This window comes from Hyla sarda, unplaced genomic scaffold (assembly GCF_029499605.1).
Source record: "Hyla sarda isolate aHylSar1 unplaced genomic scaffold, aHylSar1.hap1 scaffold_88, whole genome shotgun sequence".
Lineage (NCBI taxonomy): Eukaryota > Metazoa > Chordata > Amphibia > Anura > Hylidae > Hyla > Hyla sarda.
The window spans coordinates 440,317-501,544 of record NW_026610908.1 but is presented as its reverse complement, the minus strand read 5'-3'; the positions used below and the strand labels follow the sequence as shown (position 1 = coordinate 501,544).

The 61,228-nt window shown below is 48.2% G+C and overlaps 4 protein-coding genes across 4 annotated transcripts; 1 reads left to right on the top strand and 3 right to left on the bottom strand.

Moving 5' to 3' along the window:
- Nucleotides 1-2,216: 2,216 nt before the first annotated feature.
- LOC130348376 (histone H2A type 1) lies at nt 2,217-2,609 on the bottom strand. The gene has a single exon (XM_056554775.1). The coding sequence runs from the start codon at nt 2,607-2,609 to the stop codon at nt 2,217-2,219; it is 393 nt and encodes a 130-aa protein (XP_056410750.1).
- A 325-nt stretch (nt 2,610-2,934) lies between these two features.
- Nucleotides 2,935-3,718, top strand: LOC130348345 (histone H2B 1.1). Its single transcript, XM_056554748.1, has one exon. The coding sequence runs from the start codon at nt 2,950-2,952 to the stop codon at nt 3,328-3,330; it is 381 nt and encodes a 126-aa protein (XP_056410723.1). The 5' UTR covers nt 2,935-2,949; the 3' UTR covers nt 3,331-3,718.
- A 23,023-nt stretch (nt 3,719-26,741) lies between these two features.
- LOC130348348 (histone H2B 1.1) lies at nt 26,742-27,459 on the bottom strand. Its single transcript, XM_056554751.1, has one exon. It carries the CDS (start codon nt 27,230-27,232, stop codon nt 26,852-26,854), a length of 381 nt encoding a protein of 126 aa, XP_056410726.1. The 5' UTR covers nt 27,233-27,459; the 3' UTR covers nt 26,742-26,851.
- Nucleotides 27,460-29,701: 2,242 nt separating this feature from the next.
- Nucleotides 29,702-30,070, bottom strand: LOC130348357 (histone H4). Its single transcript, XM_056554759.1, has one exon. It carries the CDS (start codon nt 30,034-30,036, stop codon nt 29,725-29,727), a length of 312 nt encoding a protein of 103 aa, XP_056410734.1. The 5' UTR covers nt 30,037-30,070; the 3' UTR covers nt 29,702-29,724.
- Nucleotides 30,071-61,228: the final 31,158 nt, after the last annotated feature.

Genomic DNA, 61,228 nt, shown 5'->3' with positions numbered 1-61,228 from the left:
ACCATCATGCCCAAAGACATCCAGCTGGCCCGCAGGATCCGTGGGGAGAGAGCTTAGATCTAATCGGGACCCGCATACAACACAAAGGCTCTTTTCAGAGCCACCAAATTGTCTATAGAACGAGCTGATTCCTGATCCTCTCCATTGTTCTGCTCCTATACTCCGCCTGTCCTCATAAGCAGGATCCCGGGATTGTCCTCTGCAGTTAACCCTCAGTGCTGAGTTATGTTCAGTTACTATAGTGATGTAGATCGTGTCCCCCGCAGTGTAATGCGCCTGTGTGTGATCTGTGCTGCTGGCTTCAGTCTCCCGACACTTGGGATCGTAATTGGTGCATAGAGGGGAAACGAGCGGACACTAAAGGGTTAACTCTAGGTGGAGTTATAGACACGAATGTTCGCTCATTGGATGATCAACGCAGTTAACTTGAAATTCCCGCTCTTCTGATCGTTTCTCCCTTTGTCTCGTCCTCTTCCCTGTACACGTGACTACATTCCTCTGGTTTCTGTAAATAGGAAGAAAAAGGCGGCGGATGGGAAACTGTTGGGGCCGATCAGGGGGATTCTAGTGAGGCTGATGCGGTAGGAGAGGGGACACTATGTCCGGGGCTGACATCACAATGGTGGGTGAATTCGGGGTCGTCCCTGTCCTATTCCAGACCTGATACCGATCACACCCTGCAGCCTGACACTGCTGAGAATGCGGCGGGGAAAGCTATCCTGTATTTTATACATTGTCATTTTGTTATTTAATGTAATAAATTCCGATATTATGTCACTCTGCTGCAAGAGATCGCCCAGTGTGAACACTAACCGTGCGGTTGTTTTACAATCCATTTTACTTGTCAGCGATCACCGTGTATTTAGACCTGATGAAGTCTTAGTGGGGGGGGGAGAGATTCCTGGGCCCGTCATTGATGAAATCCTTCCCGATCTGGATATAACGCGTGTCAGTGTGAGGAAAGTTACAGGGGAGAGAAAAAAAAGAAATAAAAAATTATATATATAATATACGTACACACACACCATTTATCATAAAAGTAATCTCAGGACCCTGTGGTTACTAATATTATTGGTTAAAATAGACCCCACCGATCTCTCCCCTTCAGGCTTCCATGCGCGGCCGATTTATTCACAAGCTGAGCCGAGATAGGGTGAGCGGTGAGTGTACACCGGCCTTTTACTATTAGTTCAGGACTATAATTTACGAATATTGCGCATAGGACTCACATTTTAATTGGTAGCATACACACAGTGCGATATCATACATCGTGTCCAACCAAAACTATTCAAATGGTGTTTCATGTTTCTTTATTGGAATTAATATTGAGACATTTTCTTAGTAACAAAGTTTTTCCTAGTGTCTCATTCGTTAAATCACAACAAAATCTAGCGGGATTGTTACTTTTTATAACAGATCGGTGAAGTGAAGGAAATTCTGAGCTGTCTGTTTTATTAGTGCAATAATGGGTTAAGTATTTAATGTTTATGTGATTACTATCTATTTTAACCAATAATTCTAGTAGCTAAAGGGCTCTGAGATGACTATTATGTTTCATGATCAATGTTATTGTACTCCGAGCGACCCAGCTGAGAATAGTTTACTACAACTTCCCTCATTTTATTCTTAATTATATTTGTGTCATTTATATTTTTATTTATTCATTATTCTCATTCTACAGCGATAGTTGTAGAATGAGCGGGAAAATAAGTTTTATAGCCGGATACTGAGCGCTTATTGGCTGATCTCTGGGGCGATTATTCCCGGGCACTGTATACAGCGAGTGCCGGGATCTTTATGTAACCAGCGATGGAGAAGCGATGACCCCTGATCGGCTGGATGGAAGCCTCGCTGTGTATTGCGGCTGGAGATCCGATGTGTTCAGGAGCTTCCATTACACAGGAGGCTACAGTATAGGGGGCGCCATCTCTACACTGCGGTCCTGTCTATTGTAGAGGATCCGTAAACTACATCGTGAGAACAATCTTAAAGCGTAGTAGTTACAAAAGAGAATTACCCCCTCACATACCAACTACATTCTGCACAACCCGCACGGTGTCCTATATTAGATAAAATGTGCAGGATGTTCTGTTTAGTCCCTATAACAGCCCAGATCCCTATCACACCCGAGATCAGCGGTGCCAGCTCTGTAGGAGACAATGTGGTGGCTCTTAGAAGAGCCTTTGGTGTTCGGGATGATCTGGGATAAGCGGTGATCACTTGCTCTTGGCCGCTTTGCTGCTCTCGGTCTTCTTGGGCAGCAGCACGGCCTGGATATTGGGCAGGACGCCTCCCTGGGCGATGGTCACCCCACCCAGCAGCTTGTTCAGCTCCTCGTCATTGCGCACGGCCAGCTGCAGGTGACGGGGGATGATGCGGGTCTTCTTGTTGTCCCGGGCGGCGTTACCGGCCAATTCCAGGATCTCAGCAGTTAAATACTCCAGCACAGCGGCCAGGTAGACCGGAGCACCGGCGCCCACCCTCTCGGCGTAGTTCCCTTTGCGGAGAAGCCTGTGTACACGACCGACGGGGAACTGGAGTCCTGCCCGGGATGAGCGGGTCTTTGCCTTAGCCCGAACCTTCCCTCCTTGTTTGCCACGTCCAGACATAATGATAAGTAAAACCTAAAACGCTCAAAAGAAGCCTTTCTGTGATGTAACCGTAATTTCCTTTCTGCTGCTTTTTATAGGTTTCTGCTCCGCCCTCCGGCTCCTGTGATTGGGTAGATTTGAATCCGGCCAATGGTGACGAGAATTAACGAGACACCAATAAACTGCACTGGGTGGGGCTTATGACGCTCCCACAGGTCACATGATTTGCTCCTCCAGTAGAACAGCGAGCAGACAGCATTTCTCATTTGCATGGGCTGCCTATAAATACGGCTGCGGTGGGAGGAGGAGGCATCATTATTCTCTCTGTTCTAGTGAAGGATTATTGTGATTGATCATAATGCCTGATCCCGCCAAGTCTGCCCCAGCGCCCAAGAAAGGCTCCAAGAAAGCCGTGACCAAGACTCAGAAGAAGGATGGTAAGAAGCGGAGGAAGACCAGGAAGGAAAGCTATGCCATCTACGTGTACAAGGTGCTCAAGCAGGTCCACCCTGACACCGGCATATCCTCCAAGGCCATGGGCATCATGAACTCCTTTGTCAACGATATCTTCGAGCGCATCGCAGGGGAAGCCTCCCGCCTGGCTCACTACAACAAGCGCTCCACCATCACCTCCCGGGAGATCCAGACCGCCGTGCGCCTGCTGCTGCCTGGAGAGCTGGCCAAGCACGCCGTGTCCGAGGGCACCAAGGCAGTCACCAAGTACACCAGCGCCAAGTAACCTGCTCCGCCTCCTGCTGTCACCCCAAAGGCTCTTCTAAGAGCCGCCACATTGTCTATAATAGAGCTGGGGCTTCTATCTGCTACAATTATCTTTATTTGTGACCGAGTTTATACCGGTGCAGCCGCTTTATACTGTATATATTGTGCTGCTCCGGGATCGCGGTCTGTGATATATAATCTGACTGCAGGTTACATCAGTACCGTATATATACGTCATATGGTAACGGCAGAATAAGTAATTGTGTCTCCTGCACTGACCGGACATATAAGTATCACAGTGGTGATCGGTATCGCCGGGATTCCCGTAGCTTTTCTGCGGTTCCGTTTAGATGCCGGGACATCTATACAAATCGTGAGATTCAGGTCCTTGTGTCTCCCGGAAACGATCAGATCTCTTATCAGTTCAGTCCTGTATACATATTCCCACCAACAGATCTGATCGCGAACAGACTGGGCAGGAAACAATCGATCAGACACATTACAGGGAGGGTCTGCGCCATCTCTAGTCCCAGGAAGATCTCATCCCCCCCATGTATCTATCGGCTCCTCGTGGACAGTGATTTCCCGATCTTGCTGATCGCTTCTCCCGATATTTTACTCTTCATCCATATAAAATGTGAAACAATAAAGTGAGAAGAGAGGAAGATGGACGGAGATTATACCTGATCGTTTATAGATTTGCAGAGATCGTCCGGGAAATTCTCTCCTAGACCTCCGGCCCCTGATTGTTATTGCGGTAATAATCTGCTGGGTGTGATCAGGGGTCTATGGGGGATGAGATCTTCCTGGGACTAGAACTGACAGTAACTTTCTTATATATCCATATAAACAATAAATGTACAATGTAATAAAAATAGAAAACAAATAAAAGGGGTAAAATACAACTGGATCACTGGATGGTAAAAGGCAGAAATGCAAATCAATAAAACATCCAGTAAATAGATGATGCGGCTCCTCTGATCAGATGTACAGGGGATAAAGCTGCTGTGCGGAGATCAGTAGTGTGTACTGGGCTGTAGGATAAAATGTATGAAATAACACAGGGAACCAACCGTGTGCACAGACTGATGGTTACAGCCGCCGACCGGGATCCCGTCGATACAGGAGAGATCTAGTGTTGAGCGGCATAGGCCATATTGGAATTCGCGAATATATGGACGAATATTCGTCATATATTCGCGAATATTCGTATAGTCGTAATATTCTCGTTTTATTTTCGCATATGCAAAAATAACATGCGAAAATTAGCACATACAAAATTCGTATATGCGCAAATTTGCATATGCGAAAATTCGCATACCAGTCTCACACAGTAGTATTAGAGCCTTATTTACACCACACAAGCTGGAAGCAGAGAGGGATGATCACTGTGATGTGTACTGTGAAACAAAAAAAAAAAAAAAACGAATATTCGTAATTACGAATATATAGCGCTATATCAGTGAATATGCGATATTCGCGAATAAAATTCGTATTGCGAATATTCGCGAGCAACACTAGAGAGATCTCGGTTTAATCCTTGGTGGGAAACTATATATTTTTTCTATTCTGTTCAGATGATTAATATTAGCGCTTCAAAGCCTCAATTATAATGTTTCTAAATAGAATAATTACTGATGTAACAACAAAGTGAACTGATCAAAGACAAAACACCTGAAAGGTCACTGCAGGGGTTAATAGGATATGAAGATTGGCAGTGAGTTTACGTGAAGACAGATGGAAACTATACTACAAACCACCACTAGAGGTCCCCAGAGGACAGGAGATGAGGCTGATGGATTCAGTCCTCATTGTGAATGCAGTAAATGCTTCTGAGGCTTCATCCAGACCGGATGATATTTGTGTTATAACTTTTAGATCTAAAACATTTCCAGGCGCTTCCAGTTTTTCAAATCTGTTAGATTAATGGGCTGGTACCTGTTTACTTGGAGGGATATAAGTGGAATCTCATGTGTTAGGCACAATAGTGTGAGGCAATCTGCTTCATCAGTTCTCTTATGTTCATTTCATCCCAAAAGCAAAGAACTACACAGCTCAAAAACATAAAGGGAACACTCAAATAACACAATGTAACTCCAAATCAATGACACTTCTGTGAAATCCCACTGTCCACTCAGGAAGCAACACTGATTGCAGGGGCATACCTAGAGCATTTGGAACCCAGGGCGGACCATTTGTTTGGCACCCCCCCCTCTAATTACACCCCCTCCTTCCCCCCAATTACACCCCCTCAACCCCTTGGGGACCGAGCCCATTTTGACTCTAAGGACCAGAGCATTTTTTGCAATTCAAACCACTGTCACTTTAAGCATTAATAACTCTGAGATGCTTTTACCTTTCATTCTGATTCCGAGATTGGTTTTACGTGACATATTCTACTTTAACAAGGTGTTTCACAAGAATAGCAGCAAAGTGGAGGAGAAAAATCAAAGTCTGCATTTTTTACACTAACATATTCTTGTAGACCCATATTTATTTTTATTTTTTTTTATTTTTTACAAGGGGGTAAAAGGAGAAAAAATCCCCCAAAATTTGTAACCCAATTTTTCTCGAGCAAGAAAATACCTCATATGTGGATGTAAAGTGCTCTGTGGGTGAACTAGAGGGCTCAGAAGAGAAGGAACGACAATGGGATATTAAAGAGCAAATTTTGCTGAAATGGTTTTTAGGGGGCATGTCACATTTAGGAAAACCCCATGGTGCCAGAGCAGCAAAAAACACCCCACATGGCATACTATTTTGGAAACTACACCCCTCAAGGAACATAAAAAAGGGGTACAGTGAGCATTTACACCACACTGGCGTTTGACAGATCTTTGTAACAGTGGGTTGTCCAAATGAAAAATTACATTCTTCATTTTCACGGACCACTGTTCCAAAAATCTGTCAGACACCTGTGGGGTGTAAATGCTCACTAAAACCCCTTGTTAAGTTCCATGAGTGGGGAAGTTTCCGAAATAGGGTCACATGTGGTTGTTTTTGTTTGCATTTATTTCAGAACCGCTGTAACCAGCAGCCACCCCTGTGCAAATCACCAGTTTAGGCTTCAAATGCACATAGTGCGCTCTCACTCCTGAGCCTTGTTGTGCGCCCGCAGAGCATTTTACGCCCACATATGGGGTAGTTCCGTACTTGGGAGAAAGTGTGTTACAAATTTTGGGGGTCTTTTTTCCATTTACCTCTTATGAAAATGAAATGTATGGGGCAACACCAGCATGTTGGTGTAAAAAAAAAAAAAAAAACAATTACACTAACATGCTGGTGTAGACCCTAACTTTACATTTTCATAAGGGGTAAAAGAAGAAAAAGCCACCAAAAATTTGTAGCGCAATTTTGCTGTAATAGTTTTTGGGGGGCATGTTGCATTTAGGAAGCCCCCATGTTGACAGAACAGCAAAAAAAAAAAAAAAAAAACACCCCACATGGCATACTATTTTGGAAACTACAACCCTCAAGGAACGTAACAAGGGGTACAGTGAGCCTTAACACCCCACAGGTGTTTGACGAATTTTCAATAAAGTTGGACGTGAAAATGAAAAAAATATTTTTTTTTCCCTAAAATGCTGATATTACCCCAATTTTTTTATTTTCACAAGGGGTAATAGGTGAAAATGTCCTCCAAAATTTGAAACTCCACTACTCTCGAGTAAGGAAATATATTATATGTGGATGTAAAGTGATCTGCGGGTGCACTAGAGGGCTCAGAAGGGAAGGAGCAGCATTGGGCTTATGGAAAGCAAATTTTGCTGAAATGGTTTTTGGGGGGCATGTCCTATTTAGGAAGACCCCATGGTGCCTGAACAGCGAAAAACACCCCACATGACACACCATTTGGGAAACTTAACCCCTCAAGGAACATAAAAAAGGGGTACAGTGAGCATTTACACCCCACTGGCGTTTGACAGATCTTTGTAATAGTGGGCTGTCCAAATGAAAAATTACATTCTTCATTTTCACGGACCACTGTTCCAAAAATCTGTCAGACACCTGTGGGGTGTAAATGCTCACCAAACCCCTTGTTACGTTCCATGAGTGGGGAAGTTTCCGAAATGGGGTCACATGTGGGTGTTTATTTGTTTGCGTTTATTTCAGAATCACTGTAATCAGCAGCCACCCCTGTGCAAATCACCAGTTTAGGCCTCAAATGCACATAGTGCGCCCTCACTCCTGAGCCTTGTTGTGCGCCCGCAGAGCATTTTATGCCCACATATGGGGTATTTCCGTACTTGGAAGAAAGTGTGTTACAAATTTTGGGGGTCTTTTTTTCCCTTTACCTCTTATATAAATGAAAAGTATATGGCAACACCAGCATGTTGGTGTAGAAAAAAAAATAATAATAATTACACTTCTTTCAGAAGATATGAAGGCTTTGGGAGGATTATGATGATTCTCTGAATAACCACTGATGCGCCATGGCCATGCGAGATTCTCTCTTTATTTTATAGTCTTTCTTTTATTTTTTATTTAAATTTTTTATTTCATCATTATTTCTCTTTTCATTTTACTTTCTTTCCCTTTCTCTCCTCCTACTTCATCTCTACAGTGTTTCTCCTTTATATATAAGGTTGCAAATTTCACTTTATATATTGTAAAGTGCTCATGCTCACTGTACATATGTCGTATTTTTCTTCTGTATTAAAATACAATATTCTTTAAATAAAGAGTTATACAAAAAAAAATTACATTAACATGCTGGTGTAGACCCCAACTTTACATTTTCATAAGGGGTAAAATGAGAAAAAGCCACCAAAAATTTGTAGCGCAATTTCTCCTGAGTACAGAAATACCCCATATGTGGCCCTAAACTGTTGCCTTGAAATTCGTCAGGGCTCCGAAGTGAGAGAGCGCCATGTGCATTTGAGGCCTAAATTAGGGATTTTCATAGAGGTGGACCTGGATGCAAGCATTACACTTGTTTCCTCTACTAAAAATACTGTATGTCAGTTTTCCCCAAACAGGTTGTCTCCAGCTGTTGCAAAGCTCCCAACATTCCTGGACAGTCAATGGCTGTCGGGCAATGCTGGGAGTTTTTATTTTGCAACAGCTGTAGGCTCCGTTTTCTAAAATCTGACGTACAAGACGTTTTTTTTATATATATTTTTTTTTGGGGGGGGGCACAGTGTAAGGGTGTAGTGTATATGTAATGTTTTACTCTTTATTTTGGGTTAGTGAAGTGTAGTGTTTTTAGGGTACATTCACACGAGCGGAGGTTTACAGTGTGTTTCTCTCAAACTTTTAGCGGGAAACATGCTGTAAACCCCCGCCCGTGTGAATGTACCCTGTACATTAATGTTGGGGAGGGGGTTGGTGGGGGACTACAACTCCCAGCATGCACTGACAGACCGTGCATGCTGGGAGTTGTAGATATGCAACAGCTGGAGGCACACTGGTTGGGACTGGGAAACACTGAGTTGAGTAACAGAATACCGCAGTGTTTCCACACCACTGTATGTTTCCTAACTCAGTGTTTCCCAACCCGTGTGCCTCCAGCTGTGGCAAAACTACAACTTCCAGCATGCATGGTCTGTCAGTGCATGCTGGGAGTTATAGTTTTGCAACAGAAGGAGGCACACAGGTTGGGAAATACTGAGTTAGGAAAAATACAATGTTTCCCAACTAGTGTGTCTCCAGTTGTTGCAATACCACAACTCCCAGCATGCCCAGACAGCTGAAGGACATGTTGGGAGTTATAGTTATGCCACAACTGAAGGAGAACAGTTTAGAGACAACTGTGTAGTGGTCTCCAAACTGTAGTCCTCCAGATGTTGCAAAACTTCAAAGCATGCCAAGACTGCCCAGGCATGCTGGGAGCTGTAGTTCGGCAACAACTGAAGGGCCAGATGTTGCCAAAGTACAACTCCCAGCATGCCTGGACAGTCTTGGCATGCTTTGAATTGACATCTGGAGTGCTACAGTTTGGACACCACTGTTTAGTGATCTCCAAACTGTGCCCTTCCAGATGTTGCAAAACTACAACCCCCAGTATGCTGAGACTTTCTAGGCATGCTGGGGGTTGTAGTTCTGCAACATCTTCTCGGTCTGGATAAGACCGCCATGGGAATTTCTTAACATCTGCAGGACAAACATGTCAGACTCAGACTCTGTGTAGAGGAGGGCATTGTTTCAGTGCCCTCCTCTACACAATCTTTCCATCTATAGGCCCACAAACTGTAATAATGCCCTCCTTGGTGTCCTTCAAAGTAAAAGGACAGGTAGGTAGCTGGGTAAATAGGAAACTAGGTAGGTAGATCAGGAAGCCAGATTTATAGTTAGGTGACAAGCCAGGTAGGTAGGGGGCTAGCATGGTAGTTAGGCAGCCATGTAGGCCAGGAATGTACATAGTTAGGTAGCTGGTTATGTAGGTAGTTAGATAGCCTGGTATGTAGGTAAGTAGTCAGGCATCCAGGTATAAAGTTAGGTACTCCCCCCGCTTCCCCCTTTACCTGTAGGTATAGGCAGCAGAGTTAACCCCCCTTTCCCTGTAGGTATAGATAGCAGAGTTACCCCCCCCCTTTCCCTGTAGGTATAGACAGCAGACTTAACCCCCCCTTCCCCATCAGTATAGGCAGCAGAGTTAAAACCTCTCCCCAATAATTATTGAAACAGAGTTCACCCACATTTCTTCTTAGGTATATGCAGCAGAGTCCCCCCACCCCCTTTCCCCATAGGTACAGGCAGCATTACCCCCCCCCCTTTCCCCATAGGTATAGGCAGAGTTATCACCCCTCTTCCCCATTGGTATAGGCAGAATTACCCCCCTCTTCCCCATAGGTATAGGCAGAGTTACCCTCCCCTTTTCCCCATAGGTATAGGCAGAAATACCCCTCCTTCCTCCCCTTTCCCCATAGTTATAGGCAGGGTTACCCCCCTTTCCCCATAGGAATAGGAAGAGTTACCCCCTCCTCCCCACTTTCCCCATTGGTATAGGCAGAGATACCCCCCTCTTCCCCATAGGTAGAAGCAGAGTTACCCCCCCCCCTCTTCCCCATAGGTATAGGCAGAATTACCCCCCTTTTCCCCATAGGTATAGGCAGAGTTACCACCCCCTTTTCCCCAAAGGTATAGGCAGAGTTACCCCACTTCCTCCCCTTTCCCCATAGTTATAAGCAGAGTTACCCCCCTTTCATTATAGGTATAGGAAGAGTTACTCCTCCTCCCCACTTTCCCCATAGGTAAAGGAAGAGTTACCCACCTCTTTCCCATAGGTATAGGCAGAGTTACACCCCCCTCTCTTTCCCATAGGTATAGGCAGAGAAACACCCCCCCCTCTTTCCCATAAGTATATGCAGAGTTACATCCCCCCCCCTCTTTCACACAGGTATATGCAGAGTTACCCCCCTCCCCCTCTTCCGTATAGGTATATGCAGAGTTAAACAAAATATATATGTATGCTCACCTGATGTCCCACGCATGGTTCTCCTCAGCAGAAGGGGCCCACGTCTTCTCCCCTACACAGTACAGGTGCCGATGAGTGACGTCATCAGTGCCTGTACTGCGTGCTGCGTGGGGACGGAGGTCATGTCTCCTCTGTGTAAGCTGCAGCTGTGTATCACACATACCGGAGAAGGCAGCGATGTCTTCTGGGGATCTGGGGAGTGTCCCGGATCCTCAGCAGCGGCAGCGGTGGTGGGCCCTTAACCCGGTCGGGTCCTTGGACGTCATCCAATCGGACCGGCCAGTCAGTCCGCCCCTGGCATCCACCTGTGAGTGGCACCCGGGGCGGGCCGCCCCCCCCCCTTGGTATGCCACTGACTGATTGACAATGAATTTAACATGCTGTTGTGCAAATGGAACAGACAACAGATGGACATTAAAGTAATTAGCAAGATGCCCACAATAAAGAAGTGGTTCTGCAGATGATGACCACATACCACTTCTCAGTTCCTATGGTTCCTGGCTGATGTTTTGGTCAGCCAGGAAGCATAGTAACCACTCTAGTGGTAGTGTGGTGAACCACAATGAATGGCGGGACCACGGGGTGTAGCGGTGTAGGTGGATGGTATTAACCTCAGGGGCAAGGTGTTATTAACCCCTAATGTTTGTTACGCCAGAGTGTTTTTTTTCCCCTCTTTTGCGGGGGGGGGGAGGGGTTGGGGGTGTATCAGGAACCACCCAAATGATATCTCCACTATCCCAATGGCTAGTGCACGACCGGGTTATGGTTTAACGGAGGCTTTACTGAGGTCAGACAGTTGTTATAGTCTCTACAGCTCGGCCAGAATCCCAGAGAGTTGGCCAGAAACACGGAAGGACCCAGCAGCTTGCTGGGACTAATTATACTTGTAACAGACTGTAGATTCTTGACTTTAGGCTTGACTAGACTGTAGGTAGTGGCAGCAGACACAGACTTGACTTACTTGAAGTGACTGTAGATTTGAGGCCTTCCAGGTAGCTGGACACTAGCACTGAGACATCTGGTCTCCACTTTTCCACAGCTAGAGTGATGGTAGAAGAGCTCAGAGATCTTGTGCTGGTAGAGAGTGATTGTAATGGCTGACCCTCTTATAAATGGGGGCTGAGCAAGAAGCCCATAGGTCAATATGCAGGTCATGTGTTAAAAAAAAATTGAAAAAACAATGCCATTTTTGGCTTCTGCTTCTACGCAGTGCACTTTTCGGTAAAAAATACACCTTATCCTTATTCTGCAGGTCCATACAGTTACAAAGATACCCAATTTATGTAAGTTTTAGTTTATTATACAGGTATCCCTCAACATACAATATTAATCCGTTCCAAATGAACAATCGTTTGTTGAAACCATTGTATGTTGAGGGATCTGTGCAATCCCAGATCTGTGCAATGTAAAGGTTTTCTATCCGAGTATGGAGGTACCCCATAAGTGGACCTGAAGTGCACTATGGGCGAACTATAATGCTCAGAAGAGAAGGAGTAATTTTTGGCTTTTTGAGAGCAAATTGTGCTCGGGGGGCATATCGCATTTAGGAAGCCCCTATGGTGCCAGGACAGCAAGAAAAACCCACATGGCATACCATTTTGGAAACTAGACCCCTTGAGGAACGTAACAAGGTATTAAGTGAGCCTTAATACCCCACAGGGGTTTCACGACTTTTGCATATGTAAAAAATGTTTGTGTTTTTTTCACTAAAATGTGTGTTTCCCCCCAAATTTCACATTTTTGCAAGGGTTAATAGCAGAAAAGACCCCCCAAAATTTGTAACCCAATTTCTTATGAGAATGGAGGTACCCCATAAGTGGACCTGAAGTGAACTGCAGGGGTTCTACGATGCTCAGAAGAGAAAGAGTCACATTTGCAAACTTTGCTGAAATGGGGGGGACATGTCACATTTGGGAAGCGCCTATGGTGCCAGAACAGCAAAAAAAAAAAAACACATGGCATACTATTTTGGAAACTAGACCCCTTGAGGAACGTAACAAGGGGTAAAGTAAGCCTTAATACCCCATAGGGGTTTCACGACTTTTGCATATGTAAAAAAATATATATTTTTTTTCACTAAAATGTTTTTTTTTTTTTCCAAAATGTTACATTTTTACAAGGGTTAATAGCAGAAAAGACCCCCCCCAAATTTGTAAATACATTTTTTTGGAGTAAGGACATACCGTATATACTCGAGTATAAGCAGACCCGAGTATAAGCCGAGACCCCTAATTTCAACCCAAAATCCCAGGAAAAGTTATTGACTCGAGTATAAGCCTAGGGTGGGAAATACCTCATCCCCCCCTGTCATCATCCAGACCTGTCATTAACATCCTCATCATCCCCTTGTCATCATCCCACACATCCCCCCTTCATCATCCCCTTGTCATCATCCCACACATCCCCTTATCATCCCACACATCCCCCCTTCATCATCCCCTTGTCATCATCCCACACATCCCCTTATCATCCCACACATCCCCCCTTCATCATCCCCTTGTCATCATCCCACACATCCCCCCTTCATCATCCCCTTGTCATCATCCCACACATCCCCTTATCCCACACATCCCCCCCTTCATCATCCCCTTGTCATCATCCCACACAACCCCCCTTCATCATCCCCTTGTCATCATCCCACACATCCCCTTATAATCCCACACATCCCCCCTTCATCATCCCCTTATCATCCCACACATCCCCCCTTCATCATCCCCTTGTAATCATCCCACACCCCCCCCTTCATCATCCCCACCCCCCTTCATCATCCCCACACCCCCCCCCCTTCATCATCCTCTTCTCATCATTCGCCCTCAGTGGTCTTCAACCTGCGGACCTCCAGAGGTTTCAAAACTACAACTCCCAGCAAGCCCGGGCAGCCATCGGCTGTCCGGGCTTGCTGGGAGTTGTAGTTTTGAAACCTCCGGAGGTCCGCAGGTTGAAGACCACTGCGGCCTTCAACATGCGGACCTCCAGAGGTTTCAAAACTACAACTCCCAGCAAGCCCGGGCAGCCATCGGCTGTCCGGGCTTGCTGGGAGTTGTAGTTTTGAAACCTCCGGAGGTCCGCAGGTTGAAGACCACTGCGGCCTTCAACATCATCCAGCCCCCTCTCACCCCATTTAGTTCTGAGTACTCACCTCCGCTCGGCGCTGGTCCGGTCCTGCAGGGCTGTCCGGTAAGGAGGTGGTCCGGTGAGGAGGTGGTCCGGGCTGCTATCTTCACCGGGGGCGCCTCTTCTCCGCGCTTCCGGCCCGGAATAGAGCCGTTGCCTAGACAACGACGCATCTGCGTCGTTGTCAAGGCAACGTGACTATTCTGAGGCCGGGCCCGAAGCGCTTAGAAGAGGCCTCCCCGGTGAAGATAGCAGCCCGGACCACCTCCTCACCGGACCACCTCCTTACCGGACAGCCCTGCAGGACCGGACCAGCGCCGAGCGGAGGTGAGTACTCAGAACTAAAGGGGGTGAGAGGGGGCTGGATGATGTTGAAGGCCGCAGTGGTCTTCAACCTGCGGACCTCCGGAGGTTTCAAAACTACAACTCCCAGCAAGCCCGGACAGCCGATGGCTGCCCTGGCTTGCTGGGAGTTGTAGTTTTGAAACCTCTGGAAGTCCGCAGGTTGAAGACCACTGCGGGTGGGGGAGTTCACTCGAGTATAAGCCGAGGGGGGTGTTTTCAGCACGAAAAATCGTGCTGAAAAACTCGGCTTATACTCGAGTATATACGGTACCTTGATTTTTGATGATTTTCGCTCCGTGGGTGCACACCAGGTCTTGGAGTGGGAGGTCAGTCAGAGGCCTTGAGCTTATTATAGCAGCCAGGATGTGGGACCCCTCCTCAAGGAGTGTTAATGGGGGGAGCACTGAGCCCTAAAATAGGGGAACACTATGGGGGACAACGGGCCGTAACTGGGGTAGACAAATGGGGTACAGAGGCCCGTAATATGGGGTACAGTGGGCCAGAAAACTATAAATCATAAAATAATAAAACAGCATATGTTCCCAGAATGATGACCCAGAGCATAGCCAAAACTAAAAAAAACTATGCCCTCCCCAAACCCTATGCTCTGAATCATCATTCTGGGAATGTGATGTGTGTGGCCGTCCCTAACCAGTTGCCTAAAATGCGCACCCGCTCAGGTGGAGAGAGAGCGCTGCGCAATTAAGGCAACATAAAAAGTCCCCGATGATAGTGAGTCAGTGACCTATGACCCATTTCTGAAAAAACACCCCCAGAGGTCTTATCAGGTTTTTTTTCCAGATTTTTTTTTGCAATTTAGTGATTTATGGGGTTAACAATTTTGAATGTACTCTGGACTTGGTACATTGTTCAAATTATGGAAAATTGAAATGAAAAGGGAAAAATTAGTACTCCATGAAAGTGTGATACTCCCTGAAGCAGCCTATGCAGAGGCCCGGATTATCGGGGCAAGTGTTGCACTGATAGGTGGTGTCCTTCCGTCTCTGCATTTTTTCTGGCGCCTATAACTCCAGACCCTTGGGAAGTCCGGCCTGCTCTTTCCCGGTCAGCGAAGATCAGGAACCTTAGGACTTCTTCTTGGTACTGGAGGAATGTCCCTGTGTTGCCAGCGTACTGGGATAGTACAAAAGCGTTGTACATGGCAACCTGTACCAAGTAGACCGCAACTTTTTTGTAGCATGCCCGTGTTTTCCGCATGGCGTTATATGGCTTGAGGACTTGATCTGAGAGATCAACTCCCCCCATATACCGATTGTACTCCAGAATACAATCGGGCTTGAGGACCGGTCCCACGGTACCTCCCACAGGGACAGGGGTGCTGCCATTCCCATGAATAGTGGTGAGTATAAGGACACCCCTCTTATCCTTATACCTGACCAGCAACAGGTTATCATGGGTGAGGGCACGGGACTCACCCTTGGGAATAGGCATCTTAACAAAATTTAGAGGGAGATCTCTCTGGTTCTTCCGCACAGTCCCACAAGTGGACGTGGATCTGGCGGCAAGGGATGTGAAGAGAGGGATGTTGATGATGTGTCCATGGATGCCACGTGGGTGCCAGCTAGAAGAGAAGAAGAGGGGGAAAGTTTAGATGGGGAGACAGAGAGGAGGAGGAGACGAGTTGGAAGCAGGGGGAGGTCGTCGCAAGGAGCTAGTGGCACAGTCAGACAGCATGCATCGGCACCCGGGGTCAGCCAGACGGGACACCAATCAACGCATGCTGTTGCCACCACCAGAATGCCGTCATCGCAGAGCTTAGCAGTGTGGCATTTTTTGTGTGTGTCTGCCTCTCACAACAACGAGGCCATTTGCAACCTGTGCCAGAAGTAACTGAGTCGTGGGAAGTCCAACACCCACCTAGGCACAACTGCTTTGCAAAGGCACATGATGTCACATCACAAACGCCTATGGGATCAACACGTCAGTACAAGCAGCACACAAAGTCAAAGCCGCCATCCTCCTCCTGGTCCAGCATCTTCAGCCAGGTCAACCACTGCTGCCCTCCTTGCCCCCTCTCAACCATCCGCCTCTCCTTCTCTCGCCTTGAGCAGTTCCTGCTCATCTGCCCACAGGAGATGTTTGAGCGCAAGAAGACAATGTCTCAAAGTCACTCTCTAGCCCGGCATCTGACAGCTGGCTTATCGGAACTGCTAGCCCGCCAGCTTTTACCATACAAGCTGGTGGAGTCTGAGGCCTTTAAAAAATTTGTAGCCATTGGGACACTGCAGTGGAAGGTACCCGGACAAATTTTTTTTGCACAAAAGGCAATCCCCAACCTTTACTCCATTGTGCAAAAGGAAATTATGGCATGTCTGGCACACAGTGTAGGGGTAAGGGTCCATCTGACCATTGATACCTGGTCTGCAAAGCATGGTCAGGGCAGGTATATCACCTACACTGCTCATTGGGTAAACCTGGTGACAGCTGCCAAGCATGGGATGCATGGCTCTGCAGAGGAGTTGGTGACACCGCCACGACTTGCAGGCAGGCCTGCTGCCACCTCCTCTACTCCTCCTACTCCATCCTCTTCCATAACATCCTCGTCCGAGTCCTCTTCCACTGCTGCATCTTGCTCCACATCACCGGCAACCCCCCAGCTCCCCAGGTGCTATTCCACATCCCGGATACGGCAGTGTCACGCCATTTTGGGATTGACTTGCCTCAAAGCAGAGAGTCACACCGCACCAGCGCTCCTGTAAACCCAGAGCACGGGTGGACCAGTGGCTGACTCCGCACCAACTGGAGATCGGCAAGGTGGTTTGTGACAATGGAACAAATTTGTTGGCGGCATTGAGGTTGGGCAAGTTGACACATGTGCCGTGCATGGCACATGTGTGTAATCTGATTGTACAACGCTTTGTGCTCAAGTACCTAGTCTTACAGGATGCCCTGAAGCAGTCCAGGAAGATGTGTGGCCATTTCAGGCGTTCCTACACGGCCATGGTGCACTTGTTAGGTATCCAGCGGCAAAACAACATGCCAGTGAGGTGCTTGATTTGCGACAGCCCGACACATTGGAATTCAACACTCCTAATGTTCGACCGCCTGCTCCAACAAGAAAAAGCCATCAACAAATATTTTTATGACCGGGGTGCTAGGACATCTGGGAATTGTTTTGCCACGTTACTGGAGGCTCATGCGCAATGCCTGTAGGCTCATGCGTCCTTTTGAGGAGGTGACAAACCTGGTCAGTTGCACCGAAGGCACCATCAGCGACATCATACCATTTGTTTTCTTCCTGGAGCGTGCCCTGCAAAGAGTGCTGTATCAGGCAGTAGATGCACATGAAGAGAAAGAGTTGTGGACACCATCACCACCAGAAACAGACTTATCAGCATCGCTTGCTGGACCTGCGGCAACGCTGGAAGAGGATTGTGAGGAAGAGGAGTCAGAGGAGGAATGTGGCTTTGAAGAGGAGGAGGAAGACCAACCACAGCAGGCATCCCAGGGTGTTCCTTGTCACCTATCTGGTTCCTGTGGTGTTGTACGTGGCTGGGGGGAAGAATATTATACCTTCCCTGACATCTCTGAGGACGAGGAACGGGACATGAGTAGCTCGGCATCCGTCCTTGTGCATATGGGGTCTTTCATGCTGTCGTGCCTGTTGAAGGACCCTTGTATAAAAAGTATGAAGGAGAACGACCTGTACTGGGTGTCCACGCTACTAGTCCCCTGGTATAAACATAAAGTGCCTGACATGTTACCGGATTACAGCAAGGCGGAAAGGATTCAGCAGGTCCAAAATAAATTAAGAAGTATGCTGTTCACAGCGTATAAGGGTCATGTCACAGCACAACAGGCATCTAACAGGGGAAGAGGTGAAAGTAATCCTCCTCCCACGAACACGCCGGCTGTACAGACATGCTGTTGATGGAGGACATGCAGAGCTTTTTAAGTCCTACACATTGCCAAAGCCCTTCGGGGTCCACCATCAGAGAACGACTTGACCGACAGGTAGCAGACTACCTGTCCTTAACCGCAGATATCGACACTCTGAGGAGCGATGAACCCCTTGACTACTGGTTTTGCTGGCTTGACCTGCGGCCTGAGCTATCCCAATTTGCGCTCAAACTTCTGGCCTGTCCCGCTTCAAGTGTCCTGTCAGAAAGGACCTTCAGTGCAGCAGGAGGTATTGTCACCTTGGTCAAAAAAGTCTGGATTACCTCACCTTTCTTAAGATGAATGAGGGATGGATCCCGAAGGGACTGACACTAGGTGATACATTTGACTGAACAAGGCCTGATCAGATGACCTGCCTTGGCCTAAAAATGGTCCACACGCTGCTGTATTTGAACTCTGAATGCTGGATAACTTGCGTGACTTATCCGCCACCAACTAGGGTTCAAGCTGCAATGTTTTAGGGCACTTTCTGCCTGGCAACAGTGGCGTTGCGACCCGGGTGCAGGGGGTGTGGCCCGTACCGGGTGACACCAACCTAAGGGGGTGACACCAAGACCCTCCGCAGCACCCAGCCCCCCCTCCTCAGCTACACCGACACCCCCCATCTTTGCCCAACCAGCCTCCCGTCCGTCAGCACCCCCCCCCGCCTTCACCTGCGCTGTGTGTGCGGTGCGCCCGTCCGTCAGCAACCCCCCCTTTCACCTGCACTGTGCACCCGTCCGTCATCACACCCCCCCCTCACCTTCACCAGCACTGTGCCCGGCCTCCGCTCCCACGTCTGCGCCGGCCTTACGTCACACCGCATGGCCGCATAGGAGGACGTCAGTTACGTCACTCGCAGGGCGCCCGGTGAGAAGGAACGCTGCGCTGGATGGGTGAGTGTGTGTGTGTCTGACTCTCTGTCTGTCTCTATCTATGTTTGTGTGTGTGAGACCGTGTGTATGTGACTGTGTGACTCTGTGTATGTGTGACTCTCTGAGTGTGTGTGACTGTGTGACTCTGTGTGTGTTTGTGCGACTCTGTGTTTGTGTGACTGTGTGTGTGTGACTGTGTGACTCTGTGTGTGTGTCTGTGTGAGTGTGTGTCTCTCTGACTGTGTGTGAGTGTGTGTCTCTCTGACTGTGTGTGAGTTTGTGTGTGTGTCTCTCTGTGTTGTATGTTTTTTTTTTTATTTGTGTGTGTGTGTGTGTGTGTGTGTGTGTGTGTGGGGGGGGGGGGGGTTGTACTAGCGATCTAATGTGGGGAGACTTTGACCCATTGTGGGGAACCTGCAAGGGATCCTGCGGCCTAATGTGGGGAAACTACTACCAAATGTGTGAAGTCTATGCTACCAAATGTGGGGAGTCTATGCTACCTTATGTGGGGAATCTGTGCTACCTAATGTGGGGAATCTGTGCTACCTAATGTGGGGAAATTTCTACCTAATGTGGGGAATCTGTGCTACCTAATGTGGGGTAACTGGTACCTACCTAATGTGGGGGAACTGGTACCAAATGTGGGGAATCTATGCTGCCTAATGTGGGGAAAAGATGCTACCTAATGTGGGGAAACTGCTACCTACCTAATGTGGGGGAACTGCTGGCCAGTAGCACCCTCATCATCCTCCAGCAACACCCCCCCAGTAGTAGCACCCCCATCATCCATTAGCAACACCACCAATACCCCCCTCCCGTGGTAATAGCATTAGCTAACGGATGTTGAGGGGTGTTACTGCGGTTGTGGTATTATATTCAGAGGGTGCACTGTATGGCAACGTTATATTCAGAGGGCGCAGTTTGTGGTAGTATTATATTCAGAGGGTGCAGTGGGTGGTAGTATTATATTCAGAGGGCGCAGTTTGTGGTAGTATTATTAGAGATGAGCGAACTTACAGTAAATTTGATTCGTCACGATCTTCTCGGCTCGGCAGTTGATAACTTATCCTGCGTAAATTAGTTCAGCTTTCCGGTGCTCCGGTGGGCTGGAAAAGGTGCATGCATTCCTAGAAAAGAGTCTCCTAGGACTGTATCCACCTTTTTCAGCCCACGGGAGCCCCTGAAAGCTGAACTAATTTATGCAGGAAAAATCATCAACTGCCGAGCCGAGAAGTTTGTGATGAGTTGAATTTACTGTAGTTCGCTCATCTCTAAGTGTTATATTCAGAGGGCGCAGTGGGTGGTAGTATTATATTCAGAGGGTACCGTATGTGGCGGTATTATATTCAGGGGTACAGTATGTGCAGATTTATATTTAGGGGTACAGTATGTGGCAGATTTATATTCAGGGGTACAGTATGTGGCCAATTTATATTCAGAGGGTACAGTATGTGGCAGATTTATATTCAGAGGGCACAGTTTGTGGTAGTATTATATTCAGAGGGCGCTGTGGGTGGTAGTATTATATTCAGAGGGTACAGTATGTGGTAGTATTATATTCAGTGGGTACAGTGTGTTGCGGTATTATATTCAGGGGTATAGTATGTTTCAGATTTATATTCAGGGGTACAGTATGTGGCAGATTTATATTCAGAGGGTACAATGTGTGGCAGATTTATGTTCAGAGGACACAGTGTGTGATAGTATTATATTCAGAGGGTACAGTATGTGGTAGTATTATATTCAGAGGGTACAGTGTGTGGCGTTATTATATTCAGGGGTACAGTATGTGGCAGATTTATATTCAGAGTGTACAGTATGTGTTGGTATTATATTCAGAATGTACATTGTGTGGTAGTATTATATTCAGTGGGTACGGTGTATGGAAGGTTTATAATCAAAGAGTATAGTGTATAGTAGTATTATATTTAGAGGATACAGTGTCTGGCAGGTTTATAATAATACGTGTTTTCATATAGAGGATGAGAATGCGCTGACATAGTGAGGAGACGTCTGGGCGTCACATTCTGCAGAGAGAAGTTTTAGCTGGAACAAGTCTTGGCGGTATGTACCATCCGAATTAGATAAGGGAAGACTATAGAGAAGACGTCACCTATAGTCACTGATATCATTGTACATTCTCCTCTCTATGTCCTATCAGAGCTGTAGTCGCTTGTCAGTTCTACAGTTATGGTGAGTGAAACTACAACTCCCAGCATAACCTCACTACTGCTCAAAGGGGTACTCTACTGGAAAATATTTTTTTTTAATCAACTGGTGCTACAAAGTTAAACAGATTTGTAAATTACTTCTATTTAAACATAATCCTTCCAGTACTTATTAGCTGCTGTATAAGCGATTCACAGGAAGTTATTTTCTTTTTTAATTTATTTTCTGTCTGACCACAGTGCTCTGTGCTGACACATCTGTCCATGTCAAGAACTAACCATAGTAGGAGCAAATCCCCATAGCAAACCTATCCTGCTCTGGACAGTTCCTGACATGGACAGAGGTGTCAGCAAATAGCACTGTGGTCAGACTGGAAAGAACTACACAACTTCCTGTGGAGCATACACCAGCTTATAAGTACTGTAAGTATCACCATCTCATTCACACAAACCAAACTTCTATTTATTTATTTTTTTACCAAATATTCACAAATCACTTACCAAACCTCCTGGATGTCCTATTATTTCATGTACAAACTCTGCAACCAGTAATCTTGCACGTTACCTGGATCTATGTCTTTAGGACTATAATGAGTTCTGTATCAAGGTATGAGCCGCTCACCACATACATGCCCTCCTCACCACCTGTGCCGTGGACCGGCTGGTACCGCCTCCAGCCTATTATTAGACAAGAACAAAGGCGAGGTCCGGCACCTGGATGGTTGCAGATAAAAGCTTGCATTATTTTATTGAAGATATCGCAGTACAAGGCAAAACGTCTGACACGTTTCGCACATGACCATGCTTAATCGTATGTCTACGATTAAGCACGGTCACGTGCGAAACGCGCCAGACGTTCTGCCTTGTACTGCAATATCTTCAATAAAATAACGCAAGCTTTTATCTGCAACAATCCTGGTGCCGGACCTCGTCTTTGTTCATATATATATATATATATATATATATATATATATATACAGTGGTCCCTCAACATACAATGGTAATTCGTTCCAAACGAGCCATCGTTTGTCGAATCCATGGTGTGTTGAGGGATTCATATAATGTAAAGTATAGGAAGCTGTGTCACCTGTCCCCGCTGCTCGCGATGGTGACCCCGGGCCTCCGCTGTCTTCTCCTGGTCTTTTCCGGTCCTCTGCTGTCTTCTCCGGTCCTCTCCTGGTCTTCTCCGCTGTCTTCTCCGGTCCTCTCCTGGTCTTCTCCGCTGTCTTCTCCAGTCCTCTCCTGGTCTTCTCCGGTCCTCTCCTGGTGTTCTCCGCTGTCTTCTCCAGTCCTCTCCTGGTCTTCTCCGCAGTCTTCTCCGGTCCTCTGCTGTCTTCCGCAAGGCCTTACTAGGCCTGCGTAGCGATTTCATTACGCCGCTGAGTACGCCATTCCTATTGGATGGCGTGCGCAGCAGCGTATTGACGTCATTGGAGAGGGCCGAGAAGACACCGGAAGACCAGCGCTGGACCCAGAGGGCGCCCTGGAGCATCGTGGAGGGGTAAGTAATACTTACCGCACCACACGAGGAACATTAAGCTGCAATCCGGCAGCAGCTTAAGCATTTTGCGCTGCCGGAGAGCACTTAATGCGATGGCCCCGACATAAAAAAAGCATCATATGTCAATTTGATCATATGTCGGGCCATAGTAGGTCGGGGGGTCACTGCATATATAGATAGGTAGATAAAGTCATCAATAGTGTTGAGCGGCATAGGCCATATTCGAATTCGCTAATATTCGCGAATATATGGACGAATATTTGTCACATCTTTTTGAATATTCGAATATTCGTTATATTCTCGGTTTATTTTCGCATATGCGAATATACACGTAAGCGAAAATTAGCATATGTGAATATTCGCAAATACAAAGTTAGCACACAAGAAAATTCGCACATGCGAAAATTGGCATATGCTACTTTTCGCATATTCAGCCTTCTTTACACCACACAAGCTGGAAGCAGAGAGGGGTGATCACTGTGATGTGTACTGTGAAGACAAAAAAAAAAAAAATAATAAAAAAAAAAAAAGAATATTCGTAATTACGAATATATAGCGCTATATTCGCGAAAAATATTCGAATTGCGAATATTCGCGAGCAACACTAGTCATCAATATATAGAATCTAGGCTAAGGGAGTGTTCAGTCCTGTTTTCTGTTCATTGTGCAACAGCGACATCTACTGTCAGTTTACTGCAATCACATTACTAGATATCATGTTCCCGCTAATTCTGTTTCTTTTGCGGTCACCTCATTATTCTATAAATGATTACATTCTAATAACATCTACTGATCAACAATCACAACGTTAACCCTTTAACCACGAGAGATACATGAGATCTGATCTCACTGCTGGTCTCATAACTCAGTCCCGCTTCGCTTCCCGTTCGGCCTGGATTTCTATTGATCTTTTCCACATTGAATCAGACTTTTTATTACATTTTTCCTTTTATCGTTATTTTATGTAAATAGTTATTGTATATGATCTTACTCTGCTGTAAAATATCGTCCAATGAGAACTCTGACCGGAGTCTTAGCGATTGTTTTATAAACAATTTAACCCCTCAGCATTCAAGGGATGTTTAGACCTAATAAAGCGCTTAGTGTGAACAGCAAACGTCTCCTCTATTAGTTGTTTTTTTCTAGAATAAAGCGATTCTTATTCTGCGTTATACATTGGGATATCTGATCTTCTATACCAGTGTGGAGAGATCCCAGTGTCCGTCCTTCATGAAGACTTCGGCCGGAGAACTTCTGGAATGTAATCTTATCCATCTAGATTTGGAATTAACGCTTGATCGTGTGAATATATCGCTAATAACAGAGTAGCTCAGTAATAGTCCGGTCCCTGACTTTGCTATTACGGTGCAGAGCTGGATTGTTGTAATAATCTGCTGGGTGTGACCAGGGGTCTATGGGGGATGAAGCTTCAGACATAGAGCTGATGTGATGAGCGGCTTTTTCTTCCACAGAGATGACTGCGGTTTCGTTACATTGTAGAGACTTGCGGTACCTGCTGTGCCCCGAGCACAGATTATTAGGTCCCGTCCATCCCTATAGGACTCGTTTCCTTGTAGAATCTTGGCGGCCCCGATAATCACTGAGATACACAGATGTCCCTGTCAGTGATGTCCCCGTCAGTGGTCCCAGCCATTGGACACCGCAGTCTCCTTACAGCTGTGAATTAATGTCTTTGACTGATATAATGAAAATAAAACAAGGAACAGAAAATGTGGACACTAAAGAGTTAATGTACGGATCTATAGCTCTGATACTTAGTACCGATCGGATGATAACGGAGCTTTGGGGATTTTTTCTTTTCTCCTCCTCATCCATGTAATAACAGGAGCCCCCTCATTGGTGCTTATTCCCGGTGACTGTATACGGAGAGTGCCGGCATCCGCAGCCTGAGAAGGAGCCGCCTGTATATGAGATCACATAACACGGGACAATTGTCTTCTCTCCCAGAGCGGAGAATTACAGGGTGAGCGGGAAATTCAAAATCAACTAAGCTTTTGTGTTCAGCCAATCAAAAGAGAAGGGGAGGGGCCGGGAATGTAAATTATTAAAGGAAACGCCCATGATGACGTCATCTTGTTTGAGTTCTCCGTCTGGTCCGCCATGTGCTATATAAACCAGGACTCCGCTCCTCAGACATAATTCATTCTATTCTCAATCAGCAGGATGTCGGGACGCGGTAAAGGAGGGAAAGGTCTCGGTAAGGGCGGAGCCAAGCGGCACAGGAAGGTGCTCCGGGATAACATCCAGGGCATCACCAAGCCTGCCATCCGCCGTCTAGCTCGCAGGGGAGGTGTGAAGCGCATCTCCGGCCTCATCTATGAAGAGACTCGCGGTGTCCTGAAAGTCTTCCTGGAGAACGTCATCCGTGACGCCGTCACCTACACCGAGCACGCCAAGAGGAAGACCGTCACCGCTATGGACGTGGTGTACGCCCTCAAGCGCCAGGGCCGCACTCTCTACGGCTTTGGAGGTTAATTCTAATCCTGAAATCATCTCCTCCCCCCAAAGGCTCTTCTCAGAGCCGCCCACATGTTCTATAGAAAGGCTACAATTCCTTGTGTCTTCCCTACTGAGTGGTTGTGTGGTCGGTGTTGTGCTTTGGTGGTTGCGGTGTTTTTTTTCCCTCAATTCTAACTTAATCAGAGAAGGAGCGGGAAATACCGGCAGACTATCTGCCCCGGGAGATTTCCACTAAATGTTCTGACTACTGCCCTCACCATCTACATCATTCTTCCCCTCCTCCAGATTTCATTACTTCCCTCCCCCACCAAATCACTATCTCCCTAAAGAGTCCGTGTTATAGAGGATGCAGATCTCCTGATAACGGGATATAAATGCGTCTTATCCGGATACCACTGGATAGACGAGTCTTCGCTCTATAGCACCTGTAAGTTAATTAATGGAGCAGTTCACACCGAACTAAATTGCTGCGGCTTTATTCTAGTGTAGATGCAGGTTCCTCTATATCACTCCTCAGCACGTTGCAGGCTGGCGCAGTGTGCGCTTCTCCCTGTGATACCGATCCTCACTGATGTCCCGGACTGTGATAGCGGCACAAACCCCCATACACCGGACTATGATAGCGCTATGTTCTACTACCCAGCGGGAACAGCGAGAATCGGAGTCCCGGTGATCACTGACTGTTCCTCTAACAATTCCTGTATAAAGTTTTGGCAATGATTCCGGAGAAATAATTGTAGAAATGAGCGGGAAACTCCCAATATGTATAACACTACATGTCCGCCAATTATTCCTCAGCTTAATAACTATACATATCATCCAGCATCATGAGCGGGGAGAGGTACCGGTCCCCGCCACTCACCCCTGGCAGGTGCATGTTAATCTGGTTTACACAGACTAATAGGGGCAGATTTGGAGCTGATGGTATCGTCTATTATGGATCTTTATCCCTGCGCCCGGATACATTGTTATATCTCCATCAGTCGGTGACATTTGGGGAGCTATAGCCCTGAGCGTTGTAATTGTCTCATTATTGTAGTGCACATGCCGCTAAAGGGTTAACAATGAGCCGTGCGCGCGGTCCCGTCCGATGCCTAATGCTCATTGGCTGATCACAGGATGTTCAGGATTTGAATTTCCCGCTTCCCCCAGACCCGATAACAATGGAGAGATCTCCCCGAGATGTAGAGCCTGATTCAGTGTCTGACTACTACCCTCATCATCCTTGTTTCTCTATTGTACCCCCTAGTCAGTGCACAAAGATTATGGCAGCAGGATGCGCGTCTCATTATAAACCCCGGCGATTCCGATCAATAGATTCCCCGGTCAGTAAATTAGGATTTATAGCGTTACCGCAACAATCCACTCCAGTAAGGCTGTGTGATCGATCAGGACCGCGGAGATTATAGAAGAAATAATCGGGGAATCTGGTGGAGGAGATACTGATCACAAGACAGATCGGGCAATGGGTTAACTACGGAGAACTGATCTACAGCGCCCCCCGCTCCACCACAGGAGAATATACATCCTGCAGTCAGTGAGAACCGCAGCCGCCGCTCTGATCTCACCCGATCCCGGAGCAGAATATATATAGTCTCAATAGACTGTACTGACAGAATAGCGGCCACATATACAGAAGAGAATACGGGGAATACAGACAGGAGAAGCCCCAGCTCTATTATAGACAATGTGGCGGCTCTTAGAAGAGCCTTTGGGGTGACAGCAGGAGGCGGAGCAGGTTACTTGGCGCTGGTGTACTTGGTGACGGCCTTGGTGCCCTCGGACACGGCGTGCTTGGCCAGCTCTCCAGGCAGCAGCAGGCGCACGGCGGTCTGGATCTCCCGGGAGGTGATGGTGGAGCGCTTGTTGTAGTGAGCCAGGCGGGAGGCTTCCCCTGCGATGCGCTCGAAGATATCGTTGACAAAGGAGTTCATGATGCCCATGGCCTTGGAGGAGATGCCGGTGTCAGGGTGGACCTGCTTGAGCACCTTGTACACGTAGATGGCATAGCTTTCCTTCCTGGTCTTCCTCCGCTTCTTGCCGTCCTTTTTCTGAGTCTTGGTCACGGCTTTCTTGGAGCCTTTCTTGGGCGCTGGTGCAGACTTGGCGGGATCAGGCATGATTATCAATCTCAAGAATTCCTAACTTAAACAAAGAGGATAATGATGTCGCTTACTCCCTCTGCAGCCGTATTTATAGGCAGCCCATGCAAAAGAGCAATGCCGTCAGCCTCTTGCTCTACTGGAAGAGCAAATCATGTGACCTCAGTGCTGTCATACGCCCCGCCCAGTGCCGCCTATTGGAGAGTCTTCAATTCCAGTTTCATTAGCCGGATTCAAATCTACCCAATCACAGGAGCCGGAGGGCGGAGCTGAGAACTATAAAGCCAGCAGAACGTGTGGGAATGATCACATTATTCTGAAATAAGTTGTCATGTCTGGACGCGGCAAACAAGGAGGGAAGGTTCGGGCTAAGGCCAAGACCCGCTCATCCCGGGCAGGACTCCAGTTCCCCGTCGGTCGTGTGCACAGGCTTCTCCGCAAAGGGAACTACGCCGAGAGGGTGGGCGCCGGTGCTCCGGTCTACCTGGCCGCTGTGCTGGAGTATTTAACCGCTGAGATCCTGGAATTGGCCGGTAATGCCGCCCGGGACAACAAGAAGACCCGCATCATCCCCCGTCACCTGCAGCTGGCCGTGCGCAATGACGAGGAGCTGAACAAGCTGCTGGGTGGGGTGACCATCGCCCAGGGAGGCGTCCTGCCCAACATCCAGGCCGTGCTGCTGCCCAAGAAGACCGAGAGCAGCAAAGCGGCCAAGAGCAAGTGATCACCGCTTATCCCAGACCATCCCGAACACCAAAGGCTCTTCTAAGAGCCACCACATTGTCTCCTACAGAGCTGGCACCGCTGATCTTGTCTGATAAGGATTAGATTTCTTATGACATGTTCTTTATACGGGGTTATAGTAGAACTGATGAGTTTCTTTCATTAACAGTATGAGAGGGATTGGACACCTTCACTTTTATATAAAAAAAAAAAAAAAAAATAACTACCAGAAAACTTCCTATAGCAGAATGTGACCCTCAGCACAAGGACAGTTTCCTCCTCACTCCATCCCCGCTACCCTCACTTAGGGGGACGGGTACAGTTTCTACATATGGATTTTGAGGTGCAGCCAGCCTTTCCCCGCGACAAAGACAGTAATGTAATCACGTGTACAGGGACGAGACAAAGCGAGAAAGTCAATCTCCAATGAGCGTAAACTATCGGGGTTATTGCTCCACCTACAAAGTTAACCCTTCATTGTCCCTCGTTATTTATGCTCTGTTTCCCCTTCAGTCCCCGGAGCGCTCTCTGCTTCACTAGTCCCAATCCCTATATACGCTTACACGGTGCACTATAGTAGAGCGCCCCCATATTTAGTCTCCATTCGGGGCTGCATTGGCTTTATATTACGTTTACAAGAAATAAGCCCAATAATTCTCCAGATGGATAAAACGCCATGTGCACAACCTATTAACTAAAGGGTTACATTAACCCCCAAATCTCTGGTAAATTAATTGTTTCCTTATATCTATCCATAGATCGTCTATCGCAGCAGTATAAATCGTTAGTTTATACAGATCAGATACATTGTGTTACAATAGCGACACCTGGTGGTGAGAGCTTTGTATTCTAATCTTTACATGTTACCAAATAGTAACAAGTATTTCCCAGGTGCTGATACAAATTACAGAGGCGCAAATAGATACAACTGTGGATGGTGACTAAAACTTATAATAACAGCACAATAATTTCAGCTGCTCTTATACACCCTGCTTATCCTATACCAGATATAAGTGTCCTAAGGGGATCTAGAACAAATAAATGCATCTGCATTGTCCTCGATATAACATAAAGTGATGTAATGTAGAAGGTTTGTATATTAGGGTGAGGAGTGACATATTTATCGCCAGGATCCTGAATTATATCTCTTTGTTGGAGCTGCGGGGCAGGAGCTGTCACCTCTGACCGGGCTTCGGGAGTCTTCGGGCCGCCAGGAGAGGAGAGATGCCGCAATATAGAACATGATCCGGCGAGAAAGAGGAGGGAAGCGGGTGTCGGCTAGTAATGTATTCTCCGCATTGTACAGTGTTAGTACAGAACTCCCGGGCAGCGATCATAATCTGGGCCATGTAATGTTATACTACGGTCCCTCCACATGTTTAGGGGAAGGAGTCTCCACATCTATTATATTCATCGCTCTGTATAGAATCACATCTCCCACCTGATCTGCTACTAGTTCCCCCATCACTGAACACATCGGCCGATCTATATTTACAGCAAAGGAAACTATGGAGCTACTAAACTAAACACTTTGAGCACCATATACCGGAGCCACAGCTCGGGCCATTGAGATAAGATCCTTGCAAATCCCAAAATCGGGTTTCCTCTTCAATATGCAGCTTCTATATCTTAACCACGATTATTGTACAGACAAGGACAATACACTACGACAGATTTCCGATAACACAAAGCAGTGTAAACACAGAATTTTAGCTTTTCTATAGAACATGTGGGCGGCTCTGAGAAGAGCCTTTGGGTTGATGAGATGGAGCCGAGTAGAAGCAGAATTAACCTCCGAAGCCGTAAAGAGTGCGGCCCTGGCGCTTGAGGGCGTACACGACGTCCATAGCGGTGACGGTCTTCCTCTTGGCGTGCTCGGTGTAGGTGACGGCGTCACGGATGACGTTCTCCAGGAAAACCTTCAGGACACCGCGAGTCTCTTCATAGATGAGGCCGGAGATACGCTTCACACCTCCCCTGCGAGCTAGACGGCGGATTGCAGGCTTAGTGATGCCCTGGATGTTATCACGGAGCACCTTCCTGTGCCGCTTGGCTCCGCCCTTACCGAGACCTTTTCCTCCTTTGCCGCGTCCCGACATCCTGCTGGTTGAGAATTGAATGAACAACGTTTGAGGCGCGGAGTCCTAGCTTATATAGCACATGTGCGGACCAGAAGGAGAACTTCAACAAGATGACGTCAACATGGGCGTTTCCTTTTACTGAATTTACATTACCGGCCCCTCCCCTTCTCTTTTGATTGGCTGAATACAGAATCGTTGGTGATTTTGAATTTCCCGCTCACCCTGTAATTCTCCGCTCTGGGAGAGAAGACAATTGTCCCGTGTTATGTGATCTCACGTTCAGGCGGCTCATTCTCAGGCTGCGGATGCCGGCACTCTCCGTATACAGTGACCGGGAATAATCACCAGGGCCCGTCCTGACATCTCCTGTTCTTATATAGAGGAAGAGGAGAGAAATCACCAAAGCTCCGGTATCAGCCAATCGATACTATGTATCAGGACTATAGCTCCGTACAGTGTTAACTCTTTAGTGTCCACATGTTCTGTTTCTTGTTTTATATCTGTACGGAGACTGCGGTGTGTAATGGCTGGGACTGTATATATTATATATAATTACACTGCAGTCACCATTCTATGTCCATTCTGATCTCTCACATATTGCCTCCGTTCATTCTCATCCTACATCGTCATTGACTTATATTTACCCATGAAATTAGATACTAACGAACTCTTAATTAATTACATCCAAATGTTCTCTTTGTAGCGTCAATCATCCTATTTAGTTCTATTAAGTTCATTGATGTTACTTTGATTAATTGGTCTTTTCACTCTCATTCCTAAATGTCATCTCCTGCCGGGGCTCGTTCCTACGATCGGTCTCCTATACGGTATAATATATTGGGTTACATAGAAAACTATTTACTGCCATGTTGTGGTAGCTGAACACAGTACAAGAAAAAAACTTTTGAATAGTCTTTACATTCTTCAGCCTTACCACTAGGTGGGGACAAAGTACAGTGCAGCCTCTTCTAGGGATTCAGGCGAGAAAGGAAAAGTGTTGAACAGTGTCTTCTGCCATCTAGTTGCCGCAGAGCAGATTTCAGCGAAGTTCAATATAAAGTTACTAATTTTGGCCAAGTTTCTTTTCTCATTCTGCTATAATTTTAGCCCTTAATTAATTTGATTGTAATAGTGTTTAATAGAAATATGTATTTTTTGTTACAATTTTTTTTTCCAATCTCCTTTTTACATTAACCCCTCAATGATGTTGTATTTTTTTTTATATATTTGTTTTCTCTTTTAACTTTTCACAAAAAAAAAAAAAAAAAAATCTATATCTCTGTCAATGTTTCATCTACAGACCCATATGAAGGCTTGTTATTTGTGAGACCAACTACACTTTGTAATGGCATCCTTCATTTTACTACTAAGTCTACAGCAAAGCCAAAAAAAAGAGAAAATTATAGGGTGAAATAAACAAAAAAAAGTAAAATAAAAAGTTTAAAAATGATTATTTATTATTATTATTTTTTTTTTTTTTGGGGGGGGTCCAAGTTTAAGGGGGAGGGGAAGTGATGGCTGCACATTCACATGTCATACATTGTAATTTTCATACTTGTGCTGAGAAGCAATAGAACAATCAAGTGTTACTATACATTTCACTCAAACTGTACAAGCCAACTCGTCACTTCACGGTCACCTGATTCAAGTGAGTCCCTAACTTAACAACTTCTCCTTTTAATGACATGGGTGGGTGCTGCGGAGCATCTTGGTGTCACCCCATTAGGTTGGTGTCACGCCAGTGTGAGGTGATGAGGAGACTGAGGATAGGGTACGGGTTGGCTGGGTTGTGATGTATGAGGTGAAGAGAAGACTAAGGATAGGGTACGGGGGGGGGGGGGGGGGTTGGTGGCGGTGTATGAGGTGATAAGGAGACTGAGGATAGGGTACGGGGGGGGGGCTGGGTGGTGGTGTATGAGGTGATGAGGAGACTGAGGATAGGTTACAGGGGGGGCTGGGTGGTGGTGTATGAGGAGAATGAGGATGGGGTGCAGGGGGGCTGGGTTGTGGTGTATGAGGTGATGAGGAGACTGAGAATGCAGTATGGGGGGCTGGGTGGTGGTATATGAGGGGATGAGGAGACTGAGGATGGGGTACTGGGGGGGCTGTGTGGTGGTGTATGAGGTAATGAGAAGACTAAAGATAGGGTACAGGGGGGCTTGGTGGTGGTAAATGAGGTGATGAGGAGACTGAGAATGGGGTACGGGGGGGCTGGGTGGCGGTGTATGAGGTCATGAGGAGACTGAGGATGGGGTGCAGGGGGGTTGGGTGGTGGTGTATGAGGTGATGAGGAGACTGAGGATGGGGTATGGGGGGGCTGGGTGGTGGTGTATGAGGTGATGAGGAGACTGAGGATGGGGTATGGGGGGGCTGGGTGGTGGTGTATGAGGTGATGAGGAGACTGAGGATGGGGTATGGGGGGGCTGGGTGGTGGTGTATGAGGTGATGATGAGACTGAGAATGGGGTACTGGGTGGGCTGGGTGGTAATGTATGAGGAGACTGAGGATGGGATACGGGGGGGGGGGCATGGGAGGTGGTGTATGATGAGAATGAGGACGGGGTGCAGGGGGCCTGGGTTGTGGTGTATGAGGTGATGAGGAGGCTGAGGTTGGGGTACTGGGGGGGGGGGCTTGGTGGTGGTGTATGAGGAAACTGAGGATGGGGTGCAGGGGGGAGCTGGGTGGTGGTGTATGAGGTTATGAGAAGACTGAGGATAGGGTACGGGGGGCGGTTGGGTTGTGATGTATGAGGTGATGAGGAGACTAAGGATAGGGTATGGGGGGCTTGGTGGCGGTGTATGAGGTGATGAGGAGACTGATGGGGTACGGGGGGGCTTGGAGGTGGTGTATGATGAGAAGGAGGATGGGGTGCAGGGGGGCTGGGTTTGGTGTATGAGGAGACTGAGGATGGGGTACTGGGGGGGCTGGGTGGTGGTGTATGAGGTCATGAGGAGACTGAGGATGGGGTGCAGGGGGGTTGGGTGGTGGTGTATGAGGTGATGAGGAGACTGAGGATGGGGTATGGGGGGGCTGGGTGGTGGTGTATGAGGTGATGATGAGAATGAGAATGGGGTACTGGGTGGCAATGTATGAGGTGATGAGGAGACTGAGGATAGGGTACTGGGGGGCTGAGTGGCGGTGTATCAGGAGACTGAGGATGGGGTACAGGGGGGGCTGGGAGGTGGTGCATGATGTGATGTTGAGACTGAGGATGGGGTATGGGGGGCTGGGAGGTGGTGTATGAGGTGATGAGGAGACTGAGGATGGGGTACAGGGGGGGCTGGGAGGTGGTGTATGACGTGATGAGGAGACTGAGGATATGGTACTGGGGGGCTGAGTGGCGGTATATCAGGAGACTGAGGATGGGGTGCAGGGGGGTTGGGTGGTGGTGTATGAGGTGATGATGAGAATGAGAATGGGGTACTGGGTGGGCTGGGTGGTAATGTATGAGGTGATGAGGAGACTGAGTATAGGGTATGAGGGGGGGGCTTGGTGGTGGTGTATGACGTGATGAGGAGACTGAGGATATGGTACTGGGGGACTGAGTGGCGGTATATCAGGAGACTGAGGATGCGGTACGGGGGGGGGCATGGGAGGTGGTGTATGATGAGAATGAGGACGGGGTGCAGGGGGCCTGGGTTGTGGTGTATGAGGTGATGAGGAGGCTGAGAATGGGGTACTGGGGGGGTTGGGTGGTGGTGTATGAGGTGATGAGGAGACTAAGGATGGGGTATGGTGGGGCTGGGTGGTGGTGTATGAGGTGATGATGAGAATGAGAATGGGGTACTGGGTGGGCTGGGTGGTAATGTATGAGGTGATGAGGAGACTGAGTATAGGGTATGAGGGGGGGGGCTGGGTGGTGGTGTATGAGGTGATGAGGAGTCTGAGGATAGGGTACTGGGGGGCTGAGTGGCGGTGTATCAGGAGACTGAGGATGGGGTACAGGGGGGGCTTGGAGGTGGTGTATGAGGTGATGAGGAGACTGAGGATGGGGTATGGGGGGGCTGGGAGGTGGTGTATGAGGTGATGAGGAGACTGAGGTTGGGGTACTGGGGGGCTGGGTGGCGGTGTATGAGGAGACTGAGGATGGGATACGGGGGGGGGGGCATGGGAGGTGGTGTATGATGAGAATGAGGACCGGGTGCAGGGGGCCTGGGTTGTGGTGTATGAGGTGATGAGGATGGGGTACTGGGGGGGGGGGGGGGGCTGGGTGGTGGTGTATGAGGAGACTGAGGATGGGGTGCAGGGGGGGCTGGGTGGTGGTGTATGAGGTTATGAGGAGACTGAGGATAGGGTACGGGGGGCGGCAGGGTTGTGATGTATGAGGTGATGAGGAGACTAAGGATAGGGTACGGGGGGCTTGGTGGCGGTGTATGAGGTGATGAGGAGACTGATGATGGGGTACGGGGGGCTTGGAGGTGGTGTATGATGAGAAGGAGGATGGGGTGCAGGGGGGGCTGGGTTTGGTGTATGAGGTGATGAGGAGACTGAGGATGGGGTACTGGGGGGGCTGGGTGGTGGTGTATGAGGTCATGAGGAGACTGAGGATGGGGTGCAGGGGGGTTGGGTGGTGGTGTATGAGGTGATGATGAGAATGAGAATGGGGTACTGGGTGGGCTGGGTGGTAATGTATGAGGTGATGAGGAGACTGAGTATAGGGTATGAAGGGGGGGGCTGGGTGGTGGTGTATGACGTGATGAGGAGACTGAGGATATGGTACTGGGGGGCTGAGTGGCGGTATATCAGGAGACTGAGGATGGGGTACGGGGGGGCATGGGAGGTGGTGTATGATGAGAATGAGGAAGGGGTACTGGGTGGGCTGGGTGGTAATGTATGAGGTGATGAGGAGACTGAGTATAGGGTATGAGGGGGGGGGCTGGGTGGTGGTGTATGAGGTGATGAGGAGACTGAGGATAGGGTACTGGGGGGCTGAGTGGCGGTATATCAGGAGACTGAGGATGGGGTGCAGGGGGTGCAGGGGGGTTGGGTGGTGGTGTATGAGGTGATGATGAAAATGAGAATGGGGTACTGGGTGGGCTGGGTGGTAATGTATTAGGTGATGAGGAGACTGAGTATATGGTATGAGGGGGGGGCTGGGTGGTGGTGTATGACATGATGAGGAGACTGAGGATATGGTACTGGGGGGCTGAGTGGCGGTATATCAGGAGACTGAGGATGGGGTACGGGGGGGGGGGGCATGGAAGGTGGTGTATGATGAGAATGAGGACGGGGTGCAGGGGGCCTGGGTTGTGGTGTATGAGGTGATGAGGAGGCTGAAAATGGGGTACTGGGGGGTTGGGTGGTGGTGTATGAGGTGATGATGAGAATGAGAATGGGGTACTGGGTGGGCTGGGTGGTAATGTATGAGGTGATGAGGAGACTGAGTATAGGGTATGAGGGGGGGGCTGGGTGGTGGTGTATGAGGTGATGAGGAGACTGAGGATAGGGTACTGGGGGGCTGAGTGGCGGTGTATCAGGAGACTGAGGATGGGGTACAGGGGGGGGCTTGGGGGTGGTGTATGAGGTGATGAGGAGACTGAGGATGGGGTATGACTCTGTCCATTTTGCCCCATATGAAGCAAAACACTGTCCGGTTGATGGCCTTGCAAATGGTGGTATGGGGAGGCCAGGCCTGTGCGGTATACTGGAGCACAGGCAAAACTTCACTCTGCAGGACAAGTGCCTTGCCTTCAATCGTGAGCTTTCTGGAGCTCTACAGTCCGATTTTAGAGTTCATCTTTCCTAGTCGGTCCTCTGCCGAAGTCCTCGCAGGTCTGGACGAGTGCAGTCACCGAACGCTGGTCAGCGCAGAAGACGGTCATGTCGTCCATGTAGAGCGAGCATTTCACCTCGTAGCGATCTGGTCCTGGTGCGGTGATCCCTCTGATCTATCCATTCTGCCGGATAGTCTCAGCGAAGAGCTCTATAACACAAACAAAAAGAAGAGGTGAAAGAGGGCAGCCTTGTCTAACCCCTGAAAGGATGGGAAAGGGGTTAGTCTTCCAGCTATTCACCAACACCGTGCTGTAAATATCAAAATACATGACGTTAACAAAAGAGCAACACATCTTCCCCAGACCTAGCCTGCGCAAAGCCCTGCCAATGAATGCGTGGGAGACACGGTCGAACGCCTTCTCCTGATCTAAGCTGACCAGGGCGGCGTGGCCACCGCTGTCCTGGATGTAATGGACCGTGTCTCTCACAAGGGCAAGGCTGTCAGCAATCCTGCGACCAGGAATGCCGCAGGTCTGGTTCGGATAGACGATCTGCCCGATGACAGATTTCAACCTGTTGGCCAGCACCTTGGCAAGGATCTTGTAGTCCACGTTCAGGAGAAAGATGGGACGCCAGTTTTTCAGGTCACATCTCTCCCCCTTCCGCTTATACAAGATCGTGATCATCCCCTCCCTCAACGACTGAGGCATTCTGCCCCCCACCACCATCTCCACGTACACCTCCAACAGGTCCGGACAGATCAGGTCACCCAGCACTACATAGAGCTCGGCCGGGAGACCGTCACTGCCCGGGGTCCTTCCAGGCTTAAAGGATTTAGCGGCAGAGAGCAGCTCCCCCACTGTCAAGGGATCGTCCATAGCTGCCGCACCTGCGGGATCAACCACGTTAGTGATACCTGACAGGAACCCCTCGGCGGCTTCGGGGTCGGATGACTTGGGGGCGTAGAGGTTGCTGTAGAAGTCGGAGACAACCCCCACTACCTCCTCCTTGCCCCTTCTCATGTGTCCGGTCTCACCTCGTAGCTCAGTCAGGGGCGTGTGGCCAGCATGGAGCTTCCTGAAAAAGAAAGAGTTACACTTCTCACCCTTCTCCAGGTTCTCCACCTTGGAACGAAAGACGATTCGCTTGGATTCCTCCTCAAAGTGCCTTTTCAAGCTCTTTTTGGTCTCCTCCAGCTCCTCCCTGATGTCCCAGCCACACTGGAGCAGGTCCTGCAGGGACCGCAGCTCGCGCTGCAGCTTCCTGAAGTCCCACTTCTTCGCACACGCCTGTTGTCTGCCTTTTGCCTGAAAGAAACAGCGGAACTCGACTTTAACATATTCCCACCAATCACTGATGCAGTTAAACAGACATTTGTCATTACGCCATACAAGGTACGCATCCCTAAGTTCCTCCATGACCTCCCTCTGCTCCAACAGGGCACAATTCAACTTCCAGGAGCCTGGGCCAGGTGGGAATCCATGGCCCAGAGTCCCCCAGAATCGAATGGCCCTGTGGTCAGAGAAGAAGCAGGGGACCATTCTGACTGCTCTCGAAGTGAAGATGAAGTCTATCCAAGAACGGAGCGAGCCATCGGGGCGGCTCCACGTATAGTTTACGGAGCCGTTCCTGATGGACCCACCAACGTCCTGCAAGGATGCCTCTGTCATCATCTCAATCAACAGCTTAGACGTCACGTCCAGGTTGGCGGATGTGCCAGAACTGCGCCCGTCTACCTCAATGGGGCAGTTGAAGTCACCACCCAACACTACTGCCCTAGTGGTGGCGAGCTCAGCCCGCAGGGCCTGGAGAACCTCCAGTCAGACATCCCTCTCAGGGGAGGCAAACACGTTGATGAGCCGCACGAGCTCACCCGCCCAGGAACCGTCTGCGACAAGAAGTCTGACACAGACGAGCTCCCGGACGGAATCAAGTGCAAAGTTGCCTCCCCTGATCAGGATGGCCACCCCCGCAGACCTACTGTCACCCCCACCAGACCAGTAGAAAGGGCGGTGAGGCCACTGCCTGGCCAGATGTTTGTAAGACCTAGAAGCAGACAAAGCACATTCCTGCAGGATTTAAACATCACACCTCTGAGAATCTAAGAACTTAAGGACAGTCTGAAATCTAAACCTAGCTCTAATACTCCTCACATTAATGCAGAAGATGTTGAGATCAGCCATGGGAATAAAAAGAGAGGTTAGTTCAGATACTAGTTACCACTCTGGTCGGGCGGGTCCTCTTCTCTGGCGCCTGTCAGCTCCTGTGGCTTCTCATAGCGCCCTTCCAAGAACTCGTCGTTGGCCGGAGTGTCTAGGATTTTCTTGACTTCTGGGTCCTGCAGCAGCTCCTCCATAGACTGAGCTTGGACTTGCTCCTCTTGGACCTGTTCCACTTGGGCCTGCTCCATCTCCTCCTCTCCATCTGAAGCTTGAAGGCTCTCGCAGACCTGCTCCATCTCCTCCTCTTCATCTGAAACTTGAGGGGTCTCGAAGGTCTAGATAATCTTTCTCTTGTGGGACTCATCTGATGTATTTTTTTTTTTCAACTATCATTTTTATTGAGCGAAAAAGACAAAAGGGAATGAAGTCCACTCGCAGGTGGGGTGTTTGTAGTATGCTCAGTTTTTGCAATTCAAAACAAAACAGAACAACAAATGAGAAATAGTATACACAATTTCTGTTAACCTGACACATGGGGAGGGGGACGACATGAAATCACAGCATCTCGGGGGGGGCGGGGAGAAAGGGGGACAAATATGATGAGCGAGAAGGTTAAGTGTAGGGGGGGGGGGGGAGAGGGAGAAGCTGGAGTAATGCCACTATAAGCGGCAATCAATTTCAGGTGGGGATAAGTGAGCAGAAGGGTTGGGTAAATGGGGGATGGGGTAGTAGGCAGTAGCTGAGTGAGGGGGAAGGGAAAAAGGGGGGGGGGCTGTAAGTGAATGAAGAGAAGAAGGTAAGCGAGAGAGAAGGAATAGGAGGTCAGGGTGGAAAGAGGGTAAAAGAGGAAGATGAGGGTGGGGTGAGTAGGGCGGGGGGATAAGGGCAGAGAGCCTAAGGGGGGGGGGTAAAGGGGGGGATGAGGGGAGAGGGCGGGCCTCAGCAGCCATGGAGTCTCATGAGGAATAGGGGGAGTCTAGCCAAGGCTGCCAGGTCTTGAGGAATGAGTCATAGGATCTATTTACACGACTGGACATTACCTCAAACCTGCAGATCTGGGAAATTTTGGTGTACCAATCCTGCATTGAGGGGAGCGAGGTTTGCAACCAGTGTAAGGGAATCAGTGACTTAGCAGCCGCCAGAAGTTGGGAGATCAGAGTGTTGGATGCGGGGGTATAGGAGATGGAGGGGCACCCCAGCAGGACCGATTCCGGTGTGAGTTGAATAGTGGTACCAGTAATGTCGGCCAGCTTGGCCTCCACCTCCTTCCAGAACAAGGCTATGCTGGGGCAATGCCACCAGACATGTGAGTGTGTGCCTACCTGGGCTTTGCATCTCCAGCATAGACCGGAGGGGGCGAGACCGTGGGCATGTAGGAACTCATGCACCTTGTACCAGTGGGAGAGGATCTTAAAGTGATTTTCTTGCAGACGGACACATCTGGAAGGGCCGATCGTGAAGGAGAGAATACGATCCACCTCCATGTCACTCAGGGGGAGCTGAAGCTCGTCTCCCACGAGGCCAGGTAACCCAGCCTTCCCCGAGGCCTCGCCCGCCTCCAGGCTAATTTCGAGTCAGTAAGCCTCCATGGCCTATCCCCTGTGGAAAGCAAGAAGCTTTCAAATTCAGTAAGTGCTCTGAGGGGCAAATGTTTTTTGGCGAAAGCAGTACAGCATAAGACGATATGGTTTAGGTGCAGGAAGGTCAGATTTACCTCAGGGAATAGTTGGCATATATCCCCTGCGGCCGGAATCCCACCGTCAGAGAACAACTGCGAGACTGGAACCCCTGATAACCTCCTCCACAAAGGAGTAAAGGTGGGTGAATCCATCCCCACGACCACAGGAATAAAATGCGAAGGAAGAAGAGGAGAAATTCCAGGGGAGAGGAAAGGCGAGAGAAAGGACCAGGAGGAGATAATGCCCTCAATTAATAAATGATTGCTTTTTGCATTATATTTGGCGTGGGACGCAGGGGGCAACCAGACATCCGCTAGTGGGTCAGCATCAGCAGGCGCCTGGGGGAGAGTCAAACCACACGGCGCATGAGATGGGTGGGTGTACCATACCCATCGCTGGAGCTGAATCCCCCTATAAAGGTCACGGACATCCGGCAGCCCGATGCCCCCCTCCGACCTCAGGCGGGTGAGCAGTGTATGTGACATGCGGGCCCTTTTTCGCTTCCATACGAATCCGGAAAAAAGCCTTCTAATTGCAATGAAAAAGCGATCAGGAATTGCTATGGGAACCATGGTGAGTTTGTATGTGATTTTGGGGAGGACATAACATTGGATGACATTGCGTCTACCTAACCAAGAGATCAGGGGCAAATCATATTCCTCCAGAATATTTTTGATGTCTGTCAATAATGGAGCAAAGTTAGCATCGTATAAAGAGGCAGTTTGTGCGGTGATATGTACTCCCAGGTATTTAATATGCGTATCTGACATTTAAAATCAGATTGAGAGCGGAGCAGCCGGGATGTTCTAGGGGGCAAGGTAATGTTCAATAGTTCCGACTTCGATACATTCACCTTGAAGTTGGAAACTGCACCGAAGTCGTCAAATAGTTGAACCAGGGGGGGTAGGTCCTCCAGAGGGCTCGCCAATAGGAACAAAAGGTCGTCAGCAAATGCCAGCACTTTCATTTTGGCGCTCGGTGTGTGGAATCCACTGAGACCTGACCACTGGCGCACCCTCTGCAGCAATGTCTCCATCACAAGGATGAACAGAGTCGGGAACAGGGGGCAGCCCTGCCTGGTGCCGTTTTTTATGTGTAAGGGGGGTGAGATGGAGTCATTTACCAGTAGGGAAGCGGAGGGGGGAGAGTATAGGGACATAATTGCAGAAATAAACCAGTCTGGAAACTAAAACTTCCTTAGGGTCGCCTCCATGAATTGCCAATCAACTCTGTCAAAGGCCTTCTCGGCGTCTACTCCAAGAAGAGCCAGAGGCCGTCCAGAGAGCTGTGCCTGAGAGATAGCCTGCAAGAGCTTTTCAGTGTTGGTACGGCTTTCTCTACCTGGTACGAAGCCGGCCTGCTCCTCTCCTATTAGGTGGGGGAGTAATTTTTTGATGCGGAGGGAAAGGAGTTTTGCCCACAGCTTAACCTCTTCAGGACCCATGACGTATGCATACGTCATCACACCCTGGGTCTTAACCCCTTAAGGACATAGGGCGTATCCATACGCCCCCGTTTCCAAGTCCTTAAGGACCGAGGGCGTATGGATACGCCCTGAGCATTTCCGGCCCCCACCGCTAGCCGGAGGGGAGCCGGGGCCGGATGCCTGCTGAAATCGTTCAGCAAGCATCCCGGCATATCGCCCAGGGGGGTCAATTCAGTCCAGCGATCTGCGGCGGATTCCGGGTCAATCAGGTCTCCAGTGACCCGATGACCCGGAATTACTGGCTGATCGGGGCCGTCAGAGACGGCCCCGAACAGCCAGAGCCTGCAGGAGTGAGGTGGCACTGGTGCCACCTCACGATCGCCCTGATTCGTCGGCCGGATTACCGGCCGACCAATCAGGGTGCCTGCTGCGGGTGTCACTCCCACAACCCGTTCCGCCCCTCTTCCGGAGGACGTGAGCGGGTGCGGGAAGACGACCCCGGGTGCTGGGGACCCCGATCCCCGGCGCCCCTGTTGGGATCGGGGCCCCAGGAGCGACGGCGGTGGTGAGGGACTGACCTGCAGTGTGGATCGTTGGAGGTGAGTGACAGCCTCCTGCTGTTGCTTAGCAACAGCTCCCAGCATGCACCAAGGGCATGCTGGGAGCTGTAGTTATGCAACAGCAGGAGGCAGACCACCACAACTCCCAGCATGCCCTTATGGGCATGCTGGGACTTGTAGTTTTGCAACAGCTGGAGGCACATTCTTTCTATGGAAAAGTGTACCTTCAGCTGTTGTGTAACTACAACTCCCAGCTTGCACAATCAGCTAAAGTGCATGCTGGGAGTTGTAGTGGTGCATCTGGTGGTTGCATAACTACAACTCCCAGCATGCCCGTTGGCTGTCGGTGACTGCTGAGAGTTGTAGTTTTGCAACAGCTGAAGGCACACTGAGTTAAGTAGTAAACCAGTGTGTCTCCAGCTGTTGCATAACTACAATCCCCAGCATCCCCAGCCAATGTAGTATGCCCCCGGCTGTTGCATAACTACAAGACAATTTAGCCGAACAACAAAAACGGCAAAACAATATGTGCCGTATGTAGGTCCCGGGGGTACCAATAAATAGCCAAAAACAAAGAGACCCACAATACTAATATTATTTCAAAAAGTATAACAATCTTTATTAGACAATAAAAAACAGTTTTTAAAAAATTAGAAAAAGGCAAAGGATGACCTTACACAGGAGACAACAGGTGCCAGTGGGCCTGGTATGGGTAATGTGGGTATTCAATCAAGAGTATACATAATATAAGGCTAGCGTAGCTGCATGTTTACAATATCGTAACAATAGGTATAATATCTAACATACATTGAGGTAACAATGCTTCCTATGTTACCTCAATGTATGTTAGATATTATACCTATTGTTACGATATTGTAAACATGCAGCTACGCTAGCCTTATATTATGTATACTCTTGATTGAATACCCACATTACCCATACCAGGCCCACTGGCACCTGTTGTCTCCTGTGTAAGGTCATCCTTTGCCTTTTTCTAATTTTTTAAAAACAGTTTTTTATTGTCTAATAAAGATTGTTATACTTTTTGAAATAATATTAGTATTGTGGGTCTCTTTGTTTTTGGCTATTTATAACTACAAGACCCAGCATGCCCTTCCGCTGTCCGTACATGCTGGGGGTTGTAGCTTTTGCAACAGCTGAAGGCACACTGGTTGCAAAACACTGAGTTTGTTACCAAACTCGGTGTTTCACAACCTGTGTGTCTCCAGCTGTTGCAAAACTACAACTCCCAGCATGCACTGATAGACCGTACATGCTGGGAGTTGTAGTTTTGCAACAGCTGGATGTCCCCCCCCCCCAATATGAACGTACGGGGTACACTCACATGGGCGGAGGATTACAGTAAGTATCCGGCTGCAAGTTTGAGCTGCAGCAAATTTTCTGCCGCTGCTCAAACTGCCAGCGAGAAACTACTGTGAACCCCCCGCCCGTGCGACTGTACCCTAAATCACTACACTACACTAACACAAAATAAAATAAAAAGTAAAAAACACTACATATACACATACCCCTACACAGCCCCCCTCCCCAATAAAAATGAAAAACGTCTGGTACGTCACTGTTTCCAAAACGGAGCCTCCAGCGGTTGCAAAACTACAACTCCCAGCATGCACTGATAGACCGTACATGCTGGGAGTTGTAGTTTTGCAACAGCTGGATGTTCCCCCCCCCCCCAATATGAACGTACGGGGTACACTCACATGGGCGGAGGATTACAGTAAGTATCCGGCTGCAAGTTTGAGCCGCAGCAAATTTTCTGCCGCTGCTCAAACTGCCAGCGAGAAACTACTGTGAACCCCCGCCCATGTGACTGTACCCTAAAAACACTACACTAACACACAATAAAATAAAAAGTAAAAAACACTACATATACACATACCCCTACACAGCCCCCCTCCCCTCCCCAATAAAAATGAAAAACGTCTGGTACGCCACTGTTTCCAGAACGGAGCCTCCAGCTGTTGCAAAACAACTACTCCCAGTATTGCCAGATAGCCACTGACTGTCCAGGCATGCTGGGAGTTTTACAACAGCTGGAGGCACCCTGTTTGGGAATCACTGGCGTAGAATTCCCCTATGTCCACCCCTATGCAATCCCTAATTTAGGCCTCAAATGCGCATGGCGCTCTCACTTTGGAGCCCTGTCGTATTTCAAGGCAACAGTTTAGGGACACATATGGGGTATTGCCGTACTCGGGAGAAATTGGGCTTCAAATTTTGGGGGATATTTTCTGCTATTACCCTTTTTAAAAATGTTAAATATTTGGGAAAACAAGCATTCCCTTACGTCCTAAACAGCAGCACAAGTGGTGAAGTGGGGTGTTCTGCCCCTGTGAAGCTGGCAGGACGGTGGGATTTTTAATTCCGCCCAAGCAATTTAAATTAATTAGCCCCCCCCATAAAAGGCCTCCTCCCCTAGGCCATCTTGCTTTTTTTCTGTCCTGTGTAAGGACAGCAGGACGGTGCAGGCTCCTTTGGAGCCTGCCTGGATGTCTCCCCTGTATTGGGGAGATATTTTTGGGGCGCAGTACCTTTTTCAACTGCCCCCTGTTTTTTTCTTTTTATATTATCTGGGCCTCCGGCCTGGTTTATCTTAAAACTATTTGTTTTGACTATTTTATGTTGCTATAGGGATCCGGTGATCCCTCATAGCATTAGGGATGCCGCCGCAGGTTTTTTCTTACCCGCCTGGCGTCCCACGTGTCCCGGCGCACGCTCGCCTCCATTACACTGTGCGAGCCGTGGACCGGAAGTACGTCATCTGACGACTTCCGGTCCCGGCCTCACTTTCTTCAGCGCTTTGCGCTGCCTTTTAAGTTTTATATTTAGGTGAAAATTCAGGCGTGAGCCCTTTCCTAGTTAGGGAAGGGCTCAGTGGATAATTTTTATTAAAATTCCCTTCCGGGTGTTTCAGCCTATTGCAGGCTGGTCTTTCTCTGAAGGGGGCAGGGCTTCCGGGCCCCTTCCCATATAAAGACAGCTGAGACCTTCATTCAGTCTCTGCTGCCATCATAGCTAGTCCTATTTACAAGCCTAGCATTAGTGGTTAGAGCTCCTATCTGCATTATAGGTATCTCTCCCTCTCTATTTGGCGTTAGGGCGATAATAATTTTATTTATTATCCCTAACTTATTTTCTTTCTTTCCAGAGTCATGTCTACTCCTTCCTCTAGTGACCCACACTCTGGTGGTCGTAAGGCTAGCGCCAAAAAAACGCCATCTAACTTGCGCCAATTGCGGCACTCCGCTTCCGGACGCTTACGAATATAACAGGTGTCCCGGTTGCCGTCCACCCTCTAATCCAGCTGAACCTACTGTCCAGGACATGTTCAACTGGATGAAGGAGTTTATGGGAAATTCCATATCTGAAATTAAGAGTGCTCTTGTTCCCAAAAGAGCTAGAACTGAATCCACTCCTCCTTCTGTGGCGGAAGAATCCGTTATGTCGGTCGATGTATTGGACCAGAGGTCATCTGTACAGTCTGAACAGCCTGTTGAGGTGAAGATGTTTCCGCCTCTTTTCCCTGCGGAAAAGACGCAGAGATTACTTAGGTCCATCCGGTCAAGGGACCAGGATGTTGACCAAGGGGAAGCCTCTGCATCCACCTCTAGAGAACCTTGGGTTTTCAAGGTGAATGATGCACGCAAAAAGATGATGAAGGCTGAGTGGAAGCACCCAGATAAACCTGCGCTTGTCACTCGTACCTTCAAATTGATGTACCCTCTCTCGGACGCGGAATCTGATTCCTGGATGCCACCTCCTAAGGTTGATATGGCAGTAAATAAACTGTCCAAGAGAGTCTTGGTTCCCGCGGATGATGGAAGCAACCTCCAGGACCCGCTTGATAGGAAGGTGGATTCCCTTCTCAGACGGACATATTCGGCAGCATCAGCGTCTGCCTCTGTGGCTATTGCCTCGGGAGAAGTGTCTGACTTCGTGAAGGAGCGTGTGGAGCGCATACAGACTGAGATTGACAACAATGTCCCCAGGGAAGACATCTTGGACAGCTTCAAGACACTCCTCCTTGGTATAGACTTCCTCTGCGAGGCCTCCCAGCAAAACCTTAAGCTAGCTGCCAAGTCCATGGCACTCGCTTCTGCTAGCAGACGTCCCTTGTGGTTACGCCCTTGGGTAGCGGACAACACCTCCAAGTTTAACTTGTGTGGGATGCCTTTCGAGCCTACTTGGCTATTTGGTTCTGAGCTGGATCGCATAATGGAAGGTTATGCTGACAAAAAAGGCAGGTGCCTTCCTGTTCAGGCCTTTCGGGGTAAAGGTAGAGCAAGAGGGGGGAAGTCCCAGGGCCCTCCTAGATCCCAGAGACGTCAGTCCTTTCAAAAACGTGGTGGAGGTCGCGGCCGCGGTAAAGACCGGAAGGCCGAGCTATGACTCTCCACTGACATCCACCAACGTTTTCCCTCTCCCTTCCCCTCAAGTGTTTGTTGCAGAGAATCTATCTGCCCATCCTCCTCCAGTAGGAGGACGTTTAAGTTTATTCCTTACAACCTGGATGCAAGAAATCCAGGATCCCTGGGTTCTGAAGGTTATTCAGTCGGGGTACAGGATAGAATTTACCTCCCCTCCCCCAAGGAAGTTTGTCTTAACAAAGTTACTTCCTCAGCTAAAACAGGCTGTCATAGAAACCTCAGTTCTCCAATACTTGGAAAAGCAAGCTTTGGAAGAAGTTCCCCCAGATCAAAGAGGATCTGGCGTCTACTCCCCAATATTTTTGGTTCCCAAACCAAATGGCGACTGGCGCATGATAATAGACCTGCGCTACCTAAACCGATTTATAAGGAAAAGGCGGTTCAGAATGGAAACCATTCGCTCGGTGGTCAGTATCCTGAACCCACAAGATCTCATGGTCACTATAGACTTGAAGGATGCATACCTTCATGTCCCTATATTTCCTGCCCACAGGAAGTTCTTAAGAATCGCCATCACCATAAAAGGTATGGTAAGGCATTTCCAATTTGCTGTTCTACCGTTCGGCATTACCTCCGCTCCCCACACCTTCACAAAGGTGGTGGCTCCAGTTGTCTCTGCTCTAAGACTAAAAGGCCTAGAGATTGTTCCTTATCTAGACGACTGGCTTTTAAAAGCCGCAACTCTAGACATTCTTCAAGCTCATCTTCAACTGACCCTGGATTTTCTTCAACACCTAGGGTGGCTCATAAATTGGGAAAAATCCGAGATCATTCCATCTACCTCAAGAAGGTTCCTGGGGTTTGTCCTAGACTCCTCTCGGATGACGCTGTCTCTCACCCCAGAAAGGAGAGAGCGCGTCATAAGAGCCGCAGAGTTTTTGTCGGTACCTCGCAGAGTGCCCATCAGAACTCTAATGAAGATGTTGGGCCACATGTCAGCGTCTGCAGAAGCAGTCCCCTGGGCCCTGTGGCACCTCCGACCTCTCCAAGATCAGGTCTTGACTGCCTGGAATTGCAACCCCAGTGGGTTGGACAAAAAATGCACCCTGTCGTCCGAAGTCCGTGCCTCTCTCAGGTGGTGGACAAACCTGACAGATGGGAAGTCCTTGATTCAACCTCTGTGGATCACTCTGACCACGGACGCCTCCCTTCTAGGGTGGGGAGCCCATCTGGACGACCATCCGGTTCAGGGTACCTGGACCCCTCAGGAAAGGTTACTCTCATCCAACATGAGAGAACTGAGAGCAGTTCGTCTTGCGCTCCTCCACTTTGCTCCCCATATCTTAGGGAAAGCAATAAGAGTCCGGTCAGACAACACCACTGTAGTGGCTTATATCAACAGACAGGGTGGCACAAAGTCCCAAGTGCTCCTCAGGGAGACCGGACTTATTCTATCGTGGGCAGAGCTCAACCTATCCCACCTTGTTGCTGTCCACATCAAGGGGGATCTCAACGTAGTGGCAGATCGTCTAAGTCGCAGGCTTGCAGTCCAGGGAGAATGGTCTCTCAACGAGAAGATCTTCAGGAGGATAACCCTGAAGTGGGGTACACCAGAAATAGACCTCATGGCAACCCGGCTGAATGCCAAAGTGAGCAAGTTTTGTTCCCTTTACAAGGAGGACAATCCGGTGGCGATAGACGCTCTGTCCATCCCATGGAGGTTCAGGCTGGCCTACATATTCCCTCCACTTTCCATGATACCCAGGGTATTGATGAAAGTCAGGCAAGACCAGACCTCAGTGATTGCCATCATCCCATTCTGGCCGAAGAGGTCTTGGTTCACCCAACTCATGAGGATGAGTCAGGGGTGTTATTGGAGGCTTCCCCACGTGCAGAACCTTGTGTCTCACAACACAGGCTCCTGCCTAGATCTGAGGAGACTCAATCTGACAGCCTGGAGATTGACAGGACCCTACTAAGGAGTGGGCTTCCTGCGGAGGTCTTGAGAACTATTGCACACTCTAGAGCAGAGTCTACAAACAAGGTTTACTCCAGGATAAAGAAGATTTTCCTTCAATGGTGTGCAACGAAAGAGGTAGTTACCTCAGATCCTCCTCTTTCTGCAATACTGCGTTTTCTCCAGGATGGCCTTGACAAGGGTCTTAGCCCATCCACCTTAAAGGTTCAGGTCGCAGCACTCTCTGCCTTCCTAGGCAGGTCTCTATCACAAGAATCCCTAGTTAGAAGATTCCTCAAAGGGGCTGAAAGACTTAAACCTACAGTTCTCAGACCTATTCCCAGTTGGGATTTAACCACTGTTCTCAGGGGGTTATGCTCTCCCCCCTTTGAACCTCTGGAAGAAGTAGACTTTAGGTATTTATCCCTTAAAGTCACTTTTTTATTGGCCATAACCTCAGCCAAGAGAGTGGGTGAGCTTCAGGCCCTTTCGGCTTTCGAGCCTTATACTGTTTTTCTACAGGACAGAGTCCTGTTGAGGTTTTTACCTACCTTCCTTCCTAAGGTTCCGACTTTCTCCAATACCAACCAGGTTATTTCTCTTCCAGTTCTACTGCCTAATCCATCCTCTCCTGAAGAAGCGGTTGACCACACTCTGGACATCTCTAGAGCTCTCAGAGTCTATATCTCAAGAACTGGAGAATTCAGGAAGTCGGAACACCTCCTTGTTTCTTTTTCTGGAAAGAACAAGGGCTTGAAAGCCTCTAAACCTACCCTAAGTAGGTGGATTAAGGAGGCAATCCGAGAGACCTTCATAGTCCAGGAGCTAACTCCTCCTGCCTTTGTCACTGCCCATTCCACTAGGGCAGTCTCTACTTCCTTTGCTGAGAAAAGGTCTGTTCCTCTGGAACAGATTTGTGCTGCTGCTTCTTGGAGCACCCACAATACTTTTTTGAGTCATTACAGGGTTAATGCCAAACGATCGGAAGAGTTGGCCTTTGGGCAGTCAATCCTAAGTGCCACTCTGCCGTAGTCCCTCCCTATTTGTGTTGTTACTCGCTAAGTCCCCACTTGTGCTGCTGGTTAGGACGTAAGGGAAGCGTTAATTTTTAACGTAAATTTGTTTTCCCTTAGTCCTAACAGCAGCACACAAATTTCCCACCCTAAACTTTTTTGTTACTTGTTATTAAGCGAGATGGCCTAGGGGAGGAGGCCTTTTATGGGGGGGGGGGGGGGGGGCTAATTAATTTAAATTGCTTGGGCGGAATTAAAAATTCCACCGTCCTGCCAGCTTCACAGGGGCAGAACACCCCACTTCACCACTTGTGCTGCTGTTAGGACTAAGGGAAAACAAATTTACGTTGAAAATTAACGCTTTTAGGTAAAAAAAAATTTTTTTTTTTTACATATACAAAAGTCATGAAACACCTGTGGGGTATAAAGGTTCACTTAACCCCTTGTTACGTTCCCCGAGGGGTCTAGTTTCCAAAATGGTATGCCATGTGTTTTTCTTTGCTGTCCTGGCACCATAGGGGCTTCCTAAATGCGGCATGCCCCCAGAGTAAAATTTGCTTTCAAAAAGCCAAATGTGACTCCTTCTCTTCTGAGACCTGTAGTGCGCCAGCAGAGCAATTTTCACGCCCATATGGGGTGTTTTCTGAATCGGGAGAAATTGTGATTCAAATTTTGGGGGGTATTTTCTGCTATTACACTTTTTAAAAATGTAATATTTTTGGGAAACTAAGCATTTTAGGTAAAAAAAAAAAATTTTTTTACATATGCAAAAGTCGTGAAAAACCTGTGGGGTATTAAGGTTCACTTAACCCCTTGTTACGTTCCCCGAGGAGTCTAGTTTTCAAAATGGTATGCCATGTGTGTTTTTTTGCTGTCCTGGCACCATAGGGGCTTCCTAAAGGTGACATGCCCCCCAAAAACCATTTGTCGCTCCTTCCCTTCTGAGCCCTCTACTGCGCCCGCCGAACAATTAACATAGACATATGAGGTATGTGCTTACTCGAGAGAAATTGGGTTTCAAATACAAGTAAAAATTTTCTCCTTTTTACCCCTTGCAAAAATTCAAAAATTGGGTCTACAAGAACATGCGAGTGTAAAAAATGAAGATTTTGAATTTTCTCCTTCACTTTGCTGCTATTCCTGTGAAACACCTAAAGGGTTAATACACTTACTGAATGTCATTTTGATTACTTTGGGGGGTGTAGTTTTTATAATGGGGTCTTTTATGGGGTATTTCTAATATGAAGACCCTTCAAATCCACTTCAAAACTGAACTGGTCCATGAAAAATAGCGAGTTTGAAAATTTTGTGAAAAATTTCCAAATTGCTGCTGAACTTTGAAGCCCTCTGGTGTCTTCCAAAAGTAAAAACTCATAAATTTTATGATGCAAACATAAAGTAGACATATTGTATATGTGAATCCCAAAAAAAAATATTTTGAATATCCATTTTCCTTACAAGCAGAGAGCTTCAAAGTTAGAAAAATGCAAAATTTTCATTTTTTTCATCAAATTTGGGGATTTTTCACCAAGAAAGGATGGAAGTTACAATAAAATTTTACCACTAAGTTAAAGTAGAATATGTCACGAAAAAACAATCTCGGAATCAGAATGATAACTAAAAGCATTCCAGAGTTATTAATGTTTAAAGTAACAGTGGTCAGAATTGCAAAAAACGCTCCGGTCCTTAAGGTGAAAAAGGGCTCGGTCCTTAAGGGGTTAAGGACCCATGACGTATGCATACGTCATGTCTTTTCCTGGTCTCCGCTGCTCACCCGGCGGAGATCGGAAGCGGATCCCTGCTGAAATCCTTCAGCAGGGATCCAGGGCAAACGCCGAGGGGGGCCATGTAGGTTTGCAATTAGCCCTTGCGATTAGCCCTTGCGATTTGCGGTGATACCGGGCTGATCGGGTCTCTGGGACCCGACCGCCCGGTAATTTCGCATGATCCCGGCTGTCACAGACAGCCAGGACCATGCTGAAGCCTAGGAGCGAGGTGGCAAGCCTGCCACCTCCTCCGATCCCCTGCAATTCTTCGGTTAGTTAACCGACCAATCACAGGGGGAGGGGGGGGGGGAGCGGTTACTTCCTCCCGTCCTGCCCGGCCCCTTGAAGTCCGGAGAGGACGGGAGGAAGACCGGAGGACGCGGCGGGGGACGGGGGAGTGCTGGGGACCGGCCCCGGTACTTACCTCGTCCCTGAAGACACGGATCCCGGCAAGGAAGATGGCGGCGACAGGTGAGTAGATCTTCAGCCGCGGTCGGGCCCTCTACAGCAATGCACGTCACCGTAAAGCGACATGCATTGCTGTAATGGGACCCTATATACTACAACTCCCAGCATGCCCAGACAGCCCTTGGCATCTGGGCATGCTGGGAGTTGCAGTTTTGCAACATCTGGAGGTCCACAGTTTGGAGACCACTGTGCCCTTCCAGATGTTGCAAAACTACACATCCTCAGCATGCCCTTACTGTCCAGGCATGCTGGGAGTTGTAGTTCTGTAACATCTGGCCCTTCAGATGTTGCAGAACTACAACTCCCAGCATGCCTGGACAGTTTTGGCATACTGGGAGTTGAAGTTTTGCAACATCTGGAAGGGCACAGATTGGGAACCACTGTATTAGTGGTCTGCAAACTGTAGTCCTCCAGATGTTGCAAACTACAACTCCAAGCATGCTGGGAGTTGTAGTTCGGCAACATCTGGCTCTAAAGATGTTGCCGAACTACTACTCCCAGCATGCCTGAGAATGTTTGGGAGTTGTGGTTTTGCAACAACTGGAGGCACACTGGTTGGGAAACATTGTCTGTTTCTTAACTCAGTGTTTCCCAACCCGTGTGCCTCCAGCTGTTGCAAAACTATAACTACCAGCATGCACTGATAGACTGTGCATGCTGGGAGTTGTAGTTTTGCAACAGCTGGAGGTCCCCACCTTGTGAATGTACAGGGTACATTCACATGGGCAGGGGGCTTACAGTGAGTATCAGGCTGCAAGTTTGCGATGCAGCAAATTTTGCGCCGCAGCTCAAACTCGCAGCGGGAAAATTGCTGTAACCCCCCCTGCCCGTGTGACTGTACCCTAAAAACACTACACTACACTAAACACAAAATAAAATAAAAAGTAAAAAACACTACATATACACATACCCCTACACAGCCCCCCTCCCCAATAAAAATGAAAAATGTCTGGTACGCCACTGTTTTCAAAATGGAGCCTCCAGCTGTTGCAAAACAACAACTCTCAGTATTGCCGGACAGCCGTTGACTGTCCAAGCATGCTGGGAGTTTTGCAACAGCTGGAGGCACCCTGTTTGGGAATCACTGGCGTAGAATACCCCTATGTCCACCCCTATGCAAATCCCTAATTCAGGCCTCAAATGCGCATGGCGCTCTCACTTCGGAGCCCTGTTGTATTTCAAGGCAACAGTTTAGGGTCACATATGGGGTATCGCCGTACTCGGGAGAAATTGCCTTACAAATTTTGGGGGGCTTTTTCTCCTTTCACCGCTTATGAAAAGGTGAAGTTGGGGTCTACACCAGCATGTTAGTGTAAAAAAAATATTTTTTTTTTACACTAACATGCTGGTGTTGCCCTATACTTTTCAATTTGACAAGAGGTAAAAGGGAAAAAAGCCCCCCAAAATTTGTAATGCAACTTCTCCCGACTATGGAGATACCCCATATGTGGGCGCAAAGTGCTCTGGGGGCGCACAACAAGGCTCAGAAGGGAGAGTGCACCATGTACATTTGAGGTGATTTGCACAGGGGTGGCTGACTGTTACAGTGGTTTTGACTAACGCAAAAAAAAAAAAAAAAAAAAACACATGTGACCCCATTTCGGAAACTACACCCCTCACGGAATGTAATGAGGGGTGCAGTGAGAATTTACACCCCACTGGTGTCTGACAGATCTTTGGAACAGTGGGCTGCACAAATAAAAAATGTTGCACAGCCCACTGTTCCAAAGATCTGACAGACACCAGTGGGGGGTAAATGCTCACTGTACCCCTTGTTACGTTCCTCAAGGGGTCTAGTTTCCAAAATGGTATGCCATGTGGGGGTTATTTTGCTGTTCTAGCACCATTGGGGCTTCCTAAATGTGACAAGCCCCCCCCGAGCAAAATTTGCTCTCAAAAAGCTAAATATGACTCCTTCTCTTGTGTGCATTGTAGTTCGCCCGTAGTGCGCTTCAGGTCAACTTATGGGGTACCTTCATACTCGGAAGAGATGGGGTTACAAATTTTGGGGGTATTTTCTGCTATTAACCCTTGCAAAAATGTGAAATTTGGGGGTAAACACACATTTTATTGACATTTTTTTTATTTTTTTTTTACATATGCAAAAGTCGTGAAACACCTGTGGGGTATTAAGGCTCACTTTATTCCTTGTTACGTTCCTCCAGGGGTCTAGTTTCCAAAATGGTATGGAATGTGGGTATTTTTTGCTGTTCTGGCACCATAGGGGCTTCCTAAATGCGACATGCCCCCGAGCAAAATTTGCTCTCAAAAAGCCAAATATGACTCCTTCTCTTCTGAGCATTGTAGTTCGTCCATAGTGCGCTTCAGGTCAACTTATGGGGTACCTTCATACTCGGAAGAGATGGGGTTACAAATTTTGGGGGTATTTTCTGCTATTAACCCTTGCAAAAATGTGAAATTTGGGGGTAAACACACATTTTATTGACATTTTTTTTATTTTTTTTTACATATGCAAAAGTCATGAAACACCTGTGGGGTATTAAGGCACACTTTATTCCTTGTTACGTTCCTCAAGGAGTATAGTTTCCAAAATGGTATGCCATGTGTTTTTTTTTTCCTGTTCTAGCACCATAGGGGCTTCCTAACTGCAACATGCCCCCCAAAAACCATTTCAGAAAAACGTACGCTCCAAAATCCCCTTGTCGCTCCTTCCCTTCTGAGCCCTCTACTGTGCCCGCCGAACACTTTACATAGACATATGAGGTATGTGCTTACTCGAGAGAAATTGGGCTACAAATATAAGAATACATTTTCTCCTTTTACCCCTTGTAAAAATTCAAAAATTGGGTCTACAAGAACATGCGAGTGTAAAAAATGAAGATTGTGAATTTTCTCCTTCACTTTGCTGCTATTCCTGTGAAACACCTAAAGGGTTAAAATGCTGACTGAATGTCATTTTGAATACTTTGGGGGTGCAGTTTTTATAATGGGGTCATTTGTGGGGTATTTCTAAGATGAAGACCCTTCAAATCCACTTCAAACCTGAACTGGTCCCTGAAAAATTGTGATTTTGGAAATTTTGTGAAAAATTGGAAAATTGCTGCTGAACTTGCTGAAATTTTGGGATTTTTCACCAAGAAAGGATGCAAGTTACCATAAAATTTTACCACTATGTTAAAGTAGAATATGTCACGAAAAAACAATCTCGGAATCAGAATGATAACTAAAAGCATTCCAGAGTTATTAATGTTTAAAGTGACAGTGGTCAGATGTGCAAAAAATGGCCAGGTCCTAAGGTGTAAAATGGCTGGGTCCTTAAGGGGTTAAGATCCATATTTAATAGTGAAATCGGGCAAAAGCTGCCACAATCACTCGGATCCTTCCCCTCTTTGGCCAGTAGGGAGATGTGTGCCTCTAAGGATTGCCTAGGTAATTGGGAGCCCTCAAACAGCGAGGTGCACCATTCAGTCAAATGGGGGGTCAGTACGTCTCGGTACCTCGTATAGTACTGGAGGGGGAGGCCGTCAGGGCCCGGGCTCTTGCCTGGAGGGAAAGAGGTCAGAACACGCCCAACCTCATCATCAGTGATGGGGGCTAACAGGCTCTCGGCCATCCCCTCCTCCACACGAGGCAGGGAGAGGTGTTGTAACAAGTCCTCAATGAGTGAGGTCTTCGTTTTACAGGTGTAGAGGAATCTATCGTGGCGTCTAAATTGTACAATTTAGAGTAAAACTTCTGGAAAGCCACCGCAATAGCCTCAGTTGTGGTGCAAGAGTCGCCCCGTTCGTCCCTAACATGGTGGATATGCTGTTTCGCCTTAGCTTTCTTAAGCAGGGACGACATGAGCTTGCCTCCTTTATTACCATGAGTGTACAAGCGGTGTCTAAAGTTAAGATATGCCTTAGAGGATTTATAGTTTAGGAGTGACAATAATTGTTCCCTGAGTGAACGTAGGTCATCCTGGACGGGGCCAGTGCATGTGGTCTTGTGTAATCTTTCTAAGCTAGCTATTTTAAGTAGGAGAGTGTCTATCTCTTTCTGGTATGTCTTTTTCAATTTTGAGCCCCAGGCGATGAAGATCCCCCTGATGTAGGCTTTATGGGCCTCCCAGACTATAGGGTAGGTAAGGGGAGAAGGAGGTAGGGAGGGGGGGTAGGACTAATTGAGTTAGGAGAATGGGAATGTAAGAGTGATGGGATAAGAAGGCGAAGGGATGGTGCAGCTTTCAGAAAGGATGGAAAGCGAGGCGAGAAGAAGAGAAGGGGGGGGGGGCAGAGGTATAATTAAGTGGGCAAAGGGTAGAGAAGAGGAAGGGAGACAAATGATGCATGGATGATGAAAAGCGAAATGAATAGGGGATAAAGGTAATAGTAGAGGTACAGATATAACACCTAAGGGAGATAAAGTAAGCTCTGTTGGCCACCAACAGTGAAAGGGCCAGACAGTAACTAGGTCACCATGCCGAATTTCAGGGCTAGGAAAATCTCGATCTAGATGAAGGAGGGATCAGTAGCAGTCACCCGTCCGTGGGATTTCATCGGTGGCTCCTCGGAATGCCAGGGCATTCCATGCCAGGGATCTGCCCGGCGCATCTCAAGCAATGCAGACCAGGTATTTGGGATGGGGCAGGAGAGTCAGGGAGGGGGGGCGATGGGGGGGTGAGGAGACAGGGTGAAGTCCTCGTATCCACGCTGCAATCCCGGGCACTAAAATTCTCTCAATCCTCCACGCAGAGGCAAGGTGGGCAAAACAAAATAACAGGAGAGTTCTAGTTACAGCATCAATCAGGAAAAGTCACTGGTCAGCCATCCATATAGGCTGGAGATGAGGGCCATCAAAAAAGTCAGAAGGGGTTACTTATCTCAACCCTCTGGGGCAGGCGTCTTCACCGGGGTCTTCTTCTGCTTCGGAGACTTGGAGCGAGCGACCATCTTCCACTCTCCCAAGTTCGGCAGCTGCGGGAGCGGCACATGATCTGACAGCGGCATCCACGATGGTACCTCAACAGGGACGATGTCCAGGACTCGCCAGGCGCTCCGCAGGTCGTCAGGGGTCCTAATGGTGATCATCTTCCTTCCTTTTAGAACCGAAAGCCCGAACGGGAACAACCAGGCGTACGTCAGGTTTTTCTCCCAGAGTTTTTCGAGGAGGGGGGCGCATGATGCGTCTCTTCATCAGCGTAGTAGGAGCAATGTCCTGATATAGGGAAATGTCATCTGCTCCGTAGTGGATGGGTCTCTTTTCCCTCGCAGCTTGTAAGATGGCAGCAGTATCCACAAACGACAAGAGACCACAGATAACATCCCTGGGGGTTCAGCTGGCTTCGGCCGAGGCCGGAGGGCCCTGTGAATGCGCTCTATGACGATGGAGCCAGCGCGCTCGTCCCCCAGCAATCCAGCAAAGATCTCACGGGCAATTTTAGGCAGCGCATCAGGCGCCCAGGATTCCAGAAGTCCTTTGAAGCGAATATTTTTCCGCCTACTGCGATTTTCCTGGTCTTCGATCAAGGTAAGGGCATTATTAACATGCGTCTCCATGGCTTCGGTTCTGGTGGCAAGTGCAGCAGAGTGTGTGGCGAGCTCCGTGCATGCCGACTCGAGGGCCTCCGTGCGAAAGCTGATGGCCCGAACCTCCGATTTGATTTCCGCCAGGTCCGCTCTCACTGGCTTCAGGGCTTGTGTTAGAGCCTTCTTCATGAATGATTTGAAGAAGGCTGGCGTAATAGCCTCCACTCTGCCGCCCTCTGAATCGCTGTCCTGGCCTCCTTCTTCTTCAGGGTTACAGCGTGTGGTGGGATCAGGCGCCATCTTGAGCGCTCGTGCATGAGACCGGTCGCAGCGTTTAGCAAAGAAAGTCGTAACAGCTGCTTGGCTTTTCTGTTTAGGCATCGCAGGTGGGTCACCAGGTATATAGCGACCAATTTTCACCATTCCTGGTGAGATAAAGTGGGAATAAAAGGGTGCTCAGGAGGTGCGAGGCAGGAGCGCTCAGACTCGCACAGCCATACCAGTCCGCGGCCAGACTCCGCCCCCCACTCATCTGATGTATTGTCCCTTCCTTTCCTCTTCCTCTGTATGGTACCTGGGGGAAGAAGCAAAGGAAAATCCTCCAAAGAGTGGGCGCCAGCAGCTGAAGGGGGTTTAGGTGCTGCTGAGCCAGGGGAGAAAGGAGGCTGGGTGGGGCGGGTAGCAGGAGAGAGTGCCCGGGCAGGGGAGGACGGGGCAGCGGTGGGACGGGATGCGAGCGGTCTGCTTGGTCCTGGCCATGATCCTCTGTACACGTACACAGCGGAGAAGTGATGGGAAGAGAGGAAAGAGCAGAATATTTATACTCCTGGTCTCATCCTTATTGGCTCATGTAAACCACACCCCTTCTTCCCATTGGCTGATTCATACAAACTAGAGCCCGCCAAAACACATGAGACATCTGTGATGGATCTTTGTTCTGAAGCGGCGGGGCCCATCCTCAGCGATGATAGCGCCCCCCATGTATGACACGATGCCGGGTCCCGGGCGTTCACACTGATTCCCCGCTCCTCGGATACAGACTCCTTTATGCCTACAATTCCTCGGAGCTCTATCTGCTTCACTATTTCCAATCTCTATATACATGGGGCAGTACAGTAGAGTGACCCCATGATCGAACAAAATGCCCAGTAATTCTCAGAATGGGTTAGTAACTTCATATGTGCACAACCTATTAAGTAGAGTAGAGGGTTAAAATCAGCACAATGTTTCTGGTTAATCAATATTAATAATTTCCAATAAATATTTTCTATCAGTCACTGCACGAAATTCTTACAGTTTCAGGATAGACAAATCAGTTACAGTGAGTGTTACAATAGCGACACCTGGTGGTGAGAGCTTTGTATTCTAACCTTTGCATGTTGCCAGATTGTCACAAGTCTTTACATTTCCTCAAGAACTGACACTAAAATTGTTACAGAGGCGCAAATAGATACAACTAGATGTTATATGAACACCACAATACCAGGCTCTCTAATATGGAGAATATAGTCAAGCCGGGAGCTTGTGTCTCTTCTTGAGGATCTAGGACAAAGGCATATGCATTGTAATGTGTATGTGTGTGTGTGTGTATATATATATATATATATATATATATATATATATATATATATATATATATATATATATATATATATATATATACACATACACACACACACACACACACACACACACACACACACACACACATACACATTTCTCACCCACTCTAATTTGTTTTATATAAAACGCAGGTTATACTACAGTGTATGTAATGAGTATTTAAAAGCTAAATTTTAATAATCGGTTCAAAGGTTTTGGGGTAAAATTAAGAGGTCAAAGTGTCTCCTGATGATATGCATGATTGGCAATGCGCCCCAGGACTTCTGTAAACCCTCGGCCTCCTCCCCTTACATCCTGGGCTCTAATCCCTCAGTATATCTGCGCTCCTGTCCTGTTCTGCCCCAGTAAACCCCAACAGGATTCCCCAAATACACCAGACTATGATGGCGCTTCCTTCTCTTCAGGATCTCTGCTGTCTGGAGGAAAATACACGGGCTCCGGGGAGTGTTAGGTCGGTAAGAGAGGAGGAAGATGCCGCAGGTATAAGATATGATCCGACTGAAGCTCTGGATGTGGAAATGGTGGGGTCGGCGGGTGATCTCCGGGCTGCTCAGCGGTGAGAAGAGAGCGGGAGAAAGGAGACAGGGATAGCGGGAACCGGCGAGGACAGCGGAGGGAGCGGAGAGCAGTGAGGGGGTCAGAGGGGCTGAAGATGAAGAATAAGGGAAGAGAACAAAGGAGAAGATTCTGAGAAGGAAAGTAATAATCCTGATCCAGATACAAGACGATCCGGACTTTCTGTAGGATCCTTCACAGACTGAATTGTATCCGCAGATCCCTCGTCTATTCAGTGATGATCTCTGGGATCTATTACAGAATTGAAGATTCCTATCTATTATTATGTATAGACGATATAACATTATAGTGACGTCATACACGTCTTGGAGGTAAAGCTCTATACTGCCCATTACTCTATTACAGTCTCTGCTCATTAACCCCTAATTCTCCTGAGAAGTCTCGTTGAGAGCAGAAAGGGGAGTTACAAAAGTATACAATGTAACAACAATGTATTAATAAGAATAAACAAATGAATAAATAACTAATGTATCAACGTGGAAACTAACAGACAGGAGTCCATCATAAAGAGTGAATAAGATGTGTTGGTCCTGGAGAGACTGCACAAAACAAAGAATTTATTACTTTATAATGTTGCCCCGTTGTGGATGGGCTGTGGTCTGGTGTCATCTATATAATACATGACATGGACATTCTGTAACACAGTAGGTGACATGTCCCTAATGTACATGGGCCGTGACGTCATCGTTCTCTCTGCACATTTACAATGGAAGTATAAATGACATCATTCTATCAGAGACAGGAGGATTTATGGTTATAGAGAGTTATACCGTGTTATATCCCGTTCCGAACCTGTAGGGTGGAGTCTAGTTTGTGGACTTACCTGTTACATCTGTATGAATTCACATTGTTATCTATATAAACCATTTATATTAATATGATGCATTATAATTCCGTGCATTGTATAAGGTAAACATAATATTTTATTACATTATTAATTAGAAGATAATAAAGAAGAGTTTTATTGTCCGCCCGGGCTGGAGTTCCTCTTGGATGTCGGCAGTCTGATGCTTGCTGTGCGGCTCTCCACCTTTCCCGAGCACAGGAGCTGGGATTCAGCAGGCGGACTGGCTTCATACAATTGTTGTGTGGAATACAAATATGACATGGAAGTATCAGTGCAGCGGCCGGGATAGGGCTTTCTCTCCCAGGTATAATGTTCTCTGTTATCAGGACCATATATACAACCAATATAAGAATCCCCGATGTCATCCTGGTAATATACAAGCAGGTCCTGTAATGGAGATAATCTGTGAGAGAAATCACAATAGGATCCTCGGGGTCATCACTTAACAGACGAGGGATCTGGGGATAGAAGACATTCTGTGAGGTGGAAGGATCCTACAGAGAATACGGAGTCTCTTGTATCTGGATCAGGATTCTGACTTCTTTGTTCTCTTCACTTCTCCTTCCATCTTCAGCCCCTCTGACCCCCGTCACTGCTCTCCGCTCCCTCCGCTCTGTCCTTGCCGGTTCCCGCTATCACTGTCTCCTTTCTCACCGCTGAGCAGCCCGGACACGATCCTCCGACCCGACCACTTCTACTTCCAGAGCTTCAGTCGGGGACCGGATCAGATCTTATAACTGCGGCATCTCCTTCCTCAGTTCCCGGCCCGAACACTCCCCGAAGCCGGATCAGCTGTGACAGCTCCTGCCCGGTGGCTTCAAAACACGTTGGAGATTACAAAGAATAACAACAGGGAGATCACATAATTCCCCATCATGGAGAATCTGTATCCCCTTCCCCCTGACCTCCTGCACAGCCGGGATGTGAGAGAATATCCCCAGGGGTAGGAGCCCCAGCTCTAGGTCCAAATCCTCCTCCTCCCCCCCGCACCCGGGCCAAGTGCTCTCTGCAGACATGAGGAGACATCTGCGGGTGTTATGGGTCGGGAAGCTGTAAGGAAGATGAAGGAGAGAACAGTCATCACATCTACTTGTAGACAACTCCCCCCATCATCTCCGGGTCAGTAAATGGACACGTTGTCCGTATTATATCTATATATCAGGACAGGGAGCCGGCAGTGAGCGGAGGCGCCGCCTGTGTTACCCTCCGGGGCTCTCAGCAGCTCCAGGCCGTCTCCGCATCGTACAATCAGCTTCCTGGACGGTAGATGTTGTATTAAAGATCCGTGTGATGGTGACCGGTGCCGGGAATAGAAGGAACGATCCCCAGCAGCAGATTTATATTCCCGGATACACAGTGATGTGCAGATCGGGAAGACTGTGGCGGAGATCCCGGGGCCTCCTCCCGGCTCCTCCCCGGCACCTCCGCCAGTGACGGGTATAAACTGCTAGGGGGAATGTTGGGGAGGAGGAAGACACGGAGAAGGGGATCTCTCCTGTCCGGTTCTAGCCGGTAAAGATCTTTTATCCCGGGCAGGGAAGCACAAGGTTGTAGCGGAACTT

Excerpts from the sequence above, each read along its gene's own strand:
- LOC130348376 (XM_056554775.1), bottom strand. The coding sequence starts at position 2,609 with ATGTCTGGACGTGGCAAACAAGGAGGGAAGGTTCGGGCTAAGGCAAAG.
- LOC130348345 (XM_056554748.1), top strand. The coding sequence starts at position 2,950 with ATGCCTGATCCCGCCAAGTCTGCCCCAGCGCCCAAGAAAGGCTCCAAG.
- LOC130348348 (XM_056554751.1), bottom strand. The coding sequence starts at position 27,232 with ATGCCTGATCCCGCCAAGTCTGCACCAGCGCCCAAGAAAGGCTCCAAG.
- LOC130348357 (XM_056554759.1), bottom strand. The coding sequence starts at position 30,036 with ATGTCGGGACGCGGCAAAGGAGGAAAAGGTCTCGGTAAGGGCGGAGCC.